The 72,089-nt window shown below is 41.0% G+C and overlaps 4 protein-coding genes across 10 annotated transcripts; 1 reads left to right on the forward strand and 3 right to left on the reverse strand.

The window, feature by feature from the left end:
• Positions 1-2,910: 2,910 nt before the first annotated feature.
• LOC112197956 (cytochrome c oxidase subunit 6b-3) lies at positions 2,911-5,041 on the reverse strand. The gene is made up of 4 exons (XM_024338941.2): positions 4,859-5,041; positions 4,147-4,235; positions 3,985-4,066; positions 2,911-3,231 (listed from the first exon to the last, which is right to left on the reverse strand). Exons 1-4 carry the CDS (start codon positions 4,865-4,867, stop codon positions 3,178-3,180), a joined length of 234 nt encoding a protein of 77 aa, XP_024194709.1. The 5' UTR covers positions 4,868-5,041; the 3' UTR covers positions 2,911-3,177.
• Positions 5,042-9,062: 4,021 nt separating this feature from the next.
• LOC112197831 (protein FLX-like 4) lies at positions 9,063-39,705 on the reverse strand. 6 transcript variants are annotated; one of them, XR_005809824.1, is made up of 7 exons: positions 39,540-39,705; positions 38,492-39,116; positions 37,937-38,076; positions 37,529-37,846; positions 37,263-37,365; positions 11,062-13,349; positions 9,063-10,035 (listed from the first exon to the last, which is right to left on the reverse strand). XR_005809824.1 is itself a non-coding variant. In XM_024338716.2 (5 exons), the coding sequence occupies exons 2-5, from the start codon at positions 39,043-39,045 to the stop codon at positions 37,349-37,351; spliced, it is 966 nt and encodes a 321-aa protein (XP_024194484.1). In that variant the 5' UTR covers positions 39,046-39,116; positions 39,540-39,705; the 3' UTR covers positions 37,113-37,348. The 6 variants fall into 6 exon arrangements, 4 of the variants coding, with proteins under 4 accessions (XP_024194484.1, XP_024194483.1, XP_040374090.1 ...); XR_005809825.1 differs by lacking the exon at positions 9,063-10,035 and having other exon boundaries at positions 12,267-13,349; positions 37,784-37,846; positions 39,540-39,704; XM_024338716.2 differs by lacking the exons at positions 9,063-10,035; positions 11,062-13,349 and having other exon boundaries at positions 37,113-37,365; positions 37,529-37,783.
• Positions 25,672-26,442, reverse strand: LOC121052815. The gene has a single exon (XM_040518699.1). The coding sequence runs from the start codon at positions 26,440-26,442 to the stop codon at positions 25,672-25,674; it is 771 nt and encodes a 256-aa protein (XP_040374633.1).
• A 20,320-nt stretch (positions 39,706-60,025) lies between the features above and the next one.
• LOC112200989 (putative glycine-rich cell wall structural protein 1) lies at positions 60,026-64,216 on the forward strand. 2 transcript variants are annotated; one of them, XM_024341997.2, is made up of 2 exons: positions 60,026-60,441; positions 63,912-64,216. In XM_024341997.2, exons 1-2 carry the CDS (start codon positions 60,150-60,152, stop codon positions 63,968-63,970), a joined length of 351 nt encoding a protein of 116 aa, XP_024197765.1. In that variant the 5' UTR covers positions 60,026-60,149; the 3' UTR covers positions 63,971-64,216. The 2 variants fall into 2 exon arrangements, with proteins under 2 accessions (XP_024197765.1, XP_024197764.1); XM_024341996.2 differs by lacking the exon at positions 63,912-64,216 and having other exon boundaries at positions 60,027-60,921.
• Positions 64,217-72,089: the final 7,873 nt, after the last annotated feature.

Raw genomic sequence — 72,089 nt, forward strand, 5'->3', positions numbered from 1 at the left:
TCGGACCCTCGTTGGTCGTCGGTGATCACTAGAGAGGTCGCCGGAAGTCCACGAGGAGATCGCCGGAGATCTCATAATTTTTTTAGAAGTTTATTGAAACCCCCCCCCCAAAAAAAAAAAAAGTTTATTGTCTCCCAATAAAAGTTTTATTGAGGGTCAATAATTACGAAAAATGAAGATGTTCTTGAATTTGAAAGTTTTAGGAGGTTTATTGAGCCCCAATAAAAGTTTATTGCACCGCCCAATTCCCAAATAAAAGTTATATTAAAGGTCAATAATCAGTGAAAAATGAATATATATATATATATATATATTTATTGAAAGCGGGTAAGATTACCCATTAGGTAGGAGTGGTGGAGCTCCTCCCCATATTATTATTAAGGGTCCTTGACTAAAAGCCCCAAAATGAGCCAAATTTATCCCACTAACCCTAGCAAGAGATTTTTATTCCCACTTACCCTATTTGAAGTAAAATGACTATTTTGCCCTTAATCAAATTAATAAACCCCTTAATCTCTCTCATCCCTCTCCGATTTCTTTCAGATCGCTCTCTATCTGGTCGGTGATGATGAGCGTCTCCTCCTTATTACCTTCTTCATCGTCGCCACTCTTCATCTTCATCTCCTAGCTCTCTCTCTCTTCGTTTCCGTTCAATCTCCGCCGCACATATCCAAATCCGGAAATCCAACGGTGTAGGAGGAAGAGGAGGAGATGTACGTGACGGCAGTGCGACCGACATATCTGAATCGGAACAAGGAATGGTTTACGTACCCCGGCGTTTGGACCACCTACATTCTCATCGTCTTCTTTTCATGGCTCATCGTTCTCTGCCTCTTCTCTTCTCTCCCGGCATGGCCTGGACCCTCGCTCATTTTCTCGTAATCTCTCCTTTTTCCTTCTCCTTTGTTTTGTTTGATTTCATTACCAATCTTAGCTCGCTTGCTTAGTTTCATGCTCATCTATGCGTCTGTGTGTGAATTTTTGGTCAAATTTGGGGGATTGTGAATCTAAATCCTTAGGGTTTTGATGTAGATGATGATGAATTTGTATGTATGTCGGGAGAGCAGTTATGGATCTTCTTCTGCCGTCTGCTTGTTCTTCGTGCTCGCTGCTTCTACCTAGCTCCCTGGTGTCGCTTTACAGAGAGAGAGCTTCGAATTACAAAGAGCCATGGATTCCGAGGGCGATACGAAATCGAGCTCAGCGGCCAATTCATACATAGGGATCTTGATTAGTTTGACTTCCAAGACTGATACAAAAGCGTGCTTTCCAAAATAAACACCGAAGAGTCCAGTATCGGACTCCGGAACGGTAAATTTCACCGGATTTTGTATCGGTTTTGTTTTACCCATGGCTGATTGACTCGAATTGATCTCTGTTAAGTTTATTTACTGGCTCTACAGTGTTGTGGTAATTGTGAACCTGCTATTGGAATTTGATAGTCAGTAAATTTGAAGAGATTGTACAGTGTTTGTGATTATAGTTCAATGTCTATTGGGGGTAATAGACGTTTATTGGGGAGGCAAATAGACGTCTATTGGGGAGGCAAATAGACGTCTATTGGAGGGCAATAGACATTTTGAATTGATGTAATATATATATATATATATATTTTTTTTCTTTAATCAAAGTTTTATTTGTCTAAATCTAAGAAGATTAGTTCTTATTTTGGCGACTGAAAGTCCTATGGGGGGCAATAGACATCTATTGGAGAAGCAATACATGACTGATAGTCGTCTATTGGGGGGCAATAGACGTCTATTGGGGGTAATAGGCCAAAAGTTCTATTGGGGGGCAATACATGGCTGATAGACGTCTATTGGGGGGCAATAGGCATCTATTGGGAGGCAATAGGAATCCGGCGGCCGGTGACCGGAATTCGGCAGTCGGTGACCGAATTCCGGCTGCCGGTGACGGGGTCCGGCGAAGTCTCTTATGGTTTCTCTCTCTTCCATTTTCTCTCTCTCTCTAAGTAACAAAAGGGTGAAGGGTAAAATGGTATTAAAAAAAATTTAAAACAAAAAAAAAAATCTTAATGGGGTATTAGGGAAGACTCCTTTAGAGTGTATTGGGTAAGAGAGAATTTAAAAAACTTAATGGAGTAAGTGGGAAAAAAATCCCTAGAAATAGGGTAAATGGACAAAAACCCTATTATTAATAATCAGGTAAACACCAAGGAGGACGTAGAGCTTGAACCTTGTAATGAATTACAACCATCTCCTATAGGAACATCAAGTATAAGAACATCAAGAATAATGTCCGGAGTGTCCTCTAACCATAACTCATCCAAAATGGATGTACTAGCAGGGTGGGCAAGCCCCACTAAAAGTTTTAGGAGATTTATTAAAAGTTTAGGAGGTTTATTAATCCCCACTAAAAGCTTTATTATTGGGGGACTACTCATGTTCTCAAAAGCCTAATCACGAGACTCCAATTAACATCATACTCAACTCTTATTGAACCATAACCGGAAAAAAAAAAAGTTGCACATAAACAAAAAAGAATTAGGACCCTTGACCACTCCTAATGACATACATGCTTATTTAATTAAAGAATCAGAACGAAAACCAAATTTATCTACTTCATAGCTATTGTGAAACGAGTCCCTACTTCGAGGAAGCAAAAAAAGAAGAAAAAAGAAAAGAAGAAGCTAGCAGTCTATAGTTCTTAATAGGAATCCCTTCTTAATAATCAACATAGTTAACAATCAAAATTGCAAACCGACTACAAGTTAGCAATCCAGTACTCAAAACAGTCAAACATCAAAACCAATTTATTCCTTGATTCCCAAACATTCCTATATTCCTTTATTCCTGGTTCATACTAAATGTACTCAAAGCAGATCGACCATTCTGTCCTCTTGGGGAAGAGCACAAACTTGATGTAGCCAGAAAAAAGGAACATAAGAGGGAAAAAAAAGACACCTCAAAATGTTATCAAACTAGGGAACCATTTGTGCTGAAAATAACCCAAGATTAAACAAGAATGACATTTCAGGTCTATTTCAAGTCCTTCACAAATGCAGTGGTTCAATAAACCCAATGAAATTTGAACTGGTTACTTATTGATTCACAATGATCCAACTGAAAATCATGCAACTCATAAGACTTAAAACAACAAAAGTGAACCATAACTTTTCATGTGAAAGAAAGATCATTCCAAGCTGCTGATGTTAAATCAAAGCGGACCTGGGAATGTCCCAGTCTCCCTCTGCTCGTTCCACTTCTCAACCTACAGGAATTCAAGCGCCCATGAAAAGGTTAAGAAACTAAATGTAATGAGGTGAAAAGTACTAATATCTATTGTCCAGTTTAATTGCTAATGATACCTGCACTTGAAAAACCATCAACAGTAACCAAGGAAAAACACTATACAGAGCACATAACAAGCACAATGGACCAAACTGCTTAAGCAATTAGCCTTCCCACTACACTACCGCAGCCCTCCCATCCCAAAAAAGGAAAAAGTAAAATAAAATAAAATAATATAAAGACGAGGAAAAAGGGAATTTAGTTACTCTGATGAAACAAACAAGGAATACCAAATCCAATTCTTTTTTATCAAATCTCCACCAACTCCATACTTTAACTATTAAACCATTATTTTATATATCTAACCACACTACCCCAAAACAAATGCACCATTCCACATTTCCATTAAACTTCAACATTCCTCTCTAGCCTAAAAGCCTTGCTGGAATAGACTATCTACCTCACCTATGATTAAAATTGCAGACTGGAGAGCTTACTACCAGAGCTTTCTATTGCAAAACTCCTCTTTATCTCAAAATTATGAAACTGGACTACAAAAGATTAAATGATGTTCTTGATTTATTTTCCCGATCTTCTAAATTTCTGTAACTTAAGAACATGCAAGTGCTTAATTAAGCATCTTACCCTAGAAGTACATAATATGCAAAATATCTGAATAAGCCTGAGAAAATCTTCCGTCGATTGCAGAAGAAAAAAGCTAAGAAATACTCACCCATTCGCCTGGGCAAAGCGAACGGTAATATTTGGAAAATCTTTCACATTCACCAGACTCTTCACCCTTTGCTGCTAAGCACCTGCAATTGGTTTTAAATGTTTGAAGGCTCAATCAACTGTTTTCTATTAAGCTACCATGCAATAAAGTTCAGAAATCTACCTATGAAACTCAATGTATCGCGTGAAACAGTGCCTGGTTTGATTTGTCGTAGGGAATCGAAAATCAGCAGGTGCTGTTTTCAGCTCAACCTAAGATACATATCAGAAATTTTATGTAAGAAGTAATATAACAAATTGTGGACGGTAGCCAACTGGACGCAACAACTTCATTTTTCCAGAAAGTAAATAAAATTGATTACTAGATCAACAATATTGAAGTGCCACTTAAAATGTAGGATGTTGGGGCCTCACACTTAATCATCCATAAAAATGGACAAATTAATCCAGAGACAACATGCATCTAAAATACTGTAAATACATTTGATACAGGTTTAAGGGTATCCATATAACAACTCTAAATTTCAACATCAGAATATATATATTTTTTTCATCACCAAGTTTCACTCTTAAAAGGAATAGACGCAACATCTCATTCATTAATCTGAAAATACATCATTCAAAATATTGTAGACCTATAAATCTATCTACAAATAACAGATCAATATAAAAAGTCAATTATAAATCTTTGAACGAAATCATCAATCAACGATTTAATGTAAAAATCCACAATTTAATATAAAAAATTGGTACTTTCACAACGAAATTCTGTTTGAAGAATTAGCCCAACACAGAGAGATTCATAAAATGATGGAATTAACAAAATCCTTGAACGATAAGATATACGGAGAGAGAGAGGGGCGGAAGAAGCTAACCTCGGCCATGACTGAGAACTTGGGTCGATGAAAAATGAAAGAGCGAGAGAATTTGGAAGATTTGCCGAGGGGAAAAAAAGGTATATATGAAGAGTTGGGCTGAGTTTCTCACCGGGTCGTTCGATGACCGATTGTCCAGCGGAAAGTAATGTTACATAAACATTTGGATTCCTTTCCGGCGAAAATGATATTTTTTCCCCCTAATTTACTAAATTTAGTGCTTAAACTTCATTTAGGGTCCATACGGCTGTCCTTAAGCCTTAATTAATGAAACAAAATAATACATGGGAGGGGGAGGGGGGACGTGGTGCCTTAACCCCAACTTACAATTAGCGTTAAGAGAATGTCTCGCAATAATAACAGGAAATCTCTACAAAAATAATGTATCATAACATGCACCCAATAGCAATGGTTGCACATCTCGCAACTGCATTTGCTTTATGGTGATAGACTGGCAAGATCACTCTCACGAAGAGGATCATTAGTTGACAAATAAAAACAGTTGTCTCACTATGTTGTCAATCGGAACTAAGACCCATGGCACTCTGTTTCATTATGTCACTAGGAAGTTGCGTCCAGTCAACAACGACACGCCTCCTCACTAGACCAGACAATGCATACCTAACCTGCAAGCTGGGACAAAGCCCACCTAATTCTACCAGAGAATGGCAGAAAATTATTTGAAAAACAAACCTACAAGGACTGAAATTAGCAACAATACTTATAAAACCTAATAAAAGATCACAAGCCCACCAGGAAAAGCCCATCAACAAAGCAAAGGCCCACGACCCAACTTCCCTTGCATCCTCCCTCACGTGATATTGAACGCATACCACCATCACTGTCGAAAAACTCTGCCGGCAATCCACGGCTCGCACCAGTAGCCAAAACACGCTAGCGTTAGAACCATCCGCCGCCAAACCACAGAAATGTCAAGCCAAGTCTGGCAAAACAAGCCATCGTGGGTAGATGCCCAACAACAGTGGCCAGATCTTCGTCACCCTGAAATTCCAGTCGGATCCGGGGTGCAACCAGAGTCGCCCTTGCCCTCTACGAGGTTTCCATGACGGCGACCATAGGAGGATCCGATCGTCAAAAGCTCGATTCGGTGGTTGTAGCTTGCCCCGCATAATACCAGAAGTCCTCCATCGTTCCTCACCTTCCCAGCCTCTACCTGCCTCGAACCGTCACCGGTGGACTCAGACTCCAGGACTACCCGTCCGACGATGACGTCTCAAAGACGTGCCGTCGGACGGATCATTTGAACAGAACAGTTTACTCTCTTCTAAAACGAAACTTCCTTTCCGACAAGTGCGGAGCTTGTAAAAATTAATTATTTAGCAAAATGCTATCTTAACTTCATTTCTTTTATTTTCCAAAGAAAACTTCATTACTCTAACAAAAAAAAAAAAAAAAAAAGTGACCTCCATTATAAAATACTAGCATTTCTCTACACATACTCTAGAGCATGTGTAAGTATTTTTCTTTTCGAAATAAAAAAGAAAAAAAAGAGATAATGGATGAAAACAGATATTGAAGAGAGAGGCTAGTGGGAGAGAAAAGTGTAATTTGTGGGATTTATTTTGTTTATTTTTGTTAATAAAAATATAATTTACAATTGTCATAATGACCCTTGTGATTTAATTAATTCTCAAAGTATTTTAATGTTTTACGGTCATTTCTGTCAAAAATTTTGATTTTGGCTAACAAAATCTCTTCTCTTAATAATAGTATAGATACATTGGCTCGAACCACATGGGCTGTTGAGTTGGCAAACTCAACTATCCAAGAATATGAATGCACAGTGGGAACCCCCATCCGAGTTTGAATTTCAGTTTGATAAAATTCCTGTGGCCAACGGCAGCACGTTGCGTGATAGGAGATTAATGTCAGTGCTGCAGTTTATTTAGTGATATTTATTTGTATTAATTAGAAGAAATTTAGGGTAAATTGAAACTGTATGTACATGTTGGACGAGAGACGCTTTAATTTATTTATTCATTGATGGTTATTGCAAATTGGTGACGAAGTGGTGTTGGCTCAGTGGTTAGAGCACCCACTACCTATGTACGAAGTCATAGGTTAAAGTCACCATGGGGGCAGGAGTGAAACCATTTGATCCTCTTTTTTACAAGAAAAAAAAATACAAAATTGGTGAGTACAAGAGGTCTTCTAATGTGGTTATGCATATTTCTTTATTATTGTGGAAGTATTAGGTAAGAATTTACAGTTTTGGATTGTCCATTTTTAGCGGAGATAATGCCGAAATCTTTGGTAAATTTTCTCATTAGATGAACTACATAAGTCCACTTCGAATTCCATGGTAGAATCCTGGGTTGGGTTCTATCCATGGTAGAATCAGTATTCTCTACATTTTATGGGTCAACAAGTTTTTGGTGGTGGGTTCGACGGTTGACGAGCGGGGCTGGTGTCGATCTCCCTAAGGGCGAAGTGCTGACGGCGAGAGGTGTGTTCGCCTGGTGGTGATGAGAGGGTAGAGGTAAGGATGAGATTTGACTGGCTAAGATCGAATCAGACTCCAACCCAATTTGGGTTGTTTGGAGCTGTCCGGTGGAGGGGGATGGTTGGAAGAGGCGGTGATGCTTGCTGGCGTGTTGGTGAGGATGGAGGGGTGGGGAGACGACCGGCGTTTGCTTAGAGCGGCGGGTATCCGGTGTTTGCTTAGAGCGGCGGGTATGCAGCGATGGGAGGACGATGAGGACTCTCTGTGCTAGCTGGCGGCATTGTGACATAGGCGGTCTTCATGCTGGACTGGGGCAGGGAGCTTTTTGGGCTTGGGCTCAAGTCCCAAATTGTTTTTATGTTTTTTTTTTTTTTTATCCTATGTATTATTATTTTTTATGTTTAATTAGCTATGGCTTTATGCCAGCAATAAATTCCTATCTCTTATGGATAGGGTGAAGTGGGCTTGGTCCCGGTATGCACACTCAGTGTGCCTTGTCTGGCCTAGCAAGGCGGTGAGCCATTTACTGGATTAAATGGATGCAACCTCCAAGTGACATAATGAAATTAAGTGTCGCCGGATTTGTTTCCATGCGGCAACATAGTGGGAAAACTTTGCTATTTGTAATGATAATTCTTCGTGATAGAGTTATCTTTCCGGTAAGTCATCGCTATGTCAAAGCAAATTGAGTAGCCATTTGTGCACTCTTTGCTATTTAGTGCTTGCTAGAATTCATAGATTTTGTGGAGAGTTTTTGTATTATTTTAGGATGTTCTCTTTATGCTTATTGTAATTAGGGGTTTAGGCTCTATGGCTCCCCTTTATATTCTTCAATTTCATTAATCAAGGCTTGAGGGCAGCAGCACCAGCCCTTTTTTTTTTTTTTTTTAAGTATTATGAAGTAGTTTTCATACAAGACCAAAAATAAAATGGTATTGGTAAAACCAGAAACTAGAATCCCAATCCAAGACAATTTCATTTTGAACGGTTTTTAGAAACTAATTACTATATCTGTAATTATAACAACAATTCATGTGTCTGCATATATGAGTTTTTTTTGTTTTTGTCTTTTAAAGTAGTTGAGTAATATAGTAATGTCAACTAAACTCTAATCAATATAAAGAAAATATTTGCTTCTTGAACTATTTTTGTATAAACTAACAACAGCAATTACAAATGTTATGGTCTGTTATATATAATACCGTCTTGAAAAAAAAAAAAAAACAACAACATGACTAAATTTTGCTTACTACCCTGTACTTTCAAGGGTTCATCAGTTCAATCCCTACACTTCTAATTTAATTATAAAAGTCTTTGCACTCTCCAATTTCATCAAATCGATCCAATTCGTCACCACTCCGTCAATTTTCAGGGAAAATTTCCAAACTACCCATCTGCATTCACAACACTAACGCGTCGACGGGCTGCCTAGTGATGGGTTGTTTAGGAATTTTCTCTGTGAGAAGGTCTCGCGTCAACATTTTAACAGCGAAAATTGACGAAATAGTGACGGATTGGATCGATTTGATGAAATTGGAGAGTGCAAGGAATTTTGTGATTAAATTAGAAGTGTAGGAACTAAACTGATGAACCTTTGAAAGTACAAGATAGTAAGCAGAATTTAATCCCAAATAATATAACAGTTACTTTTTTTTTTTGAACCAAACCCAGGACTGGGTGCCAATATATATATATTAATGTACAGACAGATAAAAAATATAGTGGTAGTACTCACCGTGGTACTTGAAAATTAGACCTGCTCATTAGACATTCATGTATGTAGACATAGCGGGAATCCTTATTTGGTACTACTCTAGAGGCACTAAGGTACAAAGAGTGCACTTAAAAGTGTGCATTAGCTTCCTAAAAGGAATTTATTGTAAAAGACAAGCTAAAACATAAGACGGGCCTAGGGCAAGAACCCTAGCCCAAGTTACTGAGCCCAAGAGCCTCTAAAGGAAGAGTTCCATCCAGAGCCCATCAAGGAAGCTCGGTCCAGGTCCACATCCATCTACAAGACGCCATGTCGTACGTACTAGTTGCAGCAACATTGCCGACCTACTCCGCCCAGCTCTTGCCTCTACATCGCCATGCCACGACTGAGATCTTCGCACTCCACGCCGCCACGAAAATGTACTGCCTCGCACCAACGTCTCACAATCCTCACCGTTGTTGATTCAGAATCTACGCTGCCTCAAATCCAAGTTGCTATTAACAATGTTGCCTAGTCTTGGTCAGCACAACCGCCGCTCAGCAATGATGCCCCAGAAACGATGGCAAGCCATCCGGCAAACCGGGAGTCCAAACACCCACCCAAAGAGCTCCTGCGAACCATATATGACAAGACCCGTCCCAGATTTCACCTAAAAATCCGAACTGGCCCTGCGGGACCCACCTTAGAAGAAATTCTTCCAAAAAAATTTGGCAGAACTTCCCCTAAAATGGACTACCCAAAACTTGTAGAAAGGAAATTTAAACTTCTAAATCACCCATCCTTATTCTCCTGGAGCCACCCTGCTCCCCAAATCACAACATCGTCCAATTCAAATAACACAAAACACAACTTGAATAACATTAATCCCACTGGTAATTAGAGCAATTATAATAGAAAGGTAAACAAGGAAAACCTAATTCAAGTGCAAACGCGGAAGCCATGCTGTTGACTATGCCTCAACTCCATGAACGTCCGACCTCAACTAATTTCGCCTGCAAACTGGGCATTTGAAACAGAAGGGCCCAGGGGAACGTACATAAAAACGTTAGCGTGAGTGGACAAAAATAAATAATTGTAAATAAACGGAATTTATACTTTCCCACATTTATTCCTTTAAAAACTCGATGCATGCAACAATGGTAAAACATTTATCTTTAAAATTGAGAATCTCGTAAAGACAAGCCAGCCCCGCTAGTCAAAAATGATATAATAAGTAGGGGAAGATGATAGCCATACGAATGAGCCTCCCAGGCTCGGGTGATAGCCTCTCAGGCTAAAGTACTCCCATATACTCCCGTTATATACCCACACGCCACTAAGTGTAGCGATTAGGATACTGGGCTTCAGCATTACTATCACAAAGACAGTAACCAGCGCCACAAAGGCGGACATCAATGCTAGCATGATAATAGTCACCCAAAGTATGGCAAAAGAAAATCCGAAAACCACATAAATCCATAAATACATAAGGCTTCCCCAACTCTCGCAAATGAATGTCCAACAACGTGTCCCACACTCCAAGAAAATCTCAAGTTCAAAAATAAATAGAAGAGAAATAATAATAAAACATAATCTCCATAAATCGAAACAAAACTCATTTCCAAGATCATCATCAAGGCATTCCCAATGCCAAAACCGAAAGTCAATAAATAAATAAGAAATAACTTCATTGAAATCTCATTGCGAAAATCTCAAATCAACGAATAGAAATATACTTAATTCCGGAAATCACGTCGGAAAATTACTTCAATGAAATTTAACATAAATCACAAATTCAAAATCGAGCATAACAACTTCAATTCGAAAATCCAATTGACATAGTAATAAAATATTTAAATCCGTTTAGTATGCTCGATAAATTAAAACAATAATTTAAGTCACTAATTCATTTCCCAAATCAAATCAAGACAAATCAAAAATAATTTCCCGAAAGTAAAATATAATAACATGGAATTAAATAAATAAATAATTAATTCGGGAAAAACATTTGCATGCATCCTTATTTAAAAGCAAAGGTCCACTCACAGTACTATTTAGGCGATCACGCGTACGAGTTCCTTCGTCGAGCAATAACTCGGTACGACGCCCTGTACATAAATATAATTCGTGAATAACGATTTGGCAATTAAATACGATTCTAATATCTTATTCTCCTAAATCAAACATCCAATTTCTTTTCCAATTTAATCCAACTTCACCCCTAATACCAACTCATTAGTTTAAAGGTTCTAGGGCAGAACCGAGAGAAATCTGACGGTCGGATTCTCATAATTCAATGATCGACAACCTAAACTTCGGAATTACACAATCGATACAAAACTCCTTCAATTTCCACCAAACTTCACATACAAGCTCCACAACATTTATAGGATTTAATTGGGCTAAAACAGGAATTAAAAACCAGCCCTACACGCCTCCACGCGCCACCCACAGTGGCGGAGTGTGGGGGCCACGCGCCAGTGGCCACCACCTCCGATGGCCACCAAATTTTGGCAGCAACAACTACTCAACACGCCCAACATTTTTCTCAACTACAACACATTCCAATTTTACCTTTAAGTGCATGAATTCAGCCGGTGAAAAAATCCCAGAAAACTTCCAAACCCTAAAATCGGGTTTTCCTTGATTCTCCTTCCACGCTGCAAATCGGAGTCAAAGGTCTTAGGAGAAATGATCACCGGCTCGGGGCTCCTCTACAGACCCAATTTGGTGGTCGGAAACGGCCAGAAATGGCGGAATCGCCGGAAAAGCTGAAACTGCCCCCCGTGAGGTTCCTTGCTTCGATTCGGGGTTTTCCGACCAAATCACCGTGATTTACTACCACCGATGCGTGCAGTGGAAGGAGGCGGTCCTATATTGCCTGGTGGCACGCCGTCAGGTGGCCGGACGGCGGCGAATCGAACGGAAAAAGAGAGAGGCCGACGGGGAGAGGAGGGACAGATTGGGAAAGGAGTGAGAGAGAGTTACCGAGTGGGTTTCCAGAAATGGAAACTGGAAACTACTGTGGTAACTTTCCATATATATATATACACACACAATTCACCAAGAACAGTAACTTCCGTATTTCACCCATAACTTTCACATATGAACTCCTATTTTTACGCACCACATATGCACGCGCTCGGTTTATTGTCTTCTACAATTTTCATGAAGAAAGTTTCCTCAAATTCTGACCCGAACAAAAAGTCAACTTTTAGGGTCACTAAAAGTACCGAAACGACAGTAAAAGTGAAGTAAAGATCGTTTACAGTCAAAATGCCAAGTAAACCAGTAAATTTCAAGTTCGGGACGTTACAATATACGTCGAGAACCCGTCTACTAGCAGCCCTAAGATGTCAGCATGGCCGGAGCCAGCCCAAACGGCAGGGTGCCACCGGACGAGCACGAATTCACACTCAGAAAGGTCGGCCTTAGGGTTTCTCAAAGAGAGAGGTTGGAGAGGGGCATATAATTGGTACTCAATTTGAGCCAGCCTTCCCTGCTTTTGCTACTTTCTAAACCCTGTGAGGAAACGTCAATCCGGTGTTCTTGCAGTTGGGAAACTTTTTAGACTATAAGCTCCACATACAATGGATTCTCTTTCCAGGATAGCTCTTCATCTTCTTATGTAGTACCCACTGACAATATGTCTCTAGGTGCCATTTTCTGAGTTTTGTTGCGAGTTTTTGGCCCTGAATAAGAGTTGTGTCTGAAAACTGGATATTCTTTATTCTTGACCCCCTTAGGTTTTCCTCCACGTCTTGATGGCACATTAAGGGCCTTGACTACCCCTTCAGCTATTTTCTAGCGGTCAACGTTTTGGCCTTCTTGTGAAGACGTAGTGGACTCCTAAGTCACTAAAGCTTCATCCTCGTCCATGTCTTCAGTAGAGGTCACCATCACACTCTCAATGCTAGGTAGGTTGACTGGGATAGTGTCAACCATGAAATGAGCTGGCATGTGGGGCTTAGTGGATGAAGGGGTTTTTGGGATCCTAGTAGTTTCGACTAGAGTTGGTGTCAGCTGAGCAATTTCTGCCAAAATGGCCTCAATTGTCTTGGCCTCAACGTCTCTCTTCCTTTTATCCCTGACGGCTCTTTTCCCCTGGTTTCTCATTGCATTCTTTGAAGGGGTTTTGACAATCTGCGTCTTAACTACCTTCACAACTTTTTTTTTATCTTGCTTGGCTCCAACCTTCGGCTTCATCATGCTATGGGTGACGAGTGCATGGCCAATCATGAAGGACATATGATGACTGATCCTCTTTGTGTTGTCGTCGGTTGCTGGGAGCTTGTGGAAGAAAATGGTAACATGTGGTGCCATTGTTTCGTTTCCTACAAAACACAAACGCAATCTATTAGTATCTTCATAAAGGAGATGAAATGAAGAATGGGTCTCATTGGGCGTGCCAAAAATTATGTTCAGTAAAAATTTGCACACAGTGAGTGAAAATGTCACCCAACATAATTTCACTCGTATTCATAAAATAAAATAAATAATAATGTTTAAGGAAAACTGAAATTGGTAGAGAATTGAGTCGTACTTCCATTGATAATAGGGATCTTTTTATATATAGGATTATAAGACATAGAATCAGAGTTGTACAAGGAAAGATACTCGTACAATTAATCGGATATCTATGAATATCTCCGAGAATATATCCAATTCAAAACCGTATTACATATTCTGGATTTACTTGAACACTCCCCCTTGTGTCGCCCAAACGTGGTGCTCTTCTCGTTGCCTCATTAAAAACCTTGCCAAGTAACAAAAACTCTATGGGACAAAAATAACCTCGGTCGAAGGGAAAAAAGGGCACAACACACCCTTCATGTTTCAAGACCATACATGTAGACATCTCCCACTGATGACTACGGTCATGGGAGTTCGAATAACTTCCGCAAACGATGCTACCAAAGTGTTTCTCGAAAGTGGAATTTAGGCACTGACTTAGTGAGCAAGTCTGCCACACTGTCCTCAGATCGAACCTAATTCACTTTGATCTTGAGGAGAGTCTGTTGTTGCTGATTATGCTTGGTGTTGTCGCTTTTATGTAGCTTTGCTTCATTTTTTCAAAACAAGTAGCATTATCCTAAATGCTCATAGGCTCATGGTAGGCTTTAAACCACAATTTCTTCGAACATGCGTAATTATGGATCTAATCCATATACATTCACAAATCGCTTCGTGAAGAGCAAAAATCTCTACATGGTTTGAAGAAGTCGCGACTAGGGTCTATCCTGTAAAGCTCCAAGATATCACGGTCTTTACCCAAGATGAACACATTACCAATTTGGGAATGACCTTATGTGGGTCAGAGAGATACCCAACATCAATAAAACCTTCCAAAACATATGTCGTTTTGGGATGGGGATAGAGAACGCAGGCCAGTGTTGGCAGCATTCTCGGTGTGTGATGGGTCCGAATCCATCATCTCTCTGTAGGGATAGAACAAGCCCATATCAATAGTACACCTCAAGTACCAAAATATATTTTTTACACCAATCCAATGGCGTCGCGTTGGCGCAAAACTATATCTAGATAACAAGTTTATAGCATATAAGATGTCCGGTCTTGTGAATTGAGCTAAGTACAATAATGCGCCTATTGTACTTCTGTAGGGTACTTCTACCTCTAGCACATCTTCGCCATCATCCTTCTGACGAATATGATCCTTTTTAGGATTAAGACTACAGACGATCATGGGGGTGCTTGAGGCTTGACCTTGTCAAAATGCCTAAGCATTTATCAACACATTGCTCAAGTTCCAAATCGAGATATAATCGTGTTCTCTTAAAATCCTTCATCTCAAAATCAGATTTCAAGTGTTCTGCGGTTTCCCTTAACTCTTTAAGGGCTTCCAATGAAGACATATCCAACATGAACCGTGATAAAATCCGAAACTTGTTATGGAAACGCGTGTGCATATCCCTACCCAATCAAGTAGTCACTTTAATGAGCGTTTCAACCTCATTGTAAAACGCGCTCCGTGGTCTAGAGCCACTTGACATTGGTAAATGAAGTTCACCATGAACCTTCATGTATATGTCGTATCTAGATCCATATAGAGATACGTAGTGACCACATTCGTAAGCTGCATATTCAGTTATTCGGAAACTACCAAACTGACAGGGTAATGGAGTGCAATGACATCCATTACGAGAGAATATGTCTCATCATAGTCGATTCCAGGGCGTTTTGTGAGAAGCCTTGCACCATAAGGTAAGATTACTATATCTTTTTCTCATCACACTTTCTAACGAAGATCCATTAGTCAACAGGTTTTATGTAAGGAGGTGTTGGCATCACTGGCTCAAAAACCTTCAACTTTGTTAGAGAATCCAACTTAACCTGAATCGCATCTTTCCATTTAAGCCAAATCTATCTATGTTGGCATTCATTCACCAACGAAGCATGGTTCAATATCAGACTCGACAAACTCATGCGCGATTACATCATTAATCATGATGAAGTTTCTATCCCATGTCTCATGTACACTAATGTAATTTTCATAGAGCTCTATATTCTCAAGAATAGGTTCTGACCTTGAGGCGTCCCCCAACGATAACCATAATATTGAAGAATCTCATGAGACAGATTTTGAGTGTTGATGATCAAAGGATTTGAATGTGTCAAAATATCCTTCAAACTCATGGACCTCCCATGCATCCTAGCTGGGGTCAAACCCATGGACCTCCCATGCATCCTAGCTGGGGCCATGGCTTATAAAGCCAGAGTGTCACTCTCTTTGGCGTTGGTGCCATGCCTACCTCCGTGTAGAGTGGCGCTACATTCTTTCGTAGGGATGTCCTTCCTTACAAGCATATTTGCAGCAGATATGTGTGATCCCATCACTTTAACAGCGATCGAGATGAGACATAGTGGGGACTGGCCACGACAATTTCTGTCGTTCCTGCTGAACATTAGTGTTCTTAACTCCCCCTAATGACGGGAAAAATGTCTCATCAAAGTGACAATCCACAAGACATGCAGTAAAGAGATTGCCTAGCAAGGGCCTTAAGTAGCAGAAGATTGTTGAAATCTCAAATCCAACGTAGTTGCCCATTCGTTTGTAAGGACCCATCATAGTGCGCTGCGGCGGCCCAATTGGCACATAAATGGTTCACTTAAATGTGTGTAAGTACAAAATACTTGTACCCAGTCACTAGCTGTAACGTAGAGGTAGATTGAGTGGCGGTGGGTCGTAGACGAATTAGCATAGCTGCATGTTGGAGCTAAAAAATTCCCTAGAGGAGTTTGACCCAACAATTAATGAGGACGAGAGTGGAAGCTGACCTGGGAACAATCGAGAGGCTTCCTTCGAGCGTTGACCTAGAGTTTGACCGTCGGCTCAAGGAGAAGGGGGGGGGGGGTACCTGCAGAAAACCCTCCGATGCCTAAGTCAGTACGTTTCTTAGTAGTGGAGTATTGAGAATTGGAATTCGATGATTTACCTCGATGTCGAGTCGCCTATTTATAGATGCATTTCGGCGTGGGCTGCAAGTAAACTTGCATAGCAAGTCGAAGGGACTTGGGCGACAGACCACCATTAAGACCATATTCACTCCTGCAATAACCGTCACTTATTGGCGGCCATGATTACCATACTGAATGTCGCATTTATCGTTGCATTCACAGCTACATTAATTGTTGCATTTATTGCTGCCATTACTTCTCTTTAATGTCTTGATTGTAGGGTCAAATTTGTTGACCACCCCCACAATGCCCCCAATTTTCTCTTTGGACACCCATCCGAAGAGAAAATTTTAGAAAGCTTGAACTCTGAAAATAGGCCACCCGAGCGTTTCCTTTGGGCACCCATTTGAGAAGGAATCCAAGATGAGGTCCCCTAAGTCCAGACGAAACCCACACTGCACCATTCAAGGCCCAACTCTGCCTTCAAGACCAAATCTGGTCTCCCGACCCAATTTTCATTTCTTTTTTTTTTAGTAACGGGTCAGACCTGACTTGGATATGCTCGTCCCTACCGGGACCTTCCTCGACCTGGCTTCGTGCCCAGTTCTGGTACCACCCAGCTCCAGCCCGATCCGGCGTACACCCAGCTTGGTTCTAGCATGATTCCGGCCGGATTTTCCAGCCTCTTGCTATCGCAAGAATCTCTGCACTCCCCGTTGATTGCCCCGTGATTTTTTGGTGCATCTTCCCTACAAAAGGCCCCCACCCACGGCTAGTTCTCCACCTCTGTCTCCCGACGTCACCTGGAAGCCGCTCGGTTTCTTGCCGACTGCCTTTAACCCTACTGCCTGTGGCCGTCGAGTCGCCGCTCCAGCTACTACCCGGCACCGGTTCCAGCCCCATGTAGCACGGCTTCGGCTTTGGCTGGGCCAATCCGGCCTCAAAGCAGCTAATCCGACCACGTCCCGGCGCCCGTTGGCCTTCGTCACTAATCCGCATTCCCTAGCTCGGACCCGACCTGGTACCCATTGCATTCTCACTTTCCTTTTTGCTTTTTGTCTTGTTGTTTGCTCCTTTTTTCTTCTGCTTCTCTTTGTTTTATTTTATTTCTTCTTCCTCTAGTCCCGTTGACCATGACCTCTCTTTCTCTGGGGCTTCATTCTTCTAATTCCACCGCTAGAATAATTCCACCATTATTTGGGTTTTCACTTTTCACTTATCTTTTCGCAGGTTCGTCCCCTTATACCCTCATGGCTCGAATCAAAACTACTGACTTAACGAAGAGTCAAAGGACAAACGCAGAGTCAACTACTGAACCTACGCCATGGCAACCGGAAAACCATGTCCTGGAGACATATGTCGAGGCGTTCTCCATGCCGCCTCGAGTTAAGATTTCGGCGGTCCCTGCAGATGCGGACATCTACACCGGTAGAAACATCCCTAAAGGTGCCCTGATACTGGCTCCCGAGTAGCTGCGGTATATCTGATTCCCTATTCACCCTGTTTTCCAGCTTATGTGGGCCGTGCTTAGATTACACCCATTTCAGCTTACCCCAAATTCCTATCTTCTCTTGTCGGCCTTCCTGATCATGGGCTGGAAATGGGAAGTTTCACTGGGATTATCCGACTTTCTTTATCTCTATAACTGCTCTAGGGTTATTAAATTCTGATATTTTAACTTCACCCCCTTCCCGAGGATGAAGACGTTCATGGTAGTTCCCAATAATTGTCATGGGTGGAAATCTAAGGCTCTGATGATTACCGGCGATTGGCGCTCTCTCGAATTGGACCTCCTTCCCCCGAGGGCTTTCGCAGATGATCTTGGTAAGTACCTAGGTCTTATTTCCTTTTCACCGCATTGTTTATCTGCGCGCTAACTTTGACCATTCGCCATGCAGCTTACAAACCTTCCCAAGCGAAGGCCAAAATTCCACCAAGCAGTGTAGAATGGCTGGAACGTTACCTCGTTAGACGCGGATGGTATCCCTCTCAGTTCGTGACTCTCGGAAATCTCCTTGGTATCACGTCCAGCCGCCCCTCGACTTTGTTCGGCAGTTATCAAAGCGGCGTAGTTGGTGCAACGTTAGGAACAGCCTTTGCGTTCTTCGTTTCGAAAATGGAAGGCCACTTTTACCGGTCCGACCTCAGTGAGCCTTTGTTTGCCTAATACCTCGAGGCTAAGGATGCCTTCAAATCAATCGTTCCTTGCTTTGAGATTTCGATAGCGGGGGAAGATGAAGATGGTGTGAATTCGGAGGGGTTCGAGGATGACCCTGAGGGCGATGATACTGATGAGGGAAGGTCGCTCCTCTTCGTGAGTGAGCTCCTATAAATGATTCCTCTGCATCAGAAGAAGCAAAAGGTTGTGGAGCCCTCTGCTAATTATGACCCACCTCGTGCTCCGCCTACTCAATTGGCTCTGCATTCTTCTTCATGTGGAGGTTCACCCTCCTCGACGTCCCTGGGGATATTACTGTTGACGTTGCTCCCTCGAGGCCCCTTGCGCCCCCGACAAGCACCAAACTTGGTGCCTAGAGGGCCCCTTCACCCCCGTCGGGTCCGACCTCTTCCATGCAACCGCCTCCTCCCACTGCTTTGGAATTGAAATTTAAGAAGCGTGATAACTCTTTCGTCATAGCCGGAGAGTCCTTAGACTCCAACGATTTGGCGACGTCAGCCATAGCCGGTGCCTTGGCGTCATCGAACCCGAGATCGGGTATGCCTCCCAAGAGCACTATGGAGTTCTATGACGACCTATGCTCCTCTCAGCTCGATGTAAGTACCGTTTTCCTTTTATTTTCCATTCTTATTCATATCTGCATGCATTTACCCATCTTCCCCTCTGCTTGTGCAGGCCCTCATGGCGTCTCATCGTTTTTTGCGCAGTCTCGACGCTCTTCATTCCAGGCAGCAACAACGCCTTGAGAAGGCTGACCAAGAGCTAAAATCCAAGGAGAAGGAACTAAACGACCAAATGGAGTCAATGACGCAGCTGAGCCTCATCCTCGAGGACCGAAATCGCGAGGTAGCAAAGTTAAAAAATGATTTGGCTTTGATAACTCGAAGTAAAGACGAGGAGTTCGAAAAAGGGGTCGCCAAAATAAAGCATGTGTCCGCCAAACATTTCCGACTTGGATGGAACTAGGCCTTGACTAAGGAAAATGATAGATGCTACGTAGGTCCCGATGAATTCGATCGCTTTTATGGGTTTGCCCCCAGGGACTATTCTCCCATTCGTGGTATGCTACCAGGGGATGCTCCTTCGTCGACGTCGAGTGCTTCCGAGGGGCCTAGCGGTGAGACGAAGTATCCTCCATTCCTTGCTCCAAATAGCCGTTTGAGATAGCGGCGTCATTTGTTTTATTCTCGTTGTACTCGAATCCATAGGAGTTTCCAATGTGACTTTATGTATGTTTTCCCCTTCTTATTAAGTTGATTTCAGCCAATAAATTGTCCCAATCTTTCAATAAAACCGTCATAATTCCCTTTATTGTAGTCTCGCACCCATTGATTTTGTTTACATTTTCCCCCATGATGTAATGGTTGGTGCAGAATCTCTGCATTTAAATGATGATATCCGCGATTTAATACCGATATCTAAAAGATATTTTCCTGCTTGATATCCACCTTTCCCTACTTTAAATGTGAATATTGCCTTTTAAATGCTAAGATCCCTCTTTTATCATGGCTATCATCTTTGCGGATTCTTGTTTAAATTCTAAATCTCCAAATCTTCATACTCTGCCTATAAATAGCCACGTATCTGTCCAAATTTGAGCATCATCTTCACAACTTTCTTTTGGATTCCCACTTTTGTCTCCATGGCTCCACAAAGGAAACAAATCCGTATCGTTTTCAACTCTCCCGTAGGACGTGGCAAACAGATCCTTGGTGTTGATGAACGCACTCCTGACTGTCAGGCTCCTATTGTGATTTCATCTAACAGCTCCTCTGATAGGTTTCTCTATTTCCTTGCTTTACTTCTCTCTTATTTCTCTTATTATGGGCGCGGGTAGTCTATTAAGGTTTTCTCCTTTTGTCCAGGTCCTCCAAATGCTCAGGGGGATTCGCATCTGATCTCGACACTCGCCAGTTCCTTGAAGATGTGTTGAACTACCTCGACAATGGCTAGGTGAGTGTTCCTAGTGCCTCGAAGGCTCGTGCTGGTCCTAGTCGCCCTCGTCATTGGAGCATGAGTACTGACAGGGGTATAAGTCCTGTATCTCATCGCCTCCGTACTCTGAGAGAGGAATCCTTCATGCTATAGGATTCGCTCAAGCATGCCTTGTCGGAGGCCAGCAATCTGAAGGTGGAGGTCCACAACTTGTCAGTGGAGCTTCAACGCTCGAGGGACCATGCGGAGTGCCTGAAAGTAGAGCTCCGCGAATGTTACCAACGAGAAAGGTTTCTGGACGAGGTCCGCATTCAAAGTCGTGAAGATGGATATCGCAATGCCGTCATCGAATACCGACAACGCATGATATTGAACTTCCCCGGGATAGACGAGTCCCTTTTGCCATACTACGTGGGCTCCGACGGCACCTCCTGACATTGAAGTTTTCCCACGAATTTTCATTCGTTTCAGCATTATGTTCATGTAATAAAGGTCACGTGGGAGATGACTGTTTTTAGCTGCTTTCGATGTTTCTTTCAATTTCTAGCCTTGAGTGTTCCTTGTTGATGACTAAATAAAATAGTAAAAAATGTTTTATTTTACTATAACAACTCTATAGCCTTCGGCGCCAGCGTCCATTTCGACAAGGGTGCCTTGACGTTGGTGTCCATTTCGACAAGGCCAGGGCGTCTTGACATCGACGCCGGCGTCCATTTCGACAAGGGTGCCTCGACGTCGGCGTTCATTTCGACAAGGGTGCCACGACGTCAGCGTCTATTTCGACAAGGGTGCCTCGACGTCGGCGTCTATTTCGAAAAGGGTGCCTCGACGTCGGCGTTTTTTTCAACAAGGGTGCCTCGACGTCGGAGTCTATTTCGACGAGGGTGCCTCGATATCGGCGTCCATTTCGACATTGACATCTATTCCTACGAAGGTGCCTCGACGTCGGCGTCCACTTTGACATCGGCATCTATTTCGACGAGGGTGCCTCAACGTCGGCATCCATTTCGACATCGGCATCTATTTTGACTCTTCTATTTGCCCCCTTGTATTCCACTCTCCTATTTGCCCCCTTGTGTTTTCTTGTCTGTGCTCGCAGACGCTCAGAAAGAAAAACAAAACAAAACAAAAATATTCGAGGCATGGAGCCGTGCAAAACAATAGAAGAATGGAAACCAAACCGGAATGGAGGGGCATCCGCCACGTATGGCGGCATGACAACGTCCGGGGATGGGATTGCCCCCATTCACCGTACATAACCGATTGCATAACCACCAGATCTTGCACATATAAAATTCGTCACGCCATCCCACCCCCGCCGGCAGCGGGGGCGTGGTCCATCTTCCCACCCCCGCCCACGGCGAGGGGTGAGGCACGCCATCCCACCCCTGCCCGCAGCGAGGGTGTGGTCCATCATCCTACCCCCGCCCTCGGCGACGAATGAGGCACTCCATCCCACCCCCACTCGCAGCGAGGGTGTGGTCCATCATCCCACACCCGCCCTCGGCAAGGGGTGAGGCACGCCATCCCACCCCCGCCCGCAGCGAGGGTGTGGTCCATCATCCCACCCCCGCCCTCGGCGACGGATGAGGCTCGCCATCCCACCCCCGCCCACAGCGAGGGTGTGGTCCATCATCCCACCCCCGCCCTTGGCGAGGGGTGAGGCACGTGTGATTACACAAGTTGAAACAAACGACATCGCATTATCCCGGCCAGCGACCACAAAACTTAGATCGAATACAACCAGGAGCGAAAAATTGCTTAACAGCATTTAGAATTCAATAGATAAAGGAAGGAAACTACGTTACTCGTGTCGCCACCCCGGCCGCGGCCCACCTTAACTGTAATATTTTTTCAAATAGATAGTATTCCACGGGCGGGGTATAGCGCACGTCCAGTGCCTATATTCTGGAGTTGGTATGCTCCCTTGCTGTAGACCTCCGTTATCTCATAAGGCCCTTCCCAAACAGGTTTAATTTTTCCCGCGCCGTGGTCCTTGATATCCTCGACCACTCTTTTCAGAACAAGCTCTCCCACCCGGAACACGCGCGGCCGGACACCTTTGTTGAAATATCTTGCCACTTGATTCTGATAATTGGCAAGGTGAATGGCGGCCGCTTCCCGCGTTTCATCAAGAAGATCAAGGTGCCTTGCTATTTGCTCCTCGTTATTTCCCCTCTCAACAGTAAGAGTCCTAACTGTAGGGAGAATGATTTCGGTAGGGATGGCAGCCTCCATTCCATAAGTCAAGGCATACGGAGTTTCGTCGGTTGGCTCCCGACGAGTGGTTCGATAAGCCCAGAGAACATGTTGCAACTCCTCACTCCATTTGCCTCGTTTACGCTCCAATTGCCGCTTGACTCCGTCGAAAATGGTACGGTTCGTTATTTCGGCTTGGCTGTTACCTTGTGGGTAACTCCTTGAAGAAAAATGCAATGTAATCCCATGTCGGTTACAGAAAGCTCGAAACTTCTGGTTATTGAATTGCGTTCCGTTGTAGCATATGATATACTGCGAGAGACCGAATCGACATATAATGTTCCACCATGTGAATGTTGCCACGATCTCTCCCGTAATCGTGGCATATGAATATGCTTCGACCCATTTTGTGTGGTAGCCTGTAGCAAGTAGTGCGTACATGAGTCTGCCGGGTGCTGTCGGTAAGGGACCGACTATATCCATTCCCCATCTGGCGAAAGGTCATGGGTCGGCTAATGTATGAAGCTCTTCGGCAGGCAAATGGCTTATTGGCGCGTGTCGTTGGCATTGCTTACATTTCTTGGCATATTGTTCGGCCTCCCACGATAAATATGGCCAATAGTATCCTTGAGAGAGTATTTTATGTGCAAGGCTCCTACCGCCGAGGTGTGCCCCACATGATCCTTCGTGAACTTCTTCAAGGACGAGCTTTGCCTGAGAAGGGCCCAGGCATCTAAGGTGTGGCCCGGAAAATGAGCGCCTAAAAAGTTCATCCTCTACCACTAGGTACCGTGCAGCCTTCATCCTGAGCTTTCTGGCCTCATTTGGATCGTCTGGATGTATGCCAAATTCGAGGTAATTGACAATTTGACCTCTCCAGTCGTTCGGAATTGACTCGACCGCCATAACCTGTCGTCGCGGCCTGTTACCTTCAATGTTTGGTCCTTCGAGCACCTCGATCTTAACGATGTTGATAACCTCTGTGCAACTTGAAGCGGCTTTAGCCAACTCATCAGCGCGGGAATTCTTCTTGGAAGGTACCTTGACCAGTGAAAGTTGTTCGAACCCGCGCATCAAATCTCGAATCAAGTCCTGATACCTGGACATGCGTTCGTCCTTGGTGGCGTAGTCATCATTTGACAACCCGACAACTAGCTGCGAGTCTGAATATACCTGCAAGTATTGGATTCGTAGCTTCTTTGCCAAGGTTAAGCCCATCACCAAAGCTTCATATTCAGCCACGTTGTTTGATGCCAGAAAATCAAGACGAACCGCCCACTCGATCTGGACATCCTCGGAACTTTGAAGTAAGATGCCTGCCCCCGCCCCTGAGAAATTGGATGCACCGTCGACGTGCATCTCCCAAGATGGATCTTGCCATGAAACTTCGGGGATCGGTGCTGGGAAGTGACACTCGACCAAGAAATCTGCTAACGCCTGGCCCTTGAGTGCCGACCTCGGCTTATATGTAATGTCGAATTCACTTAGCTCGATTGGCCATTTGGCCATTCTTACGGATGTGTCTGGTTTTGACAGGATGGCACGAATTGGCAAATTGGTGTATACCGTGATGCTATGCCCCTCAAAGTATTGTCGCAACTTCCTTTTGGTAGTAACCAGGGCGAGGATTACCTTTTCGAATGGGGAGTATCTTGTCTCAGCATCCAGGAGGCTGCGGCTCGTATATGTTATAGGTTCTTGTCGATATCCCTCTTCCCTGAACAAGGCGGCGCTAGGAATTGCCACATCTGAGATTGCCAAGTATATGCAGAGGGGCTCGCCGTCGCGGGGTACAGAGAGAAACTATCTGCTGGTTAAGTATTTTTTTTAATTAGCCAACGCTTCAGATTGCTCTGGACCCTAAAAATTGGCTTGCTTATTTTTTAATGCGCGGAAGAAGGGTTTACATCGGTTAGTTAGCTAAGAAATAAAGCGACTCAATGCGGCGATGCGACCTGTTAACACCTGTATATCCTCTTTCGTCTCTGGGTGGCGCATTTGGACGATGGCCTCTACCTTCTCTGGATTTGGCTCGATCCCTCTTTTACTCACAAGATCTGCCAAAAACTGTCCAGATGATACCCCAAATGAGTACTTGGTCGGATTGAGCCTCATGCCATACCGCCTTAATATCTCGAATGCTTCCCTTATATGCTCTATATGGTCCTTCCGATGCTTACTTTTAACCACCATGTCATCAATGTAAACTTCCATGGTCTTCCCAAGTAAATCTTTGAACATTCGGTTGACGAGCCTCTGGTAGGTCGCGACGGCGTTGGTGAGGCCAAACGGCGTGACCGTATAGCAATACAGGCCTCATTCTGAAATGAACGTTGTTTTCTCCTGATCTTCTGGGGCCATAGGTATCTGGTTATAACCAGAGTACGCATCCAAGAAAGATAAACACTCGCACCCGGCAGTGGCGTTCATGAGTTGGTCAATCTTGGGGAGCGGATAACAATCTTTAGAGCATGCCTTATTTAGATTCGAATAATCCACACACACTCGCCATTTTCCGTTCTTCTTTCTTACTACGACCACATTCGAGATCCAGGTTGGGCACCAAACTTCACGTATAAAGCCTACCTCAAGGAGGCGGTTAATCTCGTCGCTGATAATCTTATTCCTTTCGAGGGAAAAACGTCGTTGACGCTGCCTGTAAGGTCTTAAGCTTGGGTCTATATTTAACTTGTGACATGCGACGCCTGGGTCAATTCCAGGCATATCCTTGTGTGATCATGCGAACACGTCCTGATTTTCGCTCAGGAATTGTAATAAGCGAGCTCGTTCCTCTTCAGTTTAGAGGGTGCCTACCAGTACCTTCCTCTCGCTAGAGGCGTCGAGGGCTTCCTCCTGAAGTGGCTCAGTGGTCGCTGGTTCGGGTTCGGTTCAAGCTCCTCATCTTCTGGCAGGTCTTCCGTTAATTGCTATGTCGATGAACCCTTCTCGCCTTTATTCGACGGTGGAGAGCGCTTAATTTCCATGGCATGCAACTTCTTGGAGAGCAGTTGATCGCCTCGAACCGATATCACCTGTTGGCCGTCGTCGAAAATAAATTTGAGTACCTGGCACCTAGTCGAAGCCTCGACTCCCATCCTATGGAGCCAATCCCAGCCTAGAATGGCGTTGTAGGCCGATGGTTTCTTGACAATGACGAAATCGACCTCCACAATTTTCCCTCCCATCGTCACTGGTAATGAAATCTCGCCCACATGCCATGTTTCAGAACCTTCAAAGGCCGTCAACCAGGCTTTGCGGATAAGTGTCTTGTCTAATCCGATCTGCTCAAACGCTTCCCAGAATATGACGTTGGCGCTGCTCCCTGCGTCAACCATTATCCGCCGCACCAGGACGTTCGCGATTTGGGTAGTCACGACCAAGGTGTCCCGGTGGGGAAACTGGATGCCAATGGTATCTGCTGCGGAGAAACTAATTACCGGTGTGGGGGACGAGCTCTGCCCTGCCGAGGGGCTACCCGCGATTTGGCATACTCTACAAATCTTCTCTGCCTGGCGGGTTTCCGACCTCAAGCGCACTTCTTCCTCCACAGCGATATAAGGGGCTCCATGTATGGCCAATATTTCTCTGATGATCAGTTTCGTGTCCTTTGCCGGGATTCTGCTTTCAACCTTGCCTGCTGCCCTACCTCCATCGGCCTGGCCGTCAGGTTGGTATTGACATAACTTCCCTGCCTTCATCAACTCTGAGATGGTTGGCCGCAATGCTTCGCACTTGGACAACCCGTGCCCGAACGCCTCGTGGAGAGGGCAATATTTGGTCTGTTCGAATGCGTCTCTTGACTCTGGTTGAGGTGGGGGTTTCGTGAAGAGCCCTTCATGTTAGTGTTTTCTGAATATGGTCATAGGGCTTAAGGCGAACCATTCCTTAGGTAGGCGAGTTCGAGGCTTTGCCTCGTAGTGGTGTCAATTGTCCGGCCTTACGCCGAGATGGTTGCCATGATTTTGCCTTCTTTCATCACCGGAGGCAACGACACTGGTGTATCGGGCCTCGCGTGCTTCTTTGGCTTTTTCAATTCAGATCTCTCCCTCTACCCTTGTGATGATGTCGTCTATGTCCTTTGGTGGATCCCGCAATAAACTTTCGTATAATGGCATCCCCAAAAGCAACCCCTCTCGAAAGGTGATCGCGGCAAATTAGGAATCACAGTGAACATGGCGCATTTCAGCTTTAAACCTTTCGAAAAATTTTCCTACCTTTTCTCACGGCTTCTGCTTTTTACTAAACAGAGTCGCCATATCCTTCTTTTGCTTGCGATTGCAGAAGTATTGTGAAATGAAAGCGCGGCTCAATGTGTCAAAATTCGGTATGGAATGCGGCTTGAGGTCTTGGAAACATGTCGACGCCGGCCCCGTGAGACTGGAAGGGAAGATCTTGCACATTAATTTCTTGTCGGTTGTCCCGATGGACATCTGTTGTTTGTACCCCTTGATATGGTCCACCGGATCGGTCGTTCCATCGTATTTGTGGAATACCGGCGTGGTAAATCGGCGGGGTTTTGCCGCATTCAAGATGTCATCGGTAAATGGAGACTTACCAACGTCTCTGGTGATTTCCGCTGCCAGCTCTTGTGGGCCAACACGCTTGCATGCAGCAATCATTTTTTCCATCTTCTCGCGCCATGATTCGTTGCGTGCCCTCTTGGACTGGCCTAATCCGGCTCTGCCGTTTTACCCCCCATTCGACGTGCCTCCCATCCCCTCGACGAGGGGTCCACCAGAGATTCCCCCAATAACGTCGCCGGCTCCTGCGTTGGCTACCACGTTGTTAGTTTGGTGGAGATCGCCTATGGTGTCGTCGTCTGACGAATCACTGTCAAGTTGTAAGAACCTTTCAAGTTTTTGTCGACGACGAGCCTCGCGGTCCCCTTTTTCCTTCCGAAATTGCTCGAGTTCCTGCCTTAACCTCTGCGTCTCGTCAGCTGGAGACAAGTTCAGGTTGCCGATGGGGCTCGGGATGGACCCATTCGGTGGCTGGTGGGGAGGAAGTTTGTCACTACCAGTCCTCAGTGACAGAAATGGAATCCCGTCAGGGGCAGCTCGCGCCATCACTTTTTAGGGATAAATGATTTCCCACAGACGACGCCACTTGTTGGAGGTGAAAAATTCCGTATAGGAGTTTGACCCAACAATTAATGCGGACTGGAGCACCTGGGAACAATCGAGAGGCTTCCTTCGAGTGTTGACCTAGAGTTTGACCGTCGGCTCAAGGAGAAAGGGGGGTACCTGCAGAAAAACCTCTGATGCCTAAGTCAGTACGTTTCTTAGCAGTGGAGTATTGAGAATTGGAATTTGATGATTTACCTCGATGTCGAATCGCCTATTTATAGATGCATTTCGGCGTGGGCTGCAAGTAAACTTGCATAGCAAGTCGCAGTGACTTAGGAGGCACACCACCATTAAGACCATATTCACTCCTGCAATAACCGTCACTTATTGGCGGCCATGATTACTATACTGAATGTCGCATTTATCGTCGCATTCACAGCTACATTAATTGTTGCATTTATTGCTGCCATTACTTCTCTTTAATTGTCTTGATTGTAGGGTCAAATTTGTTGACCACCCCCACACTGCATGGAATATAGTATCACCCCAAGCGGATATAAGGGGATTGGTGCGCATTACCAATATCCGGACTATCATCGTAGTTGTTTCTGCGATACCATTTGGGTGTGTACATAGAAATATGATGCCCAACACCAGTCTCATTGCAATAATCATCGAAAGTCTTCAATGTAAACTCTCTAGCATTGTCAAGTCCAATTGACTGAATAGGATGATCTGAGGACTGAGCTCATTGTCATATGATATGTGATAGGAGTGTAGTATAAGCAGCATTTACAGGTGGACAATGGCACAACACGTGACCAACGTGTTTGCGTGTCAACCAACATCATGAGATATTTAAACGTTTGCAAGTTGGTTGAATCAGTTCACAGAATCCCCATAGATTCTATGTAAGAACAAAATGAGTATTTTCATATCCTTTGCATAGGACGGTCTCAGTCCTAATTTCCTTAAGGAACGGGATTTGTAAAACGAGCGAAAGGCCTTAGAAGCAACCAATGAGGATTTGGTTGGGCTTGAGCGTCTGAAACGCTATTGGAAGCAAAGTTGGTGATTGCAGCATCACCCGGGATGTCATCACCATGATGGACGCTTTCCATGGCGTCATGGATAGGGACTGTGCCAGCCCTAGGCTGGTTGTGGACAGCGGCGGCTGTCATACTTAGTCCAGGAATCAACCTTTGATTCGTGCTTTGCTTCGCTCGAAATAATAGATGTCCGTGTGAAGTCTTTAGTAGACAGATCATCATATCATGACCAGGATGACCTATTCTGTCGTGACAAAGTCAATATGTGTCTAAATCCAAGAAATCTTATCTCATGACTTTATTGGATTTAATAGCTTGAATAGTGACATAGAGTCCACTAGAGAGACATAAACTTCTCTAAGACGCGTCATTGTTCACATTCATTAGAGGTTTTGCAAAGGAACTCATTTATGTTCTCTACATGCGTTTTCGCATCGAATCCATTGGCTCGAATAGCTCAATAAGGTGTGTTTGGCCCTAGGAGCATAGAGAGCTTTTGCAACATTAATCAAGGTGTCATTTGGCAAATGGAACTTGGGCTATTCCATGTCCTTGAACTAATATTGTTGGCCCAGCCATCGTAGTCACATAGTAATATGCTCAGAATCAAAATGGAGTTATAATGAAAAGAACTTAAAATTTTATTCATAAGTCAATGGAGTACATCATTGTTTCTTAACTATTAAGAGAATCTAATCCAAATGCTAGCTAATGCAAAACAAAGGTAGTCATTTGACTTCTTTCAGCAACTCCAAAATAAATATGACCAGGTGAGTAGAGAGATGTTGGTGGAGCAAGGCTCACTTAAGTACCACTTATCTCAAAACCTTCCTAGACATCATACTCATCTTGGATGAGTCTATGTGAAGAAAACTAAACCAATGACATTTACTACAAAGTATATGACAATTGCCTATTACATCTCTAGGAAAAATAAAATTTAAACAGAATTGGCGATCTATTGATCCCAGCCAGATTTGTGGTCTTCAACCCTTCTCTCTAGATCATCTTCTTGATCTTCTTGTTCCATTTAGTGAGCTTCTCTTGTTTCACAATATGCTTTGTAGGCAGGGACAATTTCTTCACGAGCTCTACAAATGCGTACCCAATGACCGGATACTCCACATCGAGAACATACATCTTTGTGCTCAGACTCCATTGATTGAGGGGCTCTTAAGGATGGCTCTTAGTGTTGGTGGCGCCACCAACATGGCCAGAGGCGTTGCGTCCCTCTCTCTTTCCACGTTAACCTCTTCTGTTCCGTGTTCGCCTATTTTGGCGGTTACCTTCCTTAATAGAGCGATTATATGGACCAGAACGTCCAGAAGTATTCCTAAGATTAGAGTTTCGCTCTTGGCGCCCTCTCTTAGGGGTGCAACTATAATTGGACTCCGGAATATGCTTTGTTTTCACAGATCTCGAATTATAGTTCTTCACAAGGATGTTGTCATGCTTTTCAGCGACATTCATAGCTTCAATGAGCTTATGAAACCTTGTGGTCCGTCCTGCTGTAACATCGATTTGATAGTTCTTAGCAACCATTAATGCAGAGACGGAGAAGGTAGAGAGTTCTCTCAATCAACATCGCATATGTGATATCTTTTCCACAGAAATCCATTAAGGATTTAATGTGAAGTGCTTCTGAGTTGTAGTCAGCAACTGACTTGAAATCATAGAAGCAGAGGTTATGCCATCTCACTTCTAGTTCGGGAAGCAGGGAGTCACGGACGCTGCAAAATCTTTCTTCGAGTGAGACCCACAGCTTACTGGGGTCTTCTTCATTCATATACTCGTACTGGAGCAAATCATTCATATGATTAGTCATTAGGATGATGACTTTCGCCTTATTTGCCTCTAAGGCTGCTCTATTTACTTCCAAAGCTTGAGCTTGCTTAACAGTTAGCACGTCCAGGCTAGCTCGAGAATTGTACCCAGGATTCCATCGACCTTGAGATGCTGGCGGACATCATGAACCCACTTGTGATATCCAGAGCTAGTTGTTCCCAATGGAGCGAAGTCCAGTCTGTTCAGGTTACTCATCCTGAAAGAGAACAAGAAATTAGGGTTAGTTTCGAAGCGTAAAAGGCTACCACGAAAACATATAAAATTTCTTAGCGTAGTCGCTTCAAAGAAATTAGGGATTCTGAGCGTAGTCGCTTCCAAGAAATCCGATTCCAAGAGGAATTGGATTAGATCGAAACAATGATGTGTTTGTGGTTGATCATAACATCTCAACAAACTCTTAAGTTTGGAGGACTCTACAAGCTCCAAGCTTGGAGTGAGCACGAACCCTCACATTTCGGCTTTTGGTCTTCCCTATGGAATAGAAATAGGGATAGAAAAAGGGAGGTTGCAAGTCATCGAGAAAAAAACAGAAAAACTCAAAACAGAAACTTTTAGTAAAAATTACCTCGAAATAGGTTGTCGAAAAATTTGGCCGGAAAAAGTAGCCGGAGCTGACATGGCAGTGGACGGTGCTGACGTGGCAATGTGTCACGGTGTTGACGTGGCTGTGGGTCACTGGCTGACTTGGCAGTGGGTCATGAAGCTGACATGGCAGTGGGTTGCGTCAATGGGCCTGCTGGCTCTCTTTTTTTTTCTTTTCTTTTTCTACCAATTTGGGCTTCTGGGCTACGGGCCTCAGCAGTTCAATGGTTCAGCTACTATTTTCAGCCTGTTCAAATCCTTTAAGGGCGGTTTCGGGAAAAAAAAATTTTGATTCCCGAATCCTGGGATTAAGATGCTATCGCTGACAAAATTTGGTAGCAACTGGAGGTCCGGATGTTGGTGAACTGGTGAAATATTTGCTGCGGGTCGTCTGGAGATTCCGATGGCCAGTTTGGTAGGTTTCCGACCGGTTCTGGTTGTTTTGCCGCCGGTTATGGACTCCTGGGGTGGAGGGGCTTCAAGGTGTGTGGCGGGGGTCGAAAAGTTTTCAAGGTTTTGTATTCGGATTTAGGGTTTTGGCTATTAGGTTTTAGAGTTAGGGGGTCGTGCTGATAACGTGTTTAAGGAAAACTGAAATTGTGAGAGAATTGAGTCGTACTTTCATTTATAATAGGAATCTCTTTATATAGAGGATTACTAGACATAGAATCAAAGTTATACAAGGAAAAATAATCTTACAATTAATCGGATATCTATGAATATCTCCGAGAATATCTCTAATTCAAAACCGTATTACAACTAGGTCAAATAACCTAGAGTTTGGATCAGACACATATTCTGGATTTACTTGAACAAATAATTAAAAAAACTTTAATTATTTCTGAATATGAATTGTATTTGGACGAATTTTGTGTGAGTAAACCAGGGATTCGATTTATTTTGGATTTGTGTTTGAGGTAATTTTGGAAATGATTTGACTTTTCTTGGTGTTCAGGTGATTTTGACAGGTGAAATCAGGGATTCGGATTGGATGAATTTGACTAGTAGAGTCAGAAATTCTGTTTGGGACTTGCGGTTGCATCTAGTGGGTCGTTAGACTGCCCAAATACCCTTGAAAATGGATCAAACCGCTGTAGTTCAATGGCTTTGGGATTTTCGGTTTTGTACCAAAAAAAATATTTATTCAACGGATATATATTTTTGAACACGTCGAATACACATTCTTTTTTGGATACTCTATTTTAGTATAACGTCTAGTGATTTGATTTGGGCACCCAAAATGCCAAGGTTCGCGGTGGGCCTCAACATTTGGAATGGGCTTTATGTTCCCTTTCTCCTTTTGTTTGTTGGGCTTGTTCTCTTTCCAGTTTCTTCTTCTTCTTCTTCTTCTTTTTTGTTTTTTTTTTGTTTGTAATCTTGTGTTTGTTGAATAAAAAAAATTATTTTTATCACCAACAAAAAGAATTTGCACTTTGAATATCATATTCTTAAATTTTCTAATAAAACGTTGTCGCCTTCTCTAAAAACACCATATTTAAGGTGAACTAAATAACGTAGAAGTGATATACTTAACTGAGAACTAACTAAACTAAGACTTTAGTAACCACAACAAGTGATTCATTGGATGCACTGGATCCAGCAGAACGTTGAAGATGTGAAACCCTCACGTTAGAGGTGGAATGGACTGCTAAGCATGAGCCAAACACGTTTAAAAGCCGTCTGGCACTGCCCAAGCCCATTAGTGGCCCGGCACTATCCGAGCACGTTAGAATAACAGGTTGGGTTGGGCCTAGGAATATTGGCTCATTGGCCCATCCCGGCACAGCCCGAGTATGACCTATTGTAGGCCGGCCTGTTACAAACATAAAATTTCATTTTGTTTTTAAAAATATTAACAACTTATAATGATGAGATTTGAATATTAGACATTTTTATTCAAAATCTCATGACAATTCCAAAAAAAAATTATTTCATTAATGTTGTCAAATAGTGAAATAAAACATTATATCCTTATTTTGACACAAGTATTTTTTCTAAATATTAAATATATGTCTATTAATAAAGACTAATCTCACAATAATATAACTATAGATAAATATATATATATATATATATGATACTAAATCTTCATTTTATTAATAAAGATTAATCTCACAATAATATACTAAAAAAAATATATTTTTGAGTTTTTTTTTTCTTTCTACTTACAGTAGAATATAAAAAATTATTAGAAAACTAATATTTTTTTTTAAATGTAGAAAACTAACCTTAAAAAGCTAAGATTAAGAAAAATGTTGTATAACTTTATTTATTTTAATTTTCTAAATAGTTAAATAAAATTAATTTTTATTTACTTAAATTAAAATTTTAAAATCTTACTTTATAATGGGTAGGCACAAACATGACCCATTTATTGACCCGGCACGAGCACGGTCTGGCACGATATAAGCTCGGGCTATGGGCCAGACCGGGCTTAATGTTTAAGTAAATGGACCGACACGACCCCGACATGATAATAAATGGGCCGACTCGAACACTGCACGAAGCATGACTAAGCCCGCTTAAAATGGGTCGGGTCGGGCTAGGCCTACCCGTTTGCAACATCTATCCCACATCCTGCGTTCGAAAGTTGGGTTTGTATTTAGTGTTATTTATTGAATTATAAATGTGGCCAGCAGAGGAGCTGCAATGCCATGTTGGCCATTCGGGCCCCTAGCGGTTTAATCTTTAGATCTAGGAAGCTTTTGGGATACCGCGAACAATCAGAAACGAATGTGTAAAAAAATATTTATAAAAAAAAAAAGACTTTAGTCAACTATAGAAATCGATTGATTTAAGCATGATATGATTAAATGGGTCAGCTAAGAGTTACCATGTATCGAAGATGAAATAAGAATTGTCACTACAGAAACACATTGTTGGGTTTCCAACCCATGAATCTTTCCTAAGACAATTGTCTTAGAGTATGAGAATTGTTTACCCAGTAACTTTTGGATTCCTACTGATGAATGGAGTTCCAGTAAGGAAAGAAGATCCTTATTGATGTAGGATTGTCTGTAATCCTTGTTGATTACAGAGAAAGAGAAGGCATAATTGCCTACCACCAATAGGAATAGATATCCTAATCAGTGAAGAAAGCTAATATCCTTATGGCTATACAAGGAGGGGTTCTGCTCTTGGTTTTAGATCACAGAGACGGAGAGCAAAATGTGTTCCATTCTCGAATTTAGAGAGTGAGAGAGGGCAAAGAAGAGAGAGATAGGAAGAGAAGAAAGAGTCCTTGTCTTCTTATTCTTTCTGGTAGGGCTATCACTCGGTCGGTTCGAATCGGTTATAGGTATTACCAACTTCAAAACTGAGCTACCAATTACCAACCAAAATTTTTTGTTTTTAATTGTATCTATCAAATTCGATATTTCGGTTTTCGGTATTACCAACTTTAGAACAACTAATTATTTATAATATAAATTAGAATGAACAAAACTAGGTTTTTGAATTTTATAGTCATAAACTTTGTATTCATCTACTAATTATAGCTTTCTTTTGTGTATATGACATCAAGTTTTAGCAATTTTCAATAAAACTGGATTATTTAACCATCTTTGACTAGGTTACTTAAAATGCATTTACTATTAATGTAGTATATGTAGTAATGTTCATACTATTGTAAAAGTTTTTATGTTTAATTATTTCTTAGTATACATGTATGTGTATTGAAAACTATAGTTTATAAATCTAATATTTAGATAATCGGTAGATTCGGTATTTACCAACACCAAACCAACTTTTTCGGTAATTTTCGATTTCTGTTTTATCGGTCTAAGTTACCAAAAAATCGGTTTACCGAACCTAAAACATCGGTTGGTATTTGATCGGTTTGGTAATTACCAAACCAAGTGGCAGCCCTACTTTCTGGTTGTTCATTAGGTCTGTTTGAGGCTTGGTATGATTGTGTACCCATTATAAATATAGTGGAATAACAATCTGCTCGGTGGACATAGGCAAAAGTTTTGCTAGACCACCTTAGATGCCGTGTTCTTGTGCTCGTATCTTTGTGGTTGTTTATCTTGGTGTAGCGTGCTTATTTGTGTTTTCGACTTCACATATTGACCGATTCACAACACGACACAACACAATCCACTACCCCAGATATAGACATACTATTGAATCAAATCCATAACTGATGTGAACAATATTAGTGACCACATGTTACAAAAATTTTCTTCCACCAAGTTGTATCGGTTGTCTACCTAGATAGAAAGTTGTTAATTACGACATCAATTGGGGATTCAAATAGCGCACTTCGGACTCGTTGCATTAAGGCCCCTTTGGGAATTGCTTCGTTTTAAAAAAAAAAATTCAGCTTCTGTCTAAAATTTTAGATTTTATTGTATTTGGTAAATAAATAAAAAGCAGCTTTAATCGAAAATTATAAGTCACTGGCAGCAGATTTTAGAAGCAACCCAAAGGTTGCTTTTAGAAGCTGCTTTCAATTAAGGGTTTCGTTGAAGTTATTTTATGTACTAACAATACTTTTAAAGTATTCTTTACCAAACATGAACCTATTTTAATTCACAAATGATTATTTTTACAACACAACAACATTTTTTTTTTAGGTCACAGAAATCTCAATCTAGCCCTAAATCACTATAAAAAGTAAATAGGTAAATAGGTGAGCTTGGTTGCCATCCTAGTTAGTAATTTTTCATATTATAAGCGAATAAAATACGGTACTTACGTTTTTTTCAAAAATACTTTCGTACTTCATATTTTTGAAAAGGACTCGTTAAATTTCCCATACTTTTGAAGCCAAAAGTATTATACACACTATACATGATTTTTACGTTTTTTTCCGTATTTTACACATATTATTGAACGAAAATGAATATTTTTAATTAAATTTTTAATTATTTAGTTAATTAAAAATATTTTGCCAAACTTTTCAACGAACTATTTGATCAAATGTCCGAATAATACACGTATGCATTTTTCACGTACTATACAGGTCCCGTTTTTTACTAACTACGGTTGCCATCTTCAAACTTGGCCCGCCTATGGATATCGTGTTTGGCACGCCTAAAAGGTATATAGGTAATCAATTTTATTATTTAATTTTCACTTTCACTTTCTCAATTGTCAACCGCCCCTCAGTCCCAGCCTTTCAGTTTCCCAAGTCCTACCACAATTTACCTTGCAATTTCCATACCATCTCTGAAATTCTAAGTGTCTGATGAATCTAATTCCAATTTGGGGCAAAAGATTAATAATTTACTGAAATAGATTATTGATATTGCTGGCTGTTTGATCACTTTGTCCGAAACTGTACTAATATGACTGAATTGAGACACAGGTGAGAGGTCCTAGGAATAGAAGAGAACACTGCAAACCTGCCCACAAAAGGTTTTTTCTTTTCTACCAAAATCTCCTTACATACTCCAATGCTTTAGGTACAGAAACTAAACCTGAAGGTTTTTAATAAATTGAGAGAAGCTAAAGTTGATGTATGCAATTTTAATCAACTTCGAAACACCACATTTGACCCAGAAAAGAGAAAACCTAACCAGCACAGTTTATGGCCAACCTCATACGACATTATGTTAGTACACAACCAAGCGTCTTCCAAATTCTAACCCTAGTCCAACTTCAATGTCACCCCCAAAGCCCACCCCGGGCAAAAACATAATGTCTATTTTGTACACTGTTGATTGTTAATATACGAGTTATTATAAAACTATAATACAAAATCAGATTTGATATCTAATCACCCACCTTCTATCCCACACCATTTTTCTTATCTTCCAATCAAAACTTGCATAACAAAAACACACCAAAAAAAGAACAATAGAACCTAATAATCCTAGGGAAGGTCTAGGGCAGCATGATAAATTTTAATGACAACCAAATAATATAGGTTACTTATTTATTTTGTTAACTAATTACTGTTCGGGTTCGAACAGCACAAAATAGTGACCAAGTATAGAAGTATTTGAATGATTCAAAAAGAAATTGTGTAACCTGGATTCCCCATCTCTCAGTGACGCCTCAAAAGATTTTCCAGGCCTTTGCACTTGATCTTTTCTCAGCAGCTACTTATAACCCATTTATGATAAATAGTAACCTAAAAACAAACCAATAATAGTTACATAAATACCTACCACTTAACCTCAAGTTTAATACGACATAATACACAAAAGAAAAATCAAATTCATTAACATATGCATAGGCCCAATTTAATAATTAGCTGCCCTGAAAATCTCAGGGCTGGCTCTATGATTACTGACGAGCAAGTGCTGAATCATATGCTCCTCCCCAAACAGCACTGCTCCCAGTGGTAGGGACAGTAGCACCACCAGAAGCAGTGCCAAGCAAGGGATTATATGCTGCTCCCCAGATAGCACCATCCCCAGCAGTTGGAATACCTGCAGCAGCATGCTGCTTGCTGCTGCTGCTGGCAAATTGAATTATTCCCTCTCCCAGTGGCCTATTACCCATTGAAACATAAGGCCTTCCATAACCATCAAAATACGCACTAGCACCTGGCATGGTAGCAGTGTAATAAGAATCTGGATTCATGTAACCGCCATTACGTGGATTTGGTGCTAAAATAAGTAGAAGGAGAATCAGTACTAAACTATCTAAAGAAAGCTTTAACTGATATTAGGAACCATAAAGACAGGCAGGGAACTTACCTTGTGCTCTCTTCTCTGCATTCAAGACCTCAGCACGCAACCTTTCTACTTCTCCTGCCATGCCCATTAGATTCTTCTCCATTGCTTTCATTTGCTCGACTTGTTCTATGTTTCTACCTTTTTCATATTCAAAAGTAGCACTGTTTTACACACGACGAATTGAGAGGATGAGCAGATCAAGTTAGAAGATTTATATAATAAAAAAACTCAAAATGAAACATGAATCTAACCCAAATGATACTGGGAATATGCATATATGGTGGAATCTCTAATGACTGAACAGATTGGAGATAAGTCATTGCGATTTGAATATGTGAATAATCCAGCATATGATTCTAATCAATCAAAGGGAACAAGCATGTATTAAGCTATGTTCACATATTTCCAGAAAGAGAGAACATAGAAAAGATATTTGCAACCTGTTATTCTCTAAGTTTATGAAGGTATCAATAAAAGTGAAGAACGATACTTTATATTTTACAGTTAGTTCTAAGCATCTCACTCATGTAATAGGCAAATAAACATGATAGTAGTTTTACAACTTCAGTGACTCACCGCAGCCTCTGGTGTTCTTGTCTCAAACTATCAAGTTCACCATGCAGATCTGGCAGTTTCTTAACCTCAATACAAGCTTTCTGTAACTCATCAGTGGCCTGTCGAATTTGAATTCTTAGCTCTTTCCGTGCTTCCACCAAGCTGTGTGCTTCCATGTGAGCCTTTTGCAATTCCTTCTTCACACCCTCACCGGCTGCAATTTCCTGTTCCTTTTTTACAATCTTATCAAGCAACGCTCGGATCTGGATGTCGCTCTCAGTCTGGATGCTTCTCATGTGCGCCTTGACTGTTTGAACTTCCTCCTCTGCAGCTACAAGCTCCCGCCTCAAATCCACCTCAGTAGCTGCCAGTCTGTGATTGTCTCCTGCAAGTTGTTTTATCTCTGCTGCTTGATATGCAATTTTGTTTTCCAGTAGTTCAGCACGGGGTACTGGCTCCAAAACTCGGTAGCCAGGAGCACGACCTAACCCAGGCAATGGCCCATGCCGCATCATCCCTGGAGACTGTATAGGGCGTCTGTCAAAGGATGGTAAAATATGTCGTCGCCCAGCCATTTTCCCCTAATATTCTCCTTCAAACGGTACAAACATCAATGGAAGTTCATTTAAACCCGAGTTGTAGCTACCTACATTTGAAATATAAGATAAAATCAAGTAATTATAAGCTTCAAGAAGAATAACAAAGGTGATCACCATAAATACAAGGAGATTAAAGCTGAAGTTCCAGGTCAACTGGTCAACTATAATGAAGCATTCATAGACCTCCAAGAAACCATTCCAAAGTTTTTGATATGCAAAACAATACCGAGAACAAGAGAAAAAAAAAAACACAATGGAAGAAGTAGAAAGAGTATCACAAATCCATAACTTCTCTTTCTGAAATAGATAACCAAGAAAATAATAACCAATCTGCAGTGTATCAACCAATAACGCAAGAATAGGAATTCAATTTCAACGGCGTATGGGAATTCAATCATACTAAGTGTAGAATTGAGTAGCATCAAAATTCATGAAATATAAACCAAAAGGAGAGGATTAGTGGTACTCACGATGAAATCAGACAAAGCAAAGAGAGTTGGGTATATGTTTGCTCTGCCAGATCGAAAGATGGTTCTCTGGCCTTGTGAGTGGGTGCTTGACCTCAACGACCTGGGTTTCTGTAAAGTCTATTGAACCAACTTATAATTAAAAGTAACCAAACATCGCCCCTTCTGTTCTGTTTCACCAATTCGGGACTCCTTTCTCTTTTTGTATTGTTTTGTGTTTTTTTCTTTTTCTTTCTTTTTTTTTTTTTTATCTTTTTGTAGGAATTTTTTTCCCACTTTACCCGATTAAAACATTCTCTCTTACTCAACACACTCTAAAGATGTCTTCCCTAATATTCTATTAAGGGTTTTTTTTTTTCCTTTTTTTATACCATTTTACCCTCACCTCTTTGTTACTTAGAGAGAGAGAAAAAAAAAAAATAAGAGACTTCGCCGGATTCCGATCACCGATGGCCGGATTCTGGCCACCAGACGCCGCCCGTTGGACTTTTCTGAAAACCTCACCAGAAAAGTCTATTGCCCCCAATAGTCTATTACCCTCTAATAGATGTCTATTGCCCTTCAAGACCTCAATAGAGGGGCAATAAACCTCTATTGCCCCCCAATAGACGTATATTGCCCCTTAATAGAACTTTCGGTGGTCGGAATGAGAACTAATCTTCCTAAAATTAGACAAATAAAACTTTGATTAAAAGAAAAAACGAAGAGATTATATCAATTCAAAACGTCTATTACCCTCCAACAAACGTCTATTGCCCCTCAATAGACATTCAATTTTTTTTTCTTTCCTTTCGGAGACTGTGCCAAACTCAAGCTGCTCACCTACAGACTATACAACTCCATATTCACCAATTATCACCAAATCGATTTCTCCTTAAATGTCACAAACACACCACCAAAAAATCACTGATAGAAGCATTTTAATCCGACATTTTAATATTTAACTCCTCATATTTTTTTTAGTTATTTCCTTTACTTAATCATTTTTAATTTAGTTTCTATTTTCTAGGTACATCGAAGAAAAGGGGTTAAAAAAAGAGCAGAAATGAGCGTAAATGAAGGATAAGTCATTTTAGAAACTTTCCTCTTTCATTTTAGGAAATATTTCCTATTTTGTTTTTGGGAACTTTTGTCCTTTGAACTTTCCTATTTCTGATTTTCTTCTTTTAAAGAGGGAATTTAGGAGTCCATCCCATTGAAAACTCTTGAGTGATGAAATCAAGGAAACTTGAAGGATAAGAAGACTTACATAAATAATGAGGAATTCAAAGAGTTTTCATTCACATAAATTCTTCTTATTTCATGGAGATAAAAGGGGAGTGTTTATATTCAATATTTATCCTAATTATCTTATTTCCTATTGATTATAACTCTAATTAATTTCTGATTTTTCTTGATTATAGGAGTTCGTTGTGTGCACAACTATTGGAAGAAGAAATTAATGCAATTCAAAGGAGAGAAAGGTGGAGTTTGCCATGCAAAATTCTAGGCAAGTTAAGAGGAAGGAATAAAATCAGAAAATACTAGAGAGGAATAAGGGATGTATCCGGTCACTATTCAAGGGAAAAGAGATCAGAAAATTCAAGATTTTGTCATGAGAAAATCAAGGAAATTTGGAGGAGAAATCACCTCTAAATGATTGGTCATGATTGCATCACAAGAGAGGAGGATTCCTCTATAAATAGCAGCCATTCTCAACACCACTTCACGCATGCACCAATTCTTTTATGGATTAAATACTTATTACTCCTCAAACTTTTCCTTGAAAAACAGTTTAGTTCCTCGCCTTTCAAATTAAACTGGATAGTCTTTATTCTCTCTTATTCTTACACAACAAGTCCACAACATGTCTAAAATGACTATTATACCCTTGAGATCCGTTTTTATTTTTTCTCTCTCTTCTTTAAATTTTCTCTCTTTTTTTTTTAATTTTTTTTTTCTTGTTCTCTCTCTCTCTCTCTGTCCAAGCTCGTATCTGACCTCGAGTTTATCCACTCGATCCACCGCACTCACTACCACTCTGCAGCGCTTTGTGGGCCCCCTCCACCTCTCATGGAAGCTCCGCTGCCACAATTCCATCTCCACCTCCGTCGTCGTCCCTACTAAGCTCAGCCACATTTCCTCCTCCTCATCCTCCACCACTCCCACCAATAAGCCCCGCCAGAACTGCAGCTTCCCAACCAAAAATGGCTCCGTGATGCCACGCCATCGGCCGCTAGAGCTCGACCTGGAGCTTCTGTCCCTGAAAAGCTCAAGTTCTACACCCCCCTCATGGACCTCCTCCCCTCCTCCTCCTCCTCCTCCTCCTCCTTTTTCGTCGCCGTCCAGTCCCCGATGCCCAACTTAACCACCAACTCAGGCTACGAGATCTCCATTCTTAACCGCCTCGTCAAGCGAGTCGCCTGGGCCTATCTCTAGCTCGTGTAACGTCCCATATCTCAATTTATCTGTTTACTAGTCATTTGGACAGTAAATGACAATTACTTTCACTTTTTACTTTGTTTCAATACTTTTAGTGGCCCTAAAAGTTAATTTTTTTGTTCAGGTCAAAGTTTGAGAAAATTTCCTTCTTGAAAGTTGTAGAGGACATTAAACCGAGCGTGTGCATATATGGTACGTAAAAATCGGAGTTCGTATACGAAAGTTATAAGCGAAAAACAGAAATTACTGTTCATGGTAGATTGGTATAAATTTTGAAAAGTTACTGTGGTCTGTAAGTTTTCATTTCTTCTTCTCTCTCCTTCCTCTCGTGTTCTCTCTCTCTCCTCGGCGCTCTCTGCAACTCCGACGTTCTCTCTCTTCCAGCCACCTGGTGGCGCAAGGCTAGTACCATTGGACTCGTCTCCTCCTCTTCTCGGCGCTGGCCGTGGATGCTCACTGCGGCTTGGCCAAAAAACGACGCATCGAGCCTTGAAAGTTTACTGTAGCAGTTTGAGTCAACGCTAGTTTCTTCCAATTCCAGCCACCCCAGACGATCAAGTTAGGTTCTTTGGAAGCGCCTTTTATAGCAATTTGACTCAAGAAGGAAGAATCGAAGGTTTGAAATTCTAGGTCACTATTCACGAATTGGGTTCAACCTTCTCCTTAATTTTAGAGGTACTTCTGCTCATTTACTGACTTTGTCACAGTTGAGAAAGTTGTTGGGTCTGTTGAGTAGGTGCTGCTACCAAAGTTTGGTGGCCATTGGAGCTGGTGGCGGTGGCGGCGGTGCGTAGCCCAGTTTTTTTAATTGTGATTTTTTTTAGCTAATTAAATGATATAATTGTTGTAGAGGTTGAATATGTGATTTTGGAGAAGTTTGACATAGATTGTGATTTTCCAAAGTTTGGGCGTTTCGGTTGTCGATTTGTAGGAATTCGACCTTCAGATTTCCCTTGTTTCCAATATGGAATACTTTAGTCGACGGATGGATATTAATGGTCAAGTTTGGCTTGAATCCGGAAAGAAATGGAGTTGTTGATTTAGAATCGTATTTATTCATCGAATTGTTGTTTACGGAATACAGTTGTGTACAAGACGAGGCACCAACCTATCGCTCGACGAGTATCCTTACGCTTGGATACCACGTTAGCCGTATATTGTGAGTGGACTTTTGTTTCTAAATAATGATGCATGCAATTGTTGACAGGGTACGCCCCGGATTCCACCCTGAAATCCGAAGTGGCCCCGCGGGACCCACCTTTAAAGAAGGTTTACCAAAAATTTCGGCATAACCTCCTTTAAAAATGGGCAACCCAAAACCTGTAGAATTTCAATTTCACTTCTAAACAACCCTCCCAAAACTTCTGGAGCCACCCTGCTCCCAAAACCGCACAACTCCACAATTTAGAGTATCAAATTATCCAATTAACTCAAATTACAACCAAGTCATAGGTTACAATATTAATACAAAAATCTCAAGGTTATCAGAGCAGTCTAAAACCAAAAGAACAACGATATACAAAGTAGGTTAGCAACTAACCTACGAGGGATAGATGACAGTGGTGGTGCTAAGCCTCAACTCCTTAAGCCGAACAGCTACACTGCGAACTGGGCATTTGAAACCGAAGGGCCCAGGGGAAAGTACATAAAAACGTTAGCGTGAGTGGACAAAATAAAATAATTACAAAATAAAAGAAGTTTATACTTTCCCACGTATTTAAATTCGTAAAAACTTCGATGCATGCAACGTTTATAAAACGTATGTCTTTAAAACTCGGAGTCTCGTGAAAACATACCAGTCCCCGCTGGCTAAAAGAATCGGACTAGCCCCGCTAGTCAAGTAACAAATAAAAGGATAAGGGGAAGAGATGTCACCATACGGGTAAAGGAGCCCCTTAGGCTCTACCTACCCTCAACTGCCACTCACACATAGATTGTGTGAGGAGGAGAACTAATAACCTTGACTGCCACTCACACATAGATTGTGCGAGGAGGAGAACATTACCTCGACTGCCACCCACGTGAGGAGGAGAAAAGGAACCTCAACTGCCACTCACAAACACAAAGTAAGTGAGGAGGAGACCTAATCACATGACCCGCGTATGGTGAGGAAGAAAATCGTCGACAACCAATAATCTGTATAGCTTCCCCACATTTCTCACGAGATAAGAATCCAAGTGTGCAAAGACATGACCCCGCACGCCAAGATTTCTCTCAATCTCAGAATAAGTAAGTGAGAAAAAAAATCCATAATAAACCAATATTTCCCTTTGGCGAATATTTTGAAAATAAATTAGAGTATAAATTCTGAATCCGCGCATAGAAAAAAATAATATTCGAAATTAATCATAAATTCAAAAACGTAATACGATAAGCAATTTATCCTTCGGAAGCAATTAAATAAATGCATGCATCATTCTTTGAAAATAAAAAGTCCACTCACAGTATGCGGCTAATGTGGTACCCAAGCGTAAGGATCCTCGTCAAGCGATGGGTCGGTACCTCGTCCTGTACACAATTATATTCCGTAAATAATAATTCGATCAACAAGTACGATTCTATAATGAATCCCAAAACCCTACGAAATCCCACATCTCCATTTCTTTCCGGATTCAATCCAAACTTCACCATTAATATATCTCCGTCGATTAAAGTATTCCATATCGGAACAAAGGAAAGCCGAAGGTCGAATTCCCACAATTCGACAACCAAAACTTCCAAACTTCAGGAATTCACAAACATATCCAAACTCTTCCAAAATTCACCAAACTTCACATACAAGCTCCACAACATTTATACAATTTAAAGGGCTAAAAACTGAAATTAAAACACTGCCCACACACACCTCCACGCACTGGCGGCCACTACCTCCGATGGCCACCATATTTTGACAGTAGCACCTACTCAACACACTGATCAATTTTCTTAACTACAACACATCCCAATTTTACCTTTAAATAGTCGAAACCGGCCGGTGAAATTTTTCCAGAAAATCCCAAGAACCCTAGGATTTGAAATCTTCGATTCGACCTCCACACTGAAAATCTTGACTCGAGGATAGGGGCGAAATGATCCTTGGCAAAAACCGATCCTTCGACGCCAGTTTGGTGGCCGGATATGGCTGGAATCGCCGGAAATCGATGAAACCCCCGTTCGGCTACTGTAATCTTCGCGGCTCAATTCTGAGCTCCGCCGGTCGAGCCGCCGCAAAACACCACCACAGGCGTGACAAGGGGGAGGAGACGAGCTTGCTGGTGCCCAGATTCCGTTGTGGGTCGGCCGGAGAAGGGAGATATCGGAGGAAGAAGAAACCGGACAGAAGGGAAGAAAGGGTCGGGGGAGAGGAGAGAGAAAGAGCCGGGTAGGTTTCCAAAAATGGAAAATTACCACAGTAACTCGGCTATTTATAGAAATTTACCATGAACAGTAATCGTAAACAGTAACTTCAATCTTTCGCTTATAACTTTCACATACGAACTCCAATTTTTACGCACCACATATGCACGCGCTCAGTTTAACGTCCTCTACAACTTTCATGAAGGAAGTTTCCTCAAATTTTGACCCAAAAAAAAGTCAATTTTTAGGGCTACTAAAAGTATCGAAACAACTAGAATGTGGAAGTAATTGTCGTTTACCGTCCAAATGACTAGTAAACGGTTAAATTTAGGTCCAGGACGTTACAATTGCTTTTCCCGAAATAAGTTTTTAATTAATTAATTATCACATTATTATTATAATTTACTTTCGGGAAATTGATATTGATTTATCTTGATTTTGACATGGGAAATGGATTAGTGATTTAAATTAGTGTTTTAAATTTATCAAGTATATTAATTGGATTTAAGTATTCATTACCATATCGATTGGAATTTCAAATTGAAGTTTGTTATGATCGATTTTGAACTTGTGATTTATATAGAATTTCGATGAAGTATTTTCTGAGGTGATTTCCGGAATTATTTATATTTTCATTCATCGATTCTGAGATTTCTGAAATTTTTTCGAAAATGGGATTTTCGAGAGAATTTTACTCATCTATTATTCCTCGCCTATGTATTTATGAATTCGAGAATATTTTGGCGTGCGGGGCCACGTCATTGGAATATGTTTTTTTTTTCTCGTGAGATCTTGGGGAAGCCTTACTGATTTTCAGTTTTCGTATGATTTTAACCCACCATACCTGGGTCATCATATTTATTGCTGGCTAGCCTATTAGTACTCCTCCCCGCTTACTATGTGTTTGTGGGTGAGTAGAGCAGAGCATGGGATGCTCAAGAGTGTGGGACACTCCGACCCGAGTCTGGGAGGCCCTCTTTTTATCGTATGGTGATAACACTTTCCCCATACTCTTAATTTATCTTTGACTAGCGGGGCTAGTCCGGTTTCACTTATCCAACGGGGCTGGCTTAGTTTTATGAGATGCTTGATTTTAAGATAATTGGCTTTACCCTTATTGCATGCATTGGATTTTCAAATGAATAAATGTGGGAAAGTATAACTCCATTTATTTTGCAATTACTTATTTTTATCCACTCACGTTAACGTTTTTATCTACTTTCCCCTGGGTCCTTTGGTTTCAAATGCCCAGTCTGCAAAGTAGCTGGTTCGACATAGTAGGATCGAGGCATAGCATCTGCTGCAGTTGTTTTCATATTGTAGGTTAATCGTTGAACCTATTTGTATTATGAATTCTTTTTCTCTTTTAGATTGCTCTAATAACTTATGGGACAAATATTGTAAAGTTTGGGAGTTGCACTTGTGTATTTGGATTATGTTGTATTGTTTGGATTTTAGTTGTAGATTGTGGAGTTGATGGGTTTTGGGGAGCAGGGTGGCTCCAGGAGATTATTGATGATTTGTTAGAAGTGTGAATGCGTTTTTACAGGTTTTTGGGTAGTCCATTTTAGGGGTGACTCTGCCGAATTTTTGGTAATGTTATTCCTAAGGTGGGCCCCACAGGGTCACCTCGGATTTCATGGTGAAATTCGGGGCGGGTCCTGTCAACCTGTGTCCTTCACTTGCTGCCCACACTTGCTCCACTGCCTCTGGCTCAAGTGCACCCCTGCCTCTCCTTCATCACCCACTACCTCCTCCCTTTTCTCTCCCATACTTCGTTGTCTTCAGGCGCAGCGCCGCCATCATTTTGGGAATTTCATTTAGAGAGAGAGATGGGCAGAGACAGTTCGCCGGAGTGGTTGTTGGGTTTGCTGTCAGATCTTCTCTCCAATTGAGTTTTGCTGGAAACTAAACCGGAAAAGCTTGAACTGGAGCTGGAAGTTATGGCGAAGAGAAGAAGCCAGAAAGAGATGGGAAATTATAGAGAGTAGTGAGGAGGATAAGATCGATCTGTGGAGAGGGAGAGAGAGAAAAGCAGAAAAATAAATAAATAAAAAAAAGAAAAATTTTAAAAAGAGAGAGGAAAAATAAAAAAAAAAGGATATTGGGGGTAGAATAGTCATTTTAGACCTGTTTTGGACATGTTGTGTGACAATTAGAAAGAATAAGGACTATTCAGTTTAATTTGAAAGGCGAGGAACTAAACTGTTTTTCAGGGAAAAGTTTGAGGAGTAACAAGTATTTAATCATTCTTTTATTCTTTTCACACACCAAAAATTCTCTCCATTCTCTAGTCTTTAGAAGCTCTACGTCTCAACCAAGGAGGAGAAGAAGTCATGCAATACATCAAGATCCTAGCCGCCATCCATCCTTGTGTTGTCCCTAAAAGATTGCTTGCTTTCAAAGATCTTCAAGTTCTTAGTCTCAAGACTTTGTCATTCATCTTTCATGGTGTATTTCATACTTTCTTTTGTTTTCCTTTGTTTGATTCGTAGAGTTATGAATTCTAGTTAACATGACGTTGAGGGCAAAGTTTAAAGCCTGTTTATATGTTTTGAAATAAAGTTGTGATTTCTATATGTTGATTTCTATGTTGCTTATGTGAGATTGCTTGATTCACTTTGGATTACAGAAAACTTTTGCATGTTTGTGTTCTTTGGTGGCCAACTTAGGATATAAGCATGTAGTTGGAGTTAGATTTAGGTAAACAATTCACCTAATAGTTTTGTGAACCTAAATCATAAGTAGTGAAGGCTTTGGACAAAAGTCGAAATCAATTAAGGAGGATTGATAATAGATGAACTTTTCATACTAGGTTGTGCACTTTGGTTGACATCATTTCTTTGCTCTTCTTGCATTGAATGTGTTCTTGATTAGCTAGCTTTCTAGACTATGATTGCATGTTCAATATGATTAATTTAGGTGCTTTCACTTAGGTTAATTATTTAAGGAAAGTAAAATATGAGAAATCGTTTGTTTTTTAACATTTCACATGGTCAACTTCTCTCTCATGACATAGATAATCAACTATATATAGCAATTGTAATTGGATTTCATTCATATGATTGTGGTTTTGATCTTTGTTCCTTGCATTCCATCCTTGTATATGTATTCTACATTTTTATTTTTGTTTCTTTTAATTTTTAATTTAAAAATCTAAAACCCCCTTATTTGTATTTACTTATATATATTTCTATTCTTTGTTTTATTTTTGTAAATAATAATTCATACTTTTTATATTAATTCTTTATTTGTTTATGCAATTACAGGTGTACCCTCAATCCCCTGCTTGATCGATCCCTACTTATTCTATACTGACAACTACATTTTGCAGGGTTAAATTGTGCGCTTGTTTTTAGTGTATCACGGATGGAGCCTTGCAGTATATAGACCATCACATACCGGGAGGACAAAATCAATGGTGGAGATCTCGTCCTCAAGTAGTCTTACTCGTTCTAATTCGACCGGATGATGGTGACGAAGTTGATGACGGCGTTGTTGTAGCGATACCAGAGAGGCGGAAGCTTCTGGAGCAAGAGGCCGTCTCCATTCGGGTCGCTGAAGAAGCGGCCAGTCTACTCCTTCCAATTGCGAATCGGAGTATCCGGGGAAGCATAATGGAAGTTCGATTGCGAGTCACAGTCTCTAGGGAAGCATAATGGAAGCTCGATTGCGAATCGGGGTCGCCGGTTTCCGATGGATCAATTGCTTCATGGTGTTTGCAGAGAGAGAGAGAGAAAGAGATCGAACTATCGAATGGAGGAGAGAGATACAGAGTGGCAGTAGCTGTAGTTATTTAATTACAGAGTGGGTAGAATAGTCATTTGTTTTTAAATTGGGTTAGTGAGAATAAAAATTTGTTGCGGGGGTAAGTGAGATAATTTTGACTCATTTTGGTGCTTTGGGTCAAGGATTCTAAAATTTCCTTAAAAAAAAAAGGTTAAGATTAAAATACTTAAAAATTTATTATTTTAATGAGATGTGAGCGATCACAAATGCTTTGATCACCGAATAATAACAATTGGTAACAATTAAATAGATACTGGAAAAAAAAAAAAATCTGGCTGTGCCCTCTCCCTCTATCGGTGTCACTGCAGGTTGCTGCCACCAGCATCGCTACCGGCCCTCATCAACACTGCTTGCTCCTCATTGTAATGTATAGCTTTGGTTCGGTCATTGCCCATTGTATATTGATATGGAATTGCAAACTCAGTGACAATGTGTAAACTATTGGATGTTATAAATTAGGATATGCCTCATGTCACGGCCCTGATTTTTAACACATAAAAATTGATATATAATCCCATAATTATACAAGCGTGATGGTTCAGCCATCAATATAAAATACCTGAAATTCTTTTTCCTTTTAAACCAAGTACATACTGATGCCGTGAACCCACCATGTCAATACAGACCCGCTCTACAGAATCATATATTACATATGCTTACGAATTAAATTGTCATAACAAAATACAATGTAAATGCTCCTCAGAGCTACTACAACGGAAGTTTTTCCAACGGTAAAGTTACAAAATTGGCTTCCTACAGTATAGCCGTAAGCACGCGATCTCATCTTCGGCCACGATTGTCCTGACCTGTAGGATTAACCCCTACATCATTGAATAGTGCACGGGTTGCCACACAACAAACCTGGTAAGCTTATGAAAGCTTGTATGAGTAAACTCAAAACCACAAAGCCGAAACACATTCTTAAGTCACCTCAACCTAAACAACGATAAGCACATAACTCACAACTACAACCATCTGTTTCATAATCTTCCATAACATGCTTACGTAGTTTAACTCGTGACTAAAACCACATGCTCAGATTCTCAACCTAGTATCCAGTTACACAAATTTCAGTCAAACAAAACCTCCTCAAGTAATGTTTGGAAATCCTTTGACACATAATCGTGAGTCACAAAGATCACACTCATTTTCTTCCCACCGGAAGCCTTTGTCATCAGCATGACATCAAAGGTGAAAACAATGAATCACCTTCCTATCCTCACACAAAGCACAATCGTCACCACTATGGCCTTTAAGATCAATCAAACCATAAATCAATAAAATCATGAAGAAAACAAGGCAATCACAATTCAAAACAAGCAAAACAATTCATAGTAACCCTTGCGAACAGTTTTAGTTCAGGAGGTCACATTTAGACAAGCAATTCAAGTCATAGTAATCATCATAACCCCTCACTCTGACATTCGTAGGTAGCTCCGATCATCACAGCAGTCCTCTTGATCTTTGTTAACTTAATAACAATTCAACTTCGCTATCGAGCAGTCATCACACTGATCATCACACAGATTTCACCGATCATCACACAGATAGCCATCATCCTACTGATCATCACACAGATTTCCCTGGTCATCACACATATAGCAATCGTCAAACTGATCATCACACTGATTTTGCCTGTCATCACACAGATAGCAATCATCCAACTGATCATCACACAGATTTCGCCGGTCATCACACATATAGCAATCATCCAACTTATCATCACACAGATTTCACCGGTCATCACATATAGCAATCATCCAACTGATCATCACACAGATTTGGTCGGTCATCACATAGATAGCAATCATCCAACTGATCATCACACATATTTTGCCAGTCATCACACAGATAGCAATCATCACTAAGATTCATCGCACTGATTTCATCGATTCATTACACAGATATTCCAACACAAGCTTTACATGACAATCATCACAAAGATTCATCACACTGATGTTAGCGATTCATCACACTGATGTTCCTACACAAGCTTTACATGACAATCATCACAAAGATTCATCATACTGATGTCATCGATTCATCACACAGATATTCCTACACAAGCTACCTGTACTTACATAGGCATTTCAAGCATAATTAGCTATAATGAGCCACACTCAAGCTACCGCTAGCGGCACCAACTCCCGCTAAAGGAGTGACCTATGGGAACACAGCCAAACATGCTACCGCTTGAGCCCGGCTTACCCCCAGATCACCGCTGACGCTCCGCCACGCGCCGTGCCAAGACAACATCAGAAGCTCCATAAGCTGGGGACTGAAGCATGTCAGTCCCACATCGAAAACATAAAGAAGATCAGCTCCTTCTTCACCTATAAAAGGTTCTTTCTTCTCTCCTCATTGATTACGCATTTAATACTTACCTACTGTTACCTTGTCAACACAAATACATTGTCTAACTTAGGCATCGGAGAAGAGAAGAGCGCCTAGCGCGGTCTCCCTTTGACACCCTCTGTATTTCACTTGACAGGTAGCGGGAGCCCTAAGGAGTATCATAGATAGCGATCTGCACATCGGACCAGCGTTAGTAAAGGTTTAGCTACCGCTGAACTTTAAACATTAATATTGGCGCCATCTGTGGGAATCCTTGAACAGAAGGCCATCCCACCACATCCACCATGACTAATGGTAGCGGGGAAAACACTGAGCAGGAGGATCAATCCGCCAACCCCCATCCCACTAACCCAGTGATCAACGTCAATCCAGCGATTAACGTTAACCGTGCACTATTCAGCAAGCCGGTCAACCCCAGTGGGGAACCCCTGGCCAGTTCCCAGGTCCTACCAACCCAAACTGCAGCGGAGGCTCAACCGAGCTGCAGCCACCCTCCGGTGCAGGACCTCGCCGCTATGTATGAGCAGCAAGAGCGCGAGTAGGAGAGCAGAGAAAAGGCCGAAGCACAAAAGCAGGTGGCCGCACTGATGTCAAGATTTGACGAGCTTAAGAGGGCGCTGGAGGCAAATGCCAACCCAGCGCAAAGCAAACAATCGCGGAGCACCAGGCGCAGTCAGCCCAACACTGGTGGATTGGTACCCGGACCAATCATACAGATGCAGATACCACTGAACCCACCAGAGCTACGGGGAATGGGACCACCACCTCCGCCCCAACTAATGTTGGAGCAGGAGGCGGAGTCACAGCCACACACCAGCCGCTCAACAATCAAGGCCAGAACCGAGGGTAATATACCTGTCCCCAGGCGAGAGCTGGTTTAGCGGAACATCTAGGAAGGACCCGATGGAGACACAACCACCCTAATACTAGAGCTGATGCAACAACTAGAATAAAGGCTAATTCGGGCCGAGGCAGGCGCCCCAGCGCCAATACCAAATCCACTCTTTGAGTCTAGACTAGGACCATTCACCGCCAGGATCCTGCGTGCCATCCGCTCGGCGCACACAAAGACACCAAAGATGTCACATTACGGCAGCATGACTGACCCCTTTGTCCATATGGACACATTCACAAAAGTCACCAATAACAAGGGGTTCGATGACGCCACCCTCTGCCACTTGTTCAGTGAAACGCTGGATAGTGAGGCAATGAGTTGGTTTTTTTAGTGTCCACCAGGGTCCATTGACTCATTCCATGCACTATCAAATGCTTTCCTCTCTCGGTTCATCCTGCTGGCGGCCGGACACCACTGTACAACTCAGTTATTCAACCTCAAGCAGAGGGCGAGGAAACATTGAAGGCATTTGTCACCACGTGGTGAGCGGCAACGTCCCAATGCCGCGATCTTGATAAGACAATGGCGCTGGCAGCTTTTAAGCAGGGACTCCTCAAGGGACCATTTCTCTATCACCTCAATTACAATCATCCAAACGCCACTTACGACCATGTCATGAGCGAGGCTATCATCCATGCACTGGTAGAATTCATCACATATGGAGAAACCCCCCCCCCCCCCCACCACCACCAACGCCTGTAAAGTCCACCCAACCCTCCGCCAGCCATCAAGAAACCGCTAGCAAAACCATTGCTGCACCGCCAACTGATAAAAAGAGAGAATGGCAATAGGGCAACCACCAGAGCAAGCGACAGAAGGACCAACATTACAATAAGGGCAGCCGCTCATTTCATGGGGATAACCGTAATAAACAGATGGAGTCATCCCAGCGGTACTCAGTGTTTACAGTCCTTACGGCCTCATACGAGGAAATACACGACCAGTGCAAGGACCAGGTCCCGCCACCACCCCCATGAAAATATCCAAGGGTAGGAAAGCTCAGAAACACTGGAAAGTGGTGCAAATATCACGAGGACAGTGGCCATAATACCAACAATTGTAACGCCCTCAAAATAGCCATTAAGACTTTAAACCGAGACGGTAAGATGGAACAATTCAAGGTACACCAACCACCACCAGTAATCGCCAACATTGAGCCCTTGGGTTGCATCAACACCATCGACGGTGGTGTTCCAATCACCAATATGTCTCACAGAGCAAAAAAGCGCTATGCGCGTGCTAACCACCCCAAGGAGGTGTGCAATATCCGCTATGAAAGGTCCGCTAAACTCCCAAAATCTGGTTGGGAGCCCATTACCTTCTCAAAGGAGGAGGAATGCGGAGTACATCTGCCCTATGACGATCCATTCTTGATCGACGTTGTACTCGATAAATGGTCAGTGGGAAGGATACTTGTCGACAGCGGATCCACTGTAAATGTCATCTTCAACAAGTGCTACGACAAACTTCGGCGGAACAGAAAACTACTGCAGGATCATGCGCCTTGCTTACCTTCTCCTGTGACGTCACACAGCCATTGGGTTCCGACTACATGCCACTAGTTATCGGCGCCAGTCCACGTATGGTGGAAATCCATACAGAGTTCATCATTGTGGACTGCTTCAGTTCATATAATGCCATCATTGGTCGACCGGCACTTAACAAACTCAAGTGCATCATCACCGGGTACATGCTCCTCATGAAGTTCCCCACTCCCAAAGGAACAGGCTGTGTAAAGGGAAGTCAACAACTGGCATGAGAGTGCTATTCTACAACTGTGGCACGATTAGCACACCGCCATGAAATCCTAACATTGGGAAATCATGCAGCGGCACCAGATATCTTTGAGGACCCCAAGGATGAAGAGAAGAAGTATGTCAAAAAAGAGCCTGTCAACCGAGAAACATCCTTAAGGACTATCAGCATATCCGACGAACACCCTGAGCGGAGAGTCCGCATCGGCGCTCAGCTAGACCCAGAAGTAGTGGCTGAACTCACCCAGTTTCTACGTGACAACGCCGCCATCTTTGCATGGTCCTACGCTGATATGCCAGGCATCTCCCCCGAGATCATAACGCACAAATTGAGTATCAAACCATCCGCCTACTGATTACAGACATTTATATGCGTGTAATCATATCTAAAACACTAGAAATAAGCAAATCCTCATGTCAATTAATATGTAATTAATATATTTTTATTTATTTTGTAGAAAATAAGCAGAATTGCGGAAACGAGATAAAATGGTGCGAAATTGGAGCAAATTGGAGTTTCCGACAAAATGACTAAATAGTCAATGCGGGTCAACTGTGGTCAACACCATTAAAGGAGCGGAATCCAATTATCTATGATAATATGTGTGGAAGTGTATTGAGAAGAGAGAAGAAAGAAACAATGGGGAAACCGGAAAAGAAAGAAGGAAGAAAGGTGAAGAAAAGAAGAAAGAAAAAATAAATAAATAAATAAAAATTCTGCTGTGCTGACGTCATAATGACATCAGCATTGGCATCATACCTCCCTCTCTTTTCTTCTCCCCACGTGCTACCTCTTCTTCTTTCTTTTTCTTTTCTTTTTCTTTTCTTTTTCCTCCCTCATATCCCATGCTACCGCATGTCCCTCTCTCTCCTTCCTTCCTCTCACACCAGCCACACACTCAATTAAACCTAATCATACACTCACCCATATATACGAGCAGCTTCCCCCCACAACCCAAAAATAACAACAGGAGCCACACCAAAAATAGAGGCAGCCCCTTTGGGCTGCTCTCTCTCCTCCTTCTCCTCCATTTTTCCTCTTTTCTTTAGTTTTATTTTAGGGATTTCAAGGATTTACTCACACAAAGCTTCAAGGATCTATCAAAGGGCACAACCTCTACAAGATTCAAGATTTTGGTAATTGTGGGAGTTATAATTCAAGAGTAGTCATGTTGGCTTTCTAGCTAATTGTGGCTATCATTGTTTTCTCCTATACTTCTCTTTTCTTTTCTCTTTGAATTTTGTAGTTTTGATGTCTATAATTATGGGTTGTGAGTAATTTCCTTATTGGGTTTAGGGTTGTGTCCCTAACCCAAATTTTGTGTAAAAGATGTTTAATTTAATGTAATGATGCAATTTTCATATGATGGATGCTTATATCTATTTTTGTTGGATTAAAATGCATGTCTAGGAGCCTAGTCAACTCTAGGGTGTTTATTTTGAGCATGTCTAGGATGGAGTTAGGGGCTTGACTCCCTCTAATTCCTAAGCTAGAAACCTTCAATTTCGTATTCGAGGGATTATAAGCATGGTGATTTACACCTGTTGCGTGATTGCGCTGGCGGGCCGCTTAGTAGTCTAATTCCTCGATCTCTACGCCTCTTGATGTGAATTAGTGACCCTTGAACCGGTTCTAATTCATGCCAAGTGAGTCCCTACGGCCCTTGAACCGGAGTAGGAATACCATGAAAGGGAATTTCGGTCCTTGAGCCTTGAACCGCCTTGGATACGACTACTGCCAAAGTAGGGATTTGCATCTACATTATATTAGCTTCCGACACATAGAATTTGGGTGAAGGAACCTCCCTAACACCCGACATTCCCATTTATTTGGTTACAATTTTATTAATTTATTTGCATTTTTATTAATTGCTTTACGTTTCATTACATTTTGTTAATCTAAAATCAACTCTCAAAATATTGAACTCCAACTCATTGTAAATATTCATCACTAGGCTCTTAGTTTTGATTAGGCTTTGGTGAAAATCAAAACCGAGCATTGCTAAGACTTGGTGTCTTAGATTAACATTTTTATTTATTTTCTTTTTCTTTTCTTTGTTTGCTAAGTGTCTTTATTTCCGATTACCCAAGGATTGTGGGTTAGCCACTAATCCCCGTGGTACGATAAACTTTGGGCATAATATTTCCCTATCTTGACAATGACACGTACGCTTGCGTAAATGTGTATAAAGTCACCTACCCTATCAAGCAGCGATGAAGGGCCTTTGATGAGGAGAGATACCGTGCAATAGGGGAAGAGGTTACCAAGCTCCAGAGCATTGGATTCATCCGCCAAGTAAATTACCCTCAGTGGATTTCCAACTTGGTCATGGTCCAAAAACCCAGCGGAAAGTGGCGAATGTATGTCGACTTCAAGGGCCTCAACAAGGCATGCCCCAAGGACAGTTTCCTGCTACCTTGCATAGACCAACTGGTCGATGCAACCGTTGGGCACGAGCTACTCAGCATGATGGATGCCTTCTCCGGCTTCAATCAGATCAAGATGCACCCTAGTGACCAAGAGTGCACCTCCTTCACCACCGATAAGGGCCTATACTGCTACAATGTCATGCCTTTCGGTATGAAGAACGCCGGTGCAACTTACCAGCGGCTGATGAATGCTATGTTCGCTGAACATCTGGGAAAAATCATCGAGGTCTACGCGGACTATATGTTGGTAAAAAGCATAAAGTCCAGCGGACACATGGCAAACCTCAGAATCATATTCGCTATTCTCATGGCCTACAGTATGCGCCTTAACCCAGAAAAATGCTTATTCGACGTCACCGCCAGCAAATTTCTAGGTTACATAGTCAGTGAGCGGGGCATAGAGGCCAACCCTGACAAGGTACAAGCCGTCCTCAACATGAAAGCTCCAGAGTGGAAGAAGCACGTTCAAAGCCTCCAGGGAAAACTAACCTCCCTTTCTCGGTTTATCTCAAGACTTACTGACAGATGTATCCCATTTTTCAAAGTCCGGAAGACAACCCACAAGAAGGTCATCGACTAGAACCCAGATTGTGAGGCAGCGTTCCAAAGCTTGAAGGAATACTTGGTAGCAGTTCCGCTCCTCTCTATCCCTGTGCAGGGAGAAACATTGTACATATACCTAGCAGTATCACAGACAGCGGTAAGCTGCGCCATTGTCCGGCGGGAGGGCCAGGATGAGCTCCCCGTATTCTACACCGGCAGAGGCATGAACGGGGCCGAAACAAGATATTCTCCCCCCCCCCCCCCGAAACAGCTCGCTCTCGTACTCCATCAATATAGGGTGTGTGGTTTGCAATATAGAGTGTGCAAATTTCACCCCCCAAAAATAAATGCAATCACTTTCACCAGAAGAGAAAGTACAATCTCAGTTAACAGTTTTTTTATTTATTGAATCTCAGTTAACAGTTTGATTCTGCACCTAGTTTTGGGTTTGACAAGCCAATACCTGATCAAAACCGAGATACATAATGAGATTACTGTTTCATGTTGCCAAAAAAAAAAAAAAAACTACTTTGTTTCACCTTTGTTAGCGTAGAAAATGTATTGATAAATGGGGCCGTCTAGGGTACCTTAATGTATACATCCTTATTTTTTTATTTTTAATAAATTAATGTAATGGAAACCTACTGAAATGATTAACAGGTTATCCACTTAAATGTTGACATATATCATTTTAAAAAATAAAATTTACTATATTAACAATACATTCTATCTTGATTTGTAATACTGTTTAGAAACATGTAACATATATTGTCAAAATAAGAAATCACACCTAGTAGAACTAAAATTACGACTTATGACCACACTTATTGTGGTTATTGTAATTGAGTGGTCAAAGATGTAAATATCATGGTTGGACAACTTTTATCAAATGGAGAACATTAATTATCAAATGGAGAACCTTTTTACAATACTGAGTACTTACATATCTTTTGGTCTAATATTAGTTTTACCATGTTCACAACACAAATGTTGTCAGAATTGTAAAGTGGTTGATAATCTTGTAAATGATGCAGTTTTTTAAGTAATTACTACAAATAAAACAAAAGTGACTTTTACATCAATTGTTGGGGGTCGTGGTAAAATGTGTAGTCATTGTAGTAATTAGTTCATTAATGATAAAACATAAAGATTTACCATTTTGTTGTCACACTTGTTAAATTGTCCATAAACTAGTACATTAGTTTAGGTGGAGTAATTACTACAAATAGAACAAAAATTACCGCTTTTACATCAATTGACGTAGATTATGATAAAATGCATGTGTCATTGAAGTAATAATTTCATTAATGATAAAAACATAAAGATTTACCGCTCTGACAATAAATTTGTTGTCACACTTGTTAAATTGTCTATAAAGCAGTACATAGGTTGTAGATGGAGTAATTATTACAATTAGAACAAAAAGTATCATTTTTATATCAATTGTTGTAGTTTGTGGTAAATTACGTCAACGGAAAGTAATTATAACTTCACCGATGGAAATTACACAATATATTACTTTAATTATGCAAAGGAGAACTTCATTGCATTAATGAGGACATACGTGGTTTTAGTCAAAATATAATGGTTTACCTATATGATAATACATTATGGTAACATTTCTAATTTAGTTCAAAAAGCAGTAATAACAAGTTATACGTGAAGTAGTTACTATATCTATAACAAAGATTATCTATTTTTACATCAATGGTTGTTGTAAAATGCATGTAAATACAAGTTATACGTAAAATGCATGTCCTAAACCCTAATACGTGTCTAATAAGTCCCTCCTCAAATGAGCGAGGGTTTGGTTGTCTTGGATTTGTAGTTGTGCCATTGTTATGGTGTCTTTCCCGAGGACGATTTGTTTCAACTCTAGTTTACTTTTGTTGTCGATTTGTCGACGATCGATCCTTTACATGTAGTCTGGTACCTTTTTGGACGTAGTGTTGAAGAGGACGACGTCTACTTTGCGGTTGACTACGAGGTATTACTAGGACTTTCGGGAGTACATGCTCAATATAGCCTTGGTAAGAGGTGTTTTGTGTTAGAGTTTAGGTCCTTTGGCCTGATGGTATCTGTAACCGCGGTTTTCTTGGGGTATTGGCTTATGCCCCCCCCCCCCCCCCCAATGTATGATTTCTGGTTGATGGAATGAAATATCTATCTCTTTCTCAAAAAAAAAAAAAAAAGAAGTATTAATTGGCTAATGATAACACTAAATAGTAATAAAGACTATTTAACTAATTGTAATTTGGTGAGCCAAAGTTAAAAGGTTTTTTTAATTTTTTTTTTAGAAAGGAAAAAACGTAATTGTCAATTGATAATCAATTGATTAAAGGCTAAACAAGTTACCAAATTTTAAATATTTTGGACCATTAGATATATTACTAATCCAATAATCCAAAGTATTTAACAAAATGGGTGTCTAGAAACGTAAGGAAAGTTGCTTGATAAATGATGGTTTTTGAATGCGGTTGTTGATCTGGGTCATTCTTGTAATGTTGCGAGCTGGAGCTCAGCATTGCCTTGATCAATTTCAAATGTCTTACATTTTAATTTGATGAGTTTAGGTTGTGCAGGGTGGCTTCTTTGTGTTTCATCCATAAAAAATAATAATAATAACAATAATAAAATAAAATAAACAAGTACACAAAACACTTTCCGTTAGAAACGTGATGAGTTACGAGACAGAGCAATATAGCTACTCGCTGGTCCACTACACAACTATAGTAAGTGGAGATCAAATGGCATGCGACGGAAACATAAAGAAACACACATGTCGAAACTGGAGATTCTCTTTGCTATTTCTACGCCACAAAACTTTGGCACCAAAGTCCACACATGCCACGTCGATGATCACCGCCTACACCACCATGCCACTTCAAATGATAAAACACACCAACAATTCTCCACTTCCACTCTACAGTGCCAACATACACCCACTATAAATAGCTAATTTGCATGCTATGGATTCCACAACTTCTTGAGAACTTCATTCTTATTGCATTAGTTTGAAGCTACGTACTAGACTAAATTCTTCCATCTTAATTGATTAGTCATTTGCTTACATACTTCCAGAAAAAAAAAATGGCTGCATTCAAGTCAGTAGCTCTTCTTGCTTTGGTTGTTGTTGCTATGTCAATGTCAGGTATTAAGGTATCCGAGGGCCGAGTTGCAAGGAAGGATTTGGGTATTGATCTTGGAGGAATTGGGATTGGAGCAGGAGTGGGACTAGGTTTAGGGCTAGGTGGAGGTGGAGGTGGCTCTGGGTCAGGGTCCGGATCCGGATCCGGATCTGGCTCAGGTTCCGGCGGTTCTAGTTCTGCGTCAAGTTCAGCTTCATCAAGTTCAAGTTCGACTTCTGGGTCTGGTGGTGGAGGTAGCAGTGCAGGCTCCGAGGCAGGTTCATCTGCCGGATCTCGGGCCGGGTCGGGGTCTTCAGGGAAAAATACACAGGGTGGTGGACGTGGTTCGGGCTCGGGTTCTGGAGGGGGCGGGGGTTCGGGGAGGGGAAGTGGCTCTGGTAATGGTGAGGGTTATGGTGAGGGGCGGGGATACGGTGAGGGCTCTGGCAGTGGAGGCAGCAACTAAATATAAAGAGTTCATCAATTGGGTTACTGAATCAGCAAGCTAAAAGAATAGTGATAACAATAAATTGTGATCGAGCACCTTTAATTAATTCTGTGTTGTATGTGTTAGTAAATAAGATAGTTGGTGAAATATTTGAGTCTTGATTATCTGGTTCCGATCCGTATTTCAGTTGGAGGCATCGATCAGTACGATTGGATGTTCAGCCTGCAAAAAATATTTGTATTGTGTGGCAAAATTAATCAATCTATATATTTTTATATATTAAAAGAACATACAATGCATGCACCTCAAGAAATACTACTGTGAATGCTCTAATAGCTAGCGACAGGTATTCTATGCATCCCTTGATCTCCTAACAAGGGTGAAAATTAACTAAAATCTATACATTGCAAGTCCATGCTACTTATTGCCTATGTAAATAAAGTTTTGAATAGCGTTCTGTTCTGCTATTTTATTTATTTATTTTTTGAGGCAGAGATGGAAATTTCATTGAACGAAAGAAACATGCATAACTACAGAACTAAAAACTACCAACATATCCAACCAAGACAGCAGTAAATAGAAGGATTGCTAACCCAATAGAATCGGCACAGTTTTGTATAAGCTAATGAAGCAAGAAAATCTGCAGCTGTATATTAGCTTTCTGGTCGGATTAAATCCAGCTAATGCTATGGAACGAAGCAGTCAAAGAGAGAATAGTTTGGAAGATATGTCTGCCATCAATTCCATCACAACTCGTGCATGCAACAAAACCGATATTAGATGAAGGGAATTAAACTCAACTGTAAGAGAAATGAAGGACAAGGCTAGCTATTATACATCCTTCCAAGTTCCAAACTGGAGTCATGCATGTCTTAATTAATATAATTTGTAACACCTTTTCTATAGTTATTGATACTGATCATTTTCAAGATACAATTAGTGAGGCAAATATCGGCTACGTGGACAGATATTAGTAGTCAAATTTTATTTTATAACAATTTGCACCTCTTTGTATCTACATATACATAAACACACACACACACACACACACACACACATATATATATATATATATATATATATATTGGAGTTATATTAATAATGAAGATTATTTATTGGGAATACATAAATACACACCCTTGGAGAAAAAAAAATAAATAAATAAACATGCATTAGAATAACGACAGACTAATATATGATTATATGCTAGATATGCTATCAATGAGAGGGGCAGTGCTTAGTTCTTAGAGACATGTGTAATTGTATATTGGTATATTGGTGCAATGGTGTAACTGTGTTATTATTATTGTGTGGCATGTATATACTGTGACTCCTTGGATTCCATTCTACCAAACGAACAAATTAACATCAGATATATATATATATATATATATATATATATTTATATCAATATACGCATGCCACATATATATTCTAGCAATGGACCTGGTGTTTATAGTGTAATGGTGTATTAGTGTAATAAAGAGTTAATTTTCCATGTCTTTGAGCTTCAGTTTTAGAGTCTAAAAGAAAACAAAAATATAAATTAGTGTTATGTTAAAACCATTTATGAGGCCGAATTCCTTTTGAGTAGAAATATATAACTCATTAATACAGCATTTATCAAATTAATTCTATATATATAATCACATGACCTTTGGTTCATTATCCAAGTTACTGCGACATTGAACATGATTATAAACATATATATATACACACACACACACGCACGCAGAAAGACAACTAGCATTAGAGCCACAATTCTTAGGTCTTATCCAGAGACTCCTATCCTTATATAAAAAGTTATATATATAAATATATATTTATATATCTTGGCGGGTTTCATTATCAGGGACTCTAATGGTAGGCCTATCCTGACGGGTGCCCATAAGCTTGGTGTCACGTCAGTTCCTATTGCGGAAGGTTCTGCTCTCAAAGATGGCCTTCTCCAGGCACTTCGTTATAACATCACAAAAATTCAGGTGGAAGGTGACTCGCTTCTTATCATCAACTGCATTAATAAAGTTTGTGACACTTCTTGGAGAATCAGATCCTTGATCGCCGACATTACCTGCCTTACTGCGAAATTTGAGGCTGTTTCCTTCTCTCATGTGTTTCGTGAGACTAATTTCGTTGCGGATCTTATCACCTCAATGGGTCATGATTTTTCCAATCCCAAGATTTGGTTCAATTCCATTCCGTCTGTGGCCTTGACAGCGTTGCTTCTGGATTCTGCTAGCCTTGGGTGTCCAAGGGGTTTCTTGTTGTAGTTCTTTTTCTTCTAAAAAAAAAAAATATATGTATATATATATATATATATATATATAGATATATACAGAGAGAGAGATAGAGAGAGAGAGAGAGAGAGAGAGAGAGACAACTGGCATTAGAGCCATAAATCTTGGGGCCTATTCCTATATAAAAACTAAGTTCAACGACCAAAATTAGCCTCTCTGAATTTCTATGGTTGGACCAGAATTGCATGCGCATTTTATATAAAATAGTATTAGAAAAACTGAGACCACCCAATTCATATAGGGTATCATGCGACTTGCTCAATCTGTACGTAACTTGTTCATTAAAATTTCAATATAGTAGGAGCCAGTCATACTCCCACTACCAGCAGTGGGTGCGTACGTAGCTAGCTAGGTCTATCATTTGTGAGTGAGTCGGCACCACCCTAATAATCAAAACCACAGATGCACACAAACATAATCTTATTACCACAAAATGAGGAACATCCACTATACTTCGTTCTCCTTTTGATCCACCAACTTTCTTGTTCATAAAATGGTTCCACACGTCTCATTTTCCAATATCAAAGCAACATATATACGTACACATGTAACATACTGATCCCACTTCATCATACCACGCTCTAGACGCTGATCCCCACCATTTCCACTATCACCAGCTATAAATAGCTCAATGCAGTCCCTCTAACATTTGTACCAACCCTAATTAACATCATAACAGTTTGAGACATGGGTAATTTCAGTTTGAAGTGCTTGTTCTTAGCAGGTTTGCTGATTTCAACCTTTGCCATGCAACTTTCCGAAGGCCGAGTGGCAAGAAAGGACCTCGGGGTAGACCTCGGTGGTGTTGGGGCTAGTGTCGGTACCGGAATGGGCCTTGGGCTTGGTGGGAGTGGTTCGAGCGCCGGTGTAGGATCTGGCTCTGGCTCCGGGTCTGGGTCAAGTTCGGAGTCAAGTTCAAGCTCACATTCTTCCTCAAGGTCAAGTTCAAGGTCAGGATCATCGGGTGGGGGCTCTGAAGCTGGTTCTTCTGCTGGATCTTATGCCGGGTCTAGGGCTGGGTCTGGCTGTGGAAATTAAGGCCATGTATAAGGTTCTTCCAACACTTATCGGCGAAAACTATTGTCGTCACCTTGTTATTACTATGACAAAATATAAGTAAAACGATATTTCCTATGAAGAGAGAGAGAGAGAGAGAGAGAGAGAGAGAGAGTAGATTGTGTCAAGTATGTGTCTTTATTTTAGTTATGTATTATGTAACCAAGTACTTGAGTGGTTGTCAATAAAAGAATGGAGTGGTTTAGAATGATACTACTTGTTCGATGACTTGTACATAGCTATTCCATTTGGCTCTGTATGTGTTTTTATCTATCTCTATCACATATGATCAACTTTAGAAAATGGTAAACAACATAATATTCTGTCAAACGCATGCCAATATTATTCGATCTAGCTGCCGATTTGCCGAATGACGGAGACAGTTTGGGACGGTCTTGTTAACGACTGACCTGCCAATTGTCAGTTTGTTAGACCAAAAGATAGACGCCATTTCCCACACAGTGTGTAGTACTAATAAAAACACCAACTTTTATTCCCCAAATATACGGATAGATTTTCAACACATTTTATTTGATTTTTCTGTGCTAGTCCAACATTTCCATTTGCTAGTCTGCAACTACATGTTCTTTATGTGTAAGAAACTTTTTTTATTAGAAAAAATAATAAAATTATTTAAAATAGAAAAAAAATACAAAAGTTATTTGCAGATTGTAGTTAGTTATGTGCATTGAGTAGGAATAGTTATCTGCAAATGATATTTTTCCCTAGGGCTGGGATTTCTGAACCGAGAACCGGAGAACCGCGCCGAACCGAATCGGAATAGGGCGGTTCGGTCTGGTTCTTCATATAAAACACGTCATTTTTTGGAGGACCCGAACCGATCTAAAGCCTGCAGTTCAGTTTCGGTGCTGACTTTTGCAAACAAACAAGAACCGGAGGAACCGATCACTAGTCCCCTTTATCCATTATGCCCATATATGGTTTATAAGCCCATATACCCATGTCCCAATCTGAAGCCCATAACCCATCTTTGATTAACTCATTAACAAACTAAAAGAAAAAAAAACCCATTTCGATCACAAATCATTCATCCATAATTCTCTATCGAATTGTTCTTCTTCAGTTCTCCTGTTCTTCGACCTCTTCCCTTCTTCGTTCTTCCCCCATTCGATAACCCAAAAAAAACTGAAAACCCTCATTCAATCTAAAATACCAAATCGGCCAATCCCTACAAACCCTCATTCAATCATCTCATTCATCTGAAATCCCAGCAAACCATAAACCTTCTGTCTTCACTTCTTCCCCAATTTGAAAAGACGAAAACCCAGAAAACCATCCAACAAGTTCATTTCAAATAAGAAATCAGCAAATCCCAAACCTCGCTCCTCATTCAATCTTCTGAAATCCCAAATCTCAAACCTTGATCCTCATTCAATCTTCTGCGAAGAGAAAGAGGGCAAAGAAGAAGTCGCAAGCAGCAACTTCGTCAAGGGAGAGAAGTTGAATTTGGAAGCACTTCGATTTGGACCACCCAATTATTGAAAATGGTTGATGGAATGGAGCAGGAGGTTGGCCTGAAAAATTGCAAAATTGGGGCTTTTTGATGCTGTGTGCAGGAACCGGAAATAGTGCATAACCGAACAGGAAAAAACGGTTCCGGCAATGAAAAGTTACATAACCGAACTGAAAAAATAGTCCCGTTCCGGTTCCGGTTCAGGCAAAAAATGCCAAAATGAGAACCGATCCCAAGCCTATTTTTCCATGTTCAGTGTTTTTTTATATTTTTGCTTTCCCTTTCAGTATTTTTTTTCTGTTATTTTATTAATTACATTTATATTCCTCATTTATTAATTTTTTAATGTATTTAGTCTAACAATTGCCCACTTGCTCCACTAAGAGTTTTTTAACCTCATTTACCCAATCTAATATTTGATGACAGTTTTGCCCCCATACTCTCTCTTTCTATCTCTCTCGACTCCCCTCAGCACTCTCACCATGAATCCAATCCTTCTCCTTCTCCTCTTCTCCCTTCAGGCCACCCTCTCCCACGCCACCACAGCCTACCCTTCCATTCCGGGCACCACCCCTGTTGACGTCTCCTTCGGCGCCACCACCACCAACCTGATCCCCCCTCGCCACGAAGTCCACAGAAACGGCCGAATCTTCGACATCAGCCACCTCTATAGCAGAAACCGGCGATAGGGACTCATTCACCCCCGATCTCCTCCTCGACATGCCGGCGTTTGACTCTGTCGACTGCGTCGGCTAGCTCCTCTGGCCTGGAGATGAAGCTCCCCACCCACACGGGGACCCACATCGACGCCCCCGGCCACGTCTTCGATTACTACTTCGAGGCCAGCTTTGACGTCGATTCTCTCGACTTGGATGTCCGCCATCAGAGACGATCTCAACCACTCCTGCACCAGCCTCACAATCGGAGCACTGCATCTGGACTCTGATCCCCTTACACAATCTCCTCAACTAGTACTGCACCGGCCTCACACTCCAGAGGGTGCCCAAAGCAATTTCTGGGTGCCCATAGCTTTATTTAAAAAAAAAAAAAAAAATTTGAGTTCCAAGAATGGGGAAGGACAAAAAAAAAAAAAGTGAACTTATACAATTGAACATATAAATTGATCAATTGTGTCTGTGTATTCATTTTGGTTTTGGGAGTTTATGCATTTCACTTGAGGGCAATAATAAGATTATTTGGAGGCAATAATAATATTACTGGGGGGCAATAAAATGTTTATTAGGGCAATAATAAGATTATTTATTTGGATAAACCTACTAAAACATTCAAAATTAAAAACATATTCATTTTTCACTAATTATTGATCGCCAATGAACTTGTTACTGGGGGGCAATAATATGATTATTGGGGGGGGGGGGGGGTAATAAAATCAGACGCCGGAATCCGATCACCAGTCCGGTAGTCGGATTCGGGATTCCGGTGACTGGTTGTCGGATTCCGGTTACTAGTCTCTGGTCTCCAGAGACCGCGGCCGGCCACTGGTCACCGGAGAACAGCAAGGTGGAGGATGATTTCTCTCTCTAAGTGAGAAAAATGAGAGGGCAAAAAAGTCCCAAAAATAAATAAAAATAATAAAAAAATAATTAATTGGGTATTAGGGAAATAATCCCTTAGAGTGTTTTGGGTAAATGGGGTTAAAAAACTATTAGTGGAGTAAGTGGGCAATTTTTAAGCTGAAATTGGATAAATGATCATTATCAAGGTATTTAAGTAGTTTTCACGCCCACTTTGACTAACAAAGTGAATTCTCTTAAATATATACTAGCCTCTTAACACACGCGTGACACGCTCACGCTTGTGTCAATTTAGTCTTTTTACTATATTTTATTTTTGTTATATTTTTGTGTGTGCAAAATCTTGATATAGTTTTTTTTTTTTTTGGGATAATTTTTGTTCTTATCTTTCAATACCTAAAATTGTAATTAAAAATTAGAAGAAAAAAAGAGGAAGAACTGCAAAAGCAGGTAGAAAGAAATTCTCCCACGTTTGGGAACGAACGACTCCCAAGTTCAACATTTCCTTTATTTTTATTTTTAATTATGATTTTATCCCTGATATATGATATTAATTATGGTCAGAGCCCTAATAAATGAAGAGCAATTACAGGGTTTTTGAAAATTTAACCATAAGCAATATTTGCTTAATTAATTTTTTTTTTTTGAACTAATGGAAATTCCATTGATAATAATATCGCATGCCAAGAAGGCCATTACATACCTATCCACTGACACATAACAATGGCTAGACAAGAATTCGTGGAGGAGCCACAGTGGTACATAGGATAGACTTCTCTATTCGAACTTATCGCTCACTTATTAAAAGTGAGCCTATAACTATGCCAAACATTTACATAGTTTATAGGCTAAACATAAAAGAAAAAACCTACAGCTTCTCATAATTAATATTGATTAGACGCGCACACACCCTATGGGTGTGGATAATTATGTAGGCAGTTATTTCACAGAATGTGAGCAGTTATTTCACAATATGTGGAGAAAATTGCTCCACCTTTTCTATTTTTTATTTTTATCTTTATGTTAATTTTTTATTTATTTTGTGAATGCCATTTTTGTCCTTCGCAAATATTTCAGTTCAAAGATTTTTTAATATTTGAGGGATATTTTAGTAAAACTCTCTTCTCTTAATAATAGTATAGATATATAGACTAAGCCAACTTAAATTTTTGGATTTTCATAAATGTCCTCAAATAATAACCAAATAAGTAAATTAATTATGTATATATAAAGTGTGGCATCCCAAAGGAGGATACCACAGCGCCGCGACCCCAAGCCAATGAGCTTTCAACACGTCACTTAGGATGTTCCGAAAGTCCATCAACTCGAAACCGCAAGGGCTTTGGTGCTAAATAGACGTTAAATCAAGTAAGCTTCTTTATGAAAATATTTATTTGAAGAAAATGCATTTAAGTTGAGCGAACCCACAATTCAAATAAAGCATAGCGAAAGTAAAGTATTAATAGTGCAATAAAGCTTACAACATAAAAGTCCTCGAAAGTAAATCATGCGAATAAAATTGGATGGTTTGAGAGACACGCCCCAGGTATGCGGGCCTCTTGGAACTTAAAAAGTTCATAGTTTAATTAAAATGAAAAATTACCTGACACGTCAAATCTTGAAAATCGCCACAAGTTTTCATTGAAAAGCCAAACCACCAACTCAGTCCCGATCCTCAGCTACAACCTGCTGATAAAAAACTGAAATGTAGGGGTAAGCTATCGTCCTCGCATGCCCCATAGGGGCTGACACCCCCCAATGCATTTGGAAAATGTTATAAATGAAAACTATACGTACGAAATAGTTGTGAGCTCGATCAAAGACATTAAAAATCAGCGGTAACTAAGAAAAGTATTTTTATCTGTTTTTAGGGAAATCATATGCAGCATGCTAATACAGTTAGAGGTACTCACTTTCAAATCTGATCATTTTTCCTGATGACCGATCACGTGCCCTCAAAGAGAACAAGGCCAACAGCCACAAAATCCATACTCTAGTCAACAATTATTCTCAAGGCGGCGAGAGTGTCCGTTTTCTGGCTAATTACCCGCACACATCGGCTCCTACTCAAGGATCAATTGGTTACTCCGTGTCCTAGCCCTCACTGGTGGTTGACGGTATCAAATCCGAAGGCTGTTGCCCCCCCCCCCCCCCCAAAACTCTCAGGTCATCAATCATAAACATAGCAAGCACGTCTAGCTCCAGTTTTACGTTATCGAAACAGTTACATTAACTAACATATGAATAGAGCATTTAGCTTAAAATACCACAGGGCCCTCAACCATGTCAACCAAAAACAATGCAACTTTCTCATGCATCAATATTTATTAAATATACACAGGAAAACCATAAAGGAAGGAAATGCTCACCCTACCTGGAATCCAAGATTTTCCTTGCAGTGCTTGGCCTCAATGCAAACTTGTAGCAACCACCAACCTCACAAGATCCTATCAAGACGCCGAACCAAATCAAATAAGTGAAGCAGACAACTACAAACAAGGCTAGCAAATCGTTCATGAAGAAAAGTCTTTTCTCTAGTATACTCTATTAACTAATAACCAAGGCATTTGGGTTCCAATTAAGAGCTTGTTATTAGAAAAAGCAATAAGAATACTTTAGAAAGTATGTTGCTAAAAGCGTATATGTGATCGATGCTTGATTATATGTGTGCACATAGCCTATGGTTAGGTTGGTTCATCATAATTAGAGAAGCATGTAGATGATTTGATTGACTTGCATGCCCTTTTATATGAGCTTTTGTGCCTATATCTATAGTGTATGCATCGTTCATTCACTTATTCTTTCATGTGTGTACAATTTCATGACATTGCGTATCTAGAACTTGCTTGAGACCTCTCGAGGCTACTTTTAGCTTGCGACATGATAGAAAGGATTGAGGCATTAGGACTATATACCACCATGGCCAAAGAAGCATGTGTCCAAAGATATTTACTACTAGATTGCCACTTTGAGCCTATTTATATAATTAGCCTTTTTGTTCATTCGCACCACAAATTTCTACCTAGCCTATACACTTTTATCCTACCCTTCCATGGTAGTTGGTGAAGCGATTCAAGAGAATGATTTTATGTTTGAGTGCTTCAAAAGAAAGGAAAAGTCAAAAAGTGTGAGTTACAAAAGAATAAGTGTGGGAGTGAGTGATTTGTATAGAAAAGAAAGTTCTCAAAAAAAAAAAAAAAGCAGAAGAAGTTGTGAAAATAAAAAGAAAGTTCAAGGAAAAGGAAAGTAGAAAAGGAGAGGAAAAAAAAAATGTGTTGGAAAAAAAAAATAGCTAGTATTATTTTTGTTTATAGTATAGTGTAGTGTGGGTTGTACATTGGGTTTAGAGTAAGTGAGTTAGCATTCGAAAGCAAAAGTCTAATATCTCTACAAAAGAGAATTGCTTCACAGACTTACATGGACTTTGTATTTCCTTATCTTTCATTTCTTATAACCGCTTGCCCTTAGCCCCATTACAACCAAATAAAAGACCTCTTGATCTTGAATGTTGTGGGTTACCTAGCGGAGATGAGATCAAAGAGCAAGCATATGGCGGCGCGTGTTGTGAAATTGTTTTTGAGTGAAACACATATAGCCCCTAAACACTTGAGCAGTAATATTTAGTGAACCTATGTGAGTTTAGTGGGTTATATCGGGTCTTCTATGTGCCTATTTGATTATGGTGGATTGATTTGATACATGGATATCACATGCATATACTTGAGAATTTCTCACATGTGCATCTTAATTACCTTAGAAATTCATAAATCCTATGTTGTGCTTTGTCAACGTCATGGTCATATACATAATTAGTTCTCTGAGGGTTATGGTCGGGAAGGCTAAGACCACATTTTCTTTAGATCAAGCATATGTGTTTTAGTTAATAGATATTTGGATATTATTTTGCACTTAGTTTGCTTGAGGACAAGCAAAGTTCAAGTGTGGGGGTGTGATTCACACGCGATTTACGTGTGTTTCTTGCCCTAATTACCTTGAAATTAGCGAATACTCAAGTATTATTTCGTAGTATTACTTTTTTCTTCATTTGTAGGAAATTATGGTCAAGAGAGGAAAAAGATGAAAGAAATAGCGAATTCAAGCAAAAAGTCAACTCCGACTAAAAGACAAAAAATCAACTGGTTGACCTGATGGTCAACCAACAACTTGGTCCAATAGCAAGAAGTTCAAGGCCCAAGATCAAAGAAGCTTAAAACCCATTTTTCTACACCCTAGGCATTTTGGCCGAATTTGGGACTTCTCTCTCTCTTCTCACCTCTTCTTCTCTTCTTCATCCCCAATTCTTCACATGTAAGCTTGCACAAGGAGGAGGCACACACATCTGCGGTATCTAGGCCACCATCTCTACACCATGACATCATAAGGGTAGCAAGAGAAGCCATGAAGTTATGGCAATAGCTAGTGACAAGCTTTGCCTTAAATTTCATGGATTTCTCCTCTCTTTCCCTCTTCTTTCTCTCTCTTATTTCTTGCTTATGGTGTTGTTTGATGTGTATTGATATATACTTGTGTGTGATCTCTCATGGTTTTAGGGTTTTGAAACCCAAGTTTAGTTTTGTATGGTTTTGTTGAGGAATTAATAAAATTGATGTTTATTCATATGATTTGTGTACTCTTGCTTTAATTTCTTCACTCTAGATGTATGGTTTAGGTTTTCCCCTCCTTAATCTATGTTTGGTGTGTTTGAATTAGAATATTAAATTGGGGAATTTATGTTTCAATTTAGATTATGGCATGAGTATGGTGGAATTAATTTGCCCATTGCATATCTCTATAATCCATTTGGATTTCTTAGATTGTGGTTCTCAAGTCACCCACCCAATTTTGAGTATTATTACCCTTGATTGTCTGAATAGTATTCGGAATTGTTGGGTAGGGTAATTGTTATCACAAGTACTCTTTTCGACCTTATTATTTGTGGTGATGGTTGGTATAGTGTGTTACAATCGATTGTCGAAACATAAAGCATTTAGTTTTGAGCACTTATGGCCCTAACAAGGCATAAGGTTTGAGACTAGTATGGAGTAGCCAAAACTTAAGTATTCTTTCTTCTTCTTGTTTTTGCTTAGGTTTG

Source organism: Rosa chinensis, chromosome 4 (genome assembly GCF_002994745.2).
Source record: "Rosa chinensis cultivar Old Blush chromosome 4, RchiOBHm-V2, whole genome shotgun sequence".
Classification (NCBI taxonomy): domain Eukaryota; kingdom Viridiplantae; phylum Streptophyta; class Magnoliopsida; order Rosales; family Rosaceae; genus Rosa; species Rosa chinensis.

Coding starts and splice junctions, on each gene's coding strand:
- LOC121052815 (XM_040518699.1), bottom strand. CDS start 26,442: ATGAAGGCAGGGAAGTTATGTCAATACCAACCTGACGGCCAGGCCGAT.
- LOC112197956 (XM_024338941.2), bottom strand. Junction 4,067..4,146: donor CGATACATTGAGTTTCATAG/GTAGATTTCTGA, acceptor AACCAATTGCAG/GTGCTTAGCAGCAAAGGGTG. Junction 3,232..3,984: donor CGCTTTGCCCAGGCGAATGG/GTGAGTATTTCT, acceptor GAATTCCTGTAG/GTTGAGAAGTGGAACGAGCA.
- LOC112200989 (XM_024341996.2), top strand. CDS start 60,150: ATGGCTGCATTCAAGTCAGTAGCTCTTCTTGCTTTGGTTGTTGTTGCT.
- LOC112197831 (XM_024338715.2), bottom strand. CDS start 39,045: ATGGCTGGGCGACGACATATTTTACCATCCTTTGACAGACGCCCTATA. Junction 38,077..38,491: donor CAAGAACACCAGAGGCTGCG/GTGAGTCACTGA, acceptor TGTGTAAAACAG/TGCTACTTTTGAATATGAAA. Junction 37,847..37,936: donor TGCAGAGAAGAGAGCACAAG/GTAAGTTCCCTG, acceptor TACTTATTTTAG/CACCAAATCCACGTAATGGC.